The following is a 72,089-nucleotide window of genomic DNA, read 5'->3' as shown; positions in this document are numbered from 1 at the left end:
TACTAGTCTCTTGCGTTTGATTGTCATTAACCTCTTGACTTTGTGTATAATCATAAGTTCTTTATTATGAACTTAATTCTTGTCCTTTCTTGTAAGGAAAGGCATGTTCAAAAAACACAGCATTCATTGACTCTATAATAGTGTTCACATTTATATCAGGTATTTTTGATTTATAAGTCAGAAACCGATATGCATTACTATTCTAAGCATAACCAATAAACACACAATCCACTGTTTTTGGTCCTATCTTAGTCTTTTTAGGAACATGAACTTTTACCTTTGTCAAACACCCTCACACTTTTAAGTATTTGTAAGAAGGTGGTCGACCTTTCCACAATTCATAAGGAGTGTTGTTAGATTTCTTATGGGGATTCTGTTAAGAACATAATTAGCAGACACTATATCTTCTCCCCCACAAGTTCTGCGGTAAGCCTGAACTTAGTAACATGGCATTCATCATTTCTTTAAGGGTTCTATTCTTCCTTTTAGCAATTCCATTTTGCTATGGAGAATAGGGTGCTGTAGTTTGGTGAATAATGTCATGTTGTGCACAAAATTTATTTTAATGGTGCATCATATTCACCACCCCTATCACTTTTAACCATTTTAATAGTTTTACCAAGTTGATTTTCAACTTCAGTTTTGTAGATTTTAAATATTTCTAAGGTTTCATCTTTACTTCTAAGTAAATATACATAACAATATCTTGTGCAATCATCAATAAATGTTATGAAATACTTTTTACCTCCTCTAGTTTGAACAAATTTAAGATCACATACATCAGTATGAATTAATTCTAGAGGTTCGGTTTTTCTTTCAACCGATTTAAATGGAGCCTTAGTTAGTTTCGCTTCTACACAAATCTCACATTTGTGATTAGAATTAATTTTAAACTTTGGTATATAATCCAAACCAATTAACCTACGCAAAGCATCAAAATTTACATGTCATAATCTACCATGCCATAAATTCGACTCAAGAATATAAGCAAAAGATGTGTTATTCTCATTAATAGCAAATTTTGGTACAACCGTCATTACATTCAACTTGAAGAGACCATCACTCATGTATCCCTTACCAATATACATACCACTCTTTATTAATACAAATTTATCATACTCAAATACAAGCCTAAAACTATTTTTGATTTAACAAAGAGCCAAAAACTAAATTCTTTCGGATGTCTGGTACATGCAGTACGTTGTTGAGGGTAAGATCTTTCCTTGATGTCATCTTCAAGATCACCTTTCCTTGTCCAGCCACAGTAGAAGTAGAAGAATTTTTTATGAAAAGTTGTTCACCATTTGCAGCCTCATTGTAGGTAGTGAACATCTTCTTGTCCGCACAAATATAATGAGTTACCCCAGTGTCAACCGACCATTCTTTGGGATTTCCAACCAAATTAGCCTTAGACACCACAGCAGAGAGGTTGATGTCATTTACCCTATCAGAGATGTAATCTAATTCTGTCACATTGGCTTGATTGGTGGTCTTCTTGTTTGTACTTTTGCGATCCTTCTTAGGGCAGCGGTAGTCAGAAGCTTGATGTACAATCTTGTCACAGTTATATCATTTTCCTTTGAACTTCTTCTTTCCATTGTTGTCGCCATAGTTAGGACCATCTCTAGTAAACTTCTTCTTTTTGTTATATGATTTGTGCACTTGTTCAACCATATTAGCCTTGGACTCAATAGGATTTTTACTATTCCTCGTTTCAGCCTTTCAGTTATCTTCCTCAATTCTTAGTCTTACAATCAATTCATCCATGGTCATCTCCTTATGTTTATGTTTTAAATAATTTTTGAAATCTTTCCAAGCCAGTGGTAACTTTTTCACTAAAGCAACGACTTGGAAAGACTCGCTAAGAGACATACCTTCAGAATGAATATCATGCAAAATTAATTAAAAATTTTGAATTTGAGAAATTACTGTTTGGGAGTCTACCATAACGATGCCTAGAAATTTAGCGACAACAAATTTCTTTGTGCCGGCATCCTCTGTCTTGTATTTTTTTCTCCAAAGAATTCCACAATTCTTTTGCTGATTTTATAGAGTTATAAACATTATACAGCATGTTGTCAAGACCATTGAGGAGGTAGTTTCTGCACAGGAAATCAGAATGTTTCCAAGCATCTACAGCGACAACAACTTGCCGATCACTTTCATCCTCTCTAAGTACTAGAGCCTCTTCACGGAGAAATCGGGCCAAATTTTGAGTTGTAAGATAGAACAACATTTTCTGCTGCCATCTCTTAAACTCAGTGCCATTAAATTTTTTCGATTTTTCTCCATGATTTATCGGAACTTGAACATGGTTCTGGATAGGGACCGAAGTCGTTGTAACGATAGGATTTGGAGTACTACTTTCAGCAGCCGTAATATCTGATTACAAAAATCAGAAAAAAAAAATCAAAACACAAATTAATTTTCTAGTTACTAAAAATCAGAAAATAAATTATGACACAAAATAATTTTATTTTCCTTGTTACTAAAACTTAGAAAAATAAAATACCACAATAATTTTCTGTAACACAAATTAATATTTTGCAATTGTTAATGACACTAGTATATTACTATTAGTTGTCAAAGAAAATAAACAGTATATTACTACTATTTGTCAAACAGTATATTACTACTATTTGTATTTTCTAAACAGAAATATCACTTTGTGAAAGTATAGAAAATTAAATACAATGAAGACACCAAAAAATTAATCTGTTTTAAGATTGTTGGACAATCTTCACTGTATTTGAAAAATAAATTATGTTTGTCTACTTAACAACAAATAGAATACAGAAGAAATAAAGGAAATAAGAGAGTTTGTTTGATTACAAAAATCAAACCAGAAAATAAAATAAAATAAATGAAAAAGATTTTTATTTTGTTACAAAAACAAAATGAAAATCTGAAATAGAAATATAATAAAAAAAGAAAATAAATTAATTACTTACCAAATTAATTTCTTGAACAAATTTTCTAATCAAGTCCAGTGTTTAACACTGTGTCCTTAAGACAGATTCGTCCTCTCCACGGTGCTTTTAGATTGTGGACGTCTATCTCCCAGGATAAAATGATCAACAACAAACAATAGCAGCACTACTAAATTGTTTGCACAACGAACACACTTTGTTTTTACACTCTTTTTCACAAAAATTTAATGCAGCCAAATGCAGAGATTTATTGCAGAGGAGAAGAACGAAAATTGTGAATGAAAATCAATAGAGGGTCTGTCTATTTATAGGGGAAAATGTGGTTGTTTGGTTTGAATTAAACAGGTGCAAACCTGTTCAATTTGAATGAACAAATATGGCACCGTTTGGGTTTGAATTTGAACAGATACTGAAACTGTTCCGGTTTAAATTCAAACAGATAAAAACCGGGCAGAATTTTGGTGAAGGAAAAAACCAAGAAGAATTTTTGGAATTAATTTATGAAATTCAAATACCAAAAAATTATAATTTAATTTTAGAAAAATAAAATTCAATAGTTTTTGACCCAAAAAATAATTAGTATTGGGCCGGATAAGCCCAACCCAAGCCCAGGCCGCCCGGACGGACGGCGGCCCGCGCATGTTTATTTTTGGGTCCGATGGGTCTAGCCCACTTTGCCCATAATCTCCCTATCTACAAAACTTGGGTGCCCCTTGGGCCTACCTCAAGTTCCAAACTCAAGCCTTATAAACCCACTCAAAGTATGTGTCACGCCCCAAACTCGCCCCTAGGAGTTTAGCAACGAGACCGGCCAGTAATTCTAGGTTACCACAGGCCTTTCTGTACAAAACATACATAAGCGGGGCTTGCGGAAGCGAAAGCAAAACACTAATAGTCCAAAGAGCTGTGCATTTATATGAACATACATTACATGCCAAAAATGTGGTTAATTTACCCACTAACTGTACATCACATATAAACAAGATTCATGTACAAAACGTAGGCTCACGCCACATGCACAACCAAAACCAAGCTTCCTAACGGCCTTCTAGGCCTAGCCCCAACTCGGAGGCACCAAAACACCGGGTAGGCTTCAAAACGGCGGCTCGGCTCGGACCCCGCCTAGGCTTGACTCCCAGAGTGCTCACCTATAAATACATATATACAACCAATGAGCTAAAGCTCAGCAAGTAACATTTAACGTAAAGGGGTAGTGAACGGATTCCACATCCATATACCATAAAATAAATCATCCATAAACATAATCATCTCATATCAGAACATACATAATGGCATACTCCATAGAACATAACATTTGTCGTCCAACGACTAGAGTAACCGGTCCCGGACACCGATTAAACACATACCGAGATCTCGTAAACTGGTCCACTTAGGACTATCTATGGATGCCATACTAGATTCGCAAACTGGACATTCGTTCACAGAAAACATTTATCATTTCAAAACCGTAGCATAACGTAGCACTTTTAAACATAGATCATACTAACATATCTTTACAGAAATGTTACTCACAGTGGGTTTCCAAAACCGATTGCACGGTCTTCGCCTCTTGACCTGCAATTATCAACATTAGAACACATTTCTCCCATACACATTATCATTAAATCACTTAATACATGCCACATTATCCCTTCTTTACTCTATTTCGTGATTATGAGATGCTAAATGATGTCAATAACATGGTAAAATCAAGTAATTCAACTTCTCAAAATTTCCTGAAAAAGAGGTCCCCGCTCGAGCGCCACTTTGTCCGCTCGAGCGGACTGCACAATTTTCCGAAACTGCTGGGAGGCCTATTTTCACGCTCGAGCGGGAATACCTCCGCTCGAGCGGACCGCGCGAAAATCTGAAATTCTGGACTCTTCTCAAGCTTTAACCTTTCCTTTTTGCAAAAACACTTCAACATTGATGAAAACCCAAGTCCCAAAACACTTGGAACCCACTTGATTTCAACATTTTAGCTTCTAAACAAACCCAAATGCATCATGCACAAGATCAAACCATGATTTAAAGTGAAGAATCATAACTATTCATGTAAAAGCTTCATTTCTTCATATCCATGGAGGTTCTTCCTCAAAAATGCCAAATATAAACATAAATCATCAACTTATGCCATACATGCTCAAATTAAACATACTTCTTCTTCAATCCACTTATTTACCATGAGGTCATGCATGAACCAACCTTATTTCAAGAAATTAGAGAGGAATCCTTACCTTAATCACTTAATTGTAGAAGATTTAGCTTGATTCTCTTTTTCCTTCTCTTCTTCCCCTTTCTCACGAATTCTCTCTCTCTCTCTCTCCTTTCCAGATTTTTCTTCTCTTTTGTTTTGAGTCAAAACATGGTCAACATCTTTATCTATATATATATATATATACCATAAAAATAGAATTGTGCCATTATCTTGAGCCAAACAAGACTTAACGAATCAGACGAAATTCAGTTCTCAATTTATTTTCCCAAATGGTTCTACAAATTCCCGGTATCACATAGGCGTGTTCAATTTCGTTTTCCGAACCCATTACAGTCATCAATTTCAGTCCCAAAGTTCTCATCTCAACAGATATTCTTCTAAGTTCAACAGATAATCTTCAATTAAATCATGCTAACACATAATTAATTACTGGTAATCATGGTATACGGTTCTGGGTCGTTACAGTATGGCCACCAAATCAATGTGGAACAAGCCATTATTCAAACCTTAAGGAATTTCTACCAAAAACTCTATTTTCATGGAGTTCACTTTGGTTTCAATTTCTCATTCACCCGATAATGGTTTGAGCAACCAAATATACCGCGTGAATCGCAACGCGACATAGAACGCGTTACCACATAGACCCGCCAACTTTGGCACATGGTTCCTACCTAAAAATTAGACCAAAATTAAGGAAAAATCTGATTTTTCCAAAACTTTCAAAACCATTTCTAACATCAACATTAGTGAGTCTCTTTAATTTTATTAAAACTGAAGTATGTGTAATCATGTCAAAATATAAAATTTAGTGTATTTTCTCCAAATCTTGAGGTTACTATAATTTACCCTTTAAAAAAAAAAAAAAAAAAAAAGGTGAAAGTTTGACAAACGAACAAATCAACTAAATTAGACTAAAAATAAAGTAGATTAGTAATATTATAAATTGAAATGATATATATTATATATTAGCTATATTTGAATATAAAGATTTAATTAGGAATTTTGTATTTCAAAATAGGAGAAAATTAATAATAAATAAAAATATTCACATTAATATTAAAAAATGTAAAAGGATTTATTTAAAATTATCATTCTATGCCTGAAATGCACTAGTATATATGGTGTAAAATAGCAAAGTCTTATAGTCACGCTATAGTTCTTAAAACATTAATTAAGTTAACAGATTATTTAGTAAAAATCTTAATTTTCATCCTTATAAACCAACTTTTTTTTTTTTTTTTTTTGATCGGAAAAAAAGAAATTTTATTGATGGAATAAACAAGTACAAGGTACAAGACAAATACATCAATAAAGAAAAGGGAAATGCAAAAGCATCACAATGAGCTAAATGATCCCAACTAGGTTGGCACCACAAACCTTATCCTATCATTTGCTAGCACCCCCCAGTTGGTGAGAGACCAACAAAAAAGAAAAGACCAAAGAAACATCAGAGCAGCCACCCAACCAACCAACCAAACCTAGCACCTAAGCATAGTCTGATTTACGGCCCTGTATGCTCATCAACCATAATTTAAATTCCTAGTGCTCATTATGCTAGCATAAGCTTCACAGCAGCACAACCATAGAATAAAACCAGTTCAGAAGAAAATCAGATCAAAATGCACACCCAAAAATGCAGTAAGCCACCATATACATGCACTAAAACTGCTACTGCCACAAAATTCATGAGCTTTTGAGTCCTACTTCAGAGGCCAAGGTATTTATTCATGAAGAACTCTCCTACTACCAGCTGAGTAACTTTAAAAGCAACCACTAATGCAAACTAGAACTTATTCATGCAAACTTGAAAACTTGAAAAGCAACTCTCCTACTGCCAGCAAACTTGAAAACATGAACAACTCTCCTACTACCACCTGACAGAGTTGGCCCTTAGCTTAGTAGCCCAGAGTCCAGTAGCAGAGCAACAGATTCAACCATACAACAGATCAGCAACATAGCAAACCTTTGCCACCAATAGACCAGCAGCTATGAAGCAAAATTCATGAACATAGCAGAACATAGCAAATAGCAACATAGCATAATAGCAGAACACCATAATAGCATAATAGCAGAACAACTCTCCATCAGCAACATAGCAAAACAGACCAGCAACATAGCAGAACACCATATCAGAACACCATATCTACCAGCAGACCAGCAACATCAAGTCAGAATAGCTACTGTTTTGTGGAATTGCTGCAACCTAACTAATCAAATACAGTGATGATCCTACAAATACAGTGAAGATCCTACAAATACACAAATACAGTGATGATCCTTCCCACTATAAGATCCTTCTCATATTACAACCTCAATATTTTAATCCTTCTCATTCTGCAAACTCAGTAGAATTTAGTGAGCTTCTGTTTGAACTCCAGTCAATAACCCAGCACATTAAAGTGCACCATACCAGAACAAAACCTTCACCCTCCATTCTTGATACAATATTTCACCTGAGGCAGATTAAAGACCAAATCATTAATGGAGAAATCAACCTGGATTTTCGATGCTTTGAACCACATAGCAACTCTAACTTTCACTAAATCACACAAAGCTTCCAGATTTGGTTGAGAGGCACCGAAGACACACTCATTTCTGTGCTTCCATGTGGACCAGAGAGTGGCCAAAGGAATGGCCATCCAGATTTTCTTCTCCAGCCTCTGCATCACACTTCCGGACCACCATTCCAGCAACCCATGCACAGATCCTGGAATCACCCACTGCAATCCCCACCAACAAATAATATCTGACAAAAGCCGCCACACAAAAGGGCAGTGGAGCAAAATATGTTCCACAGATTCAACCTCGATATGACAAAAAACACAGCCAAGGTTTACATTACCTGTAAGAATTCCAATTCTATGAAGAAAATAAGATGTTTTAACCTTACCGAGCCAAGCTAACCACCCGAAAAATTGCACTTTTGGAGGCACAAAGTTGTTCCAAAGTGAGGCAGCCACTGGAATTGCAGATCCCAGAGAAGATTCGTCCATTTATAAATTGATGAAACAGAAAAGAGTTTAGAAGGGTCTGCACACCAAAGGAGCTCATCAGGGTTGGTACTACACAGTATTGGTGCAGAGCTAAGCAAACAGGGTAATCTATATGCTTCTTCCTCCTCCCAAGCCATCAAAGTTCTTCTAAATCCCAGGTTCCATCCACCATCCTCTGCCCTTCTTTCGAAAAACACACTAACGACACCATCTTTATCATTAGATAGTAAGAAAAGCCTTGGAAATTCATCCATTAAGCAAACATTACCCACCCACTTGTCCCTCCAAAAAAGAACTCTTCTCCCATCCCCCAGAACTATCTTAGAATTATACATATAGAACTGATGCAGCTCTGGATTGGACTGAACAGCATGAATTATATCAGTCCAGAGTTTTGAACCTCTACCAAACAGTTTTGGGAACCATCTTCCATCCACTGGCACATATTTTGCACAAATCACTTCCTTCCAAAGCGATTGATTCTCCACACCAAATCTCCACCACCATTTTAATAGTAAACATTGATTCAACGTTATAATCCCCCTCACACCTAACCCTCCTAATTTCTTATTTTTAGTAATTACCTCCCACCGGACCATATGAACTTTTCTTCGAAGATCAGAGCCACCCCAAAGAAAAGTTGATTGCAATCTCTCAATCTCCTTAGCCACTCCAGCCAGAATTTTGAACAAAGATATATAATAGATTGGTAAAGAGGACAATACAGATCCTTATAAACCAACTTAATTACATATCTTAATAAAAAGATAGGAAAATTAAAGATACATTCTTCTACAGGTTTGTATGACAGTTTTACGATATCAACAATTCTCTTGTTAGTTGTTAGTTAAAGTCCTTCAAATTTCAAATTATAAAAAATAAGAAAAAAGTATTAAACATAAATGGACCAAACTATTCTTACAAACATAAAATACCCTAACTCGTCGTCACTATCCTCTCTCTCTCTCTCTCTCTAATAAATCTTATCGCCTATGTTCATTTCACTTCAAACTGCTGCCGCTACTAATCTCTCTGTCTCTGCCATCCCTCAAGATGTGCTTTATATACTTGAAACAAGAATTATTGTCATCTATTTGTCAAGTACCAATTATCTCTCCATGTGCCGCATTTCACTAGTTTAGATATAGATGTTGCTCAATTTTAATGTCATTTCTCACTCTCCTTTTCATTTTATTTTCTATTTGTTGGTCCATATGTTGTTGGTCGACAAAGATTTGATTGTTGATGTCTATTTTGTATATTTTGTCTCAATCAACTCTCCCAACCCTCCTTGATACTTAGTGAAATTTCTAAGTAAAATCAGTGAAGCTGCTATAGTTAGTGAGATTTCATTAGCTTAAACTACTTGTGCAATTTCACTTAATTAATTAAAAGTGAAATTGTCAAAAAAAAATTCAGGGTCCTAACACAATAAAAATTCAATTGGCTTTGAATTTTATAATTTTTGGCAATTAATTAAAAAAATTTATTTTGAAACATTAAAATTTTATTAATTTAGCATAGTGAAAATTTTATTCGTCAGAGAGTCGCATGAAATAGTAGCTGGAGAATTTCACAGTGCTAGGTTAATAAAATTTCACTTTATGGGAGAGTCATTGGAAAATGATCATCGACAACTAACAGTGGTTACTAAAAAGTTATCTCCGATGGTCGGAGATAGCAGTGGTAATCGAAGGTGGTGGAATAGAAAAACTAAACTAATGTTAGTTGTCTAGAACAAAACTCAATGTCGTTAAATTTACGAGCATATTCTAATTGTCTTTAAACAAGTACAATTTTTTAGGGAGTTAAATAAATAAATAAAAGCCCTAGAAAAGTACTAGTAATTAACTCATCCAAATGGGATAAATTCTTTTTGTTTTTTAAATAATATTTCAAAAAATTTAATTAAATTATTTATTATATCTATATGTGTATGTATGTATAAATAAACTTCTTTTACGAAAAATGTTGTGACATAATAATTGAAAATAATCTTAGATGTAACCTAAATAAATATCAGAAATAATTTAATAATTATATAAATATGTATGTATATATGAAGGTTCATGCTATTATACACACTTTTTTGGGGTGTATATTATATGCAATTTATGATATTTATAGTGTCGATTACAACAATTGTCATAACTAATCATTTTTCTAGTCATAACTTAAATAAATAAATAAATAAAAGTCACATAAGGTATAACCAAAAACATTTTGAATCATAACCAAGATAATAGTCATAACTAATATTACAATGAGTCATAACTAATACCATTTCAAACTATAATCAAGTTATCACCAACACCTCAATAGATCATAATCAAATAACTCAATTCTCATAATTAAGGTACATGATACACACTCCAACAAGGCAATCCTCCAGAACAACCACCAACCAATCAAAGGATCAGGGTTAAGTTTTTATTTATTTATTTATTTATTTATTTTGAAGGAAGAGGCCCATCAAAATAACTTATATGTTTTCAAAGTTGTGGAACTTGAAGAGGTGCTATTTTTTGGATGAGAAAAGTTAAGTGTACAAAAATAATTTATAGATTTACTAAAAAACATGTGTTTTGTCTGTGATTAATTTTGTGAACCATTTATGTGTTTATGACAAAACTCTTTTTAACTACTCTATGTTCACGCATAAAAATACTTAATGTGAGGGTAATTTGTGAACAAATTAGGCTGAGCTAAGGAAAGGCCTTCTTTGTAAGTTGGGCCGCACAAATGAGCCGGGGTAAAGGGTTGACATAGCCCGGTCTTAGAGCTAACGAGTTGGACACAGGTGAATTTGGACCGAGCTAAGCATCGCGCATAGAAGCGCCGAGCTAAGATCGTCATTGGGCATGGTTTGATCAGTCTTAAGTAAATAGCTCGATTGGAGTATGCCAAACCGAGGTACAAGCGGTGAAATGAAGACCCGAGCTAGGCAGAGCTCGATCTAACCTGCCACTTGAGCATGGCAATATTAGCTCGGTCTTTCGGTCATACCACCGAGCTAGAACCATCTCACTTGGTTTATGCAGTGAGGGGAGTGTGAAAGGATAAGCATTGTCTTTTAGGAGTGTGATTCCTAGGAGGACTTTACATAGAAGAATAAGAGTCCTACTAGAATTGTGCTAGGCGGAACCTATAAAAGCTCACAACATCATCTATGTAGAGGTAATACAACTTTGATTCTCGAATACACAGAGCTTTTGTCTATTTGTCTATTTTACTGACTTAGGCATCAGAGAGGTATCCGACACACACCGGCCAGCTAGCTCATGTTTGTGTTTTCAGGGAGTAAAGCGACGACGACATTTGGAGGAGTGCAAACTTGATCAACAGGATCATACGAGAAGATTATTTCGTTCTCGTACAATTGGCGCCGTCTGCGGGAAAAACACAAAGAACAAAGCCTTTTGATCGAGTTTTCCTCTTTAATTGAAACCAATGGCGCACAATGAAGACTTGCCGCAATCTGCTCTTGATGGGCAAACCCCGGAGGGGGGTGGGAGGCTCGAAGGTTTGCCTGTTATCCCTCCTATGGAGGATTTAGAACCCCATCGACAGAACCCCCGGAAGAATGCAAGAGGGAGGCGGGCTAACAACCCATGTCGCTCTCAAAGTCCTAAAAGACAGAGACGGATGATGGACCCTCAAGTTCTGGAGGATCGCGTGAAGGAGCAGGACGAGATAATAAGGGGGATGGCGGCAGACATGGAGTCAATGAAGTGCCAAATAAAAGGAAAAGAGGTGACGACAAGAGAGGGGCACAAACGCAACATGCCCCATTGCCACTCGGAGGATTGTGATAGGCGTACCACACCATCGCAAGCAGAAAGCAGGAGCCTTAGAACGGGCGACACTCAATCGATGACTTCCAGAACTCGTTACTCTAAGTCTGAGAGAACGAGAGCTGAGAGGTCAGATATTGAGGGAACCACCTATCGGCCCTCGCACACGCACCAGACGTCATCTACGCACACAGAGTTGCCTAGATCATCTAACTTATGAACTGTGCTTGAAGAAAGGGCACGATTAAAGGAGGACACCAGAGCACGTGACCCACGCAGAGTTTCAACCCTTCAGCGGTTGGCCCCTTGGATGCATGGGAGCGTCAAGGTAGGAATGCCAATGCCGCGCCTTGCTTACGAACCAACAGACAAAGCATTAGCAAGGTTACAGAGCTCGCCGTTCGTTCCGGCAATAGAGAGCGCACCACTACCGTCGGGCTTCCACCAGCCCAAATTCACCACTTATGAGGGTAAGTCAGACCCCTATATGCACTTGAGTCACTTTTGCCAGGTTATGGCAGTATACCGGCGAAACGAGGCTTTAATGTGCATCCTGTTTCCATCCATCCTTGGCGACCTAGGTCTAACCTGGTTTGAAAGGCTACCGGAAGATAGCATCGCCTCCTGGGCACAATTGGCAGAGGCATTCGTGACTAGGTTCAGAACGAACACCAAGACGCCAGTGGAGATCGATCAACTACTCTCCATTGACATGGGCGACAATGAGACGTTGAGATCCTATAACAGTCGCTACTGGGAAACCTTCAGCCAGATTGGGGATTGCCCTACGAACCTTGCCATTGCACAATACAAACGGGGCCTACTAGTCGGCAACAAATTGAGGGATTCAATTACTATGACGCCACCCCTCACGATGGAGGCCTTAATGAAGAGAGTGCACCAACATATTCACGTGGAGGAGGATGGCGCCCGTGCTAAAGTAAAATCTGACACAACAGCAATACCAGATAAAAAGACTTCAGCAAAAGTCAACGCGGTAGAACAACCAAGCAGGAATGGGCGAGGCAGGCAGGCTCACAGAGAGGATCCAGAAAAAAGGAAGTTAAAAGTTCGCACAGCCATAACCACAGTGTTCAAAAAACCAATCTACCGAATTCTCAGTGAGATACGTAACGAACCTTTCGTTCGGTGGCCAGCTCAGTTGGGAAAAGCACAAAAAGACTATGACGAGAGGTCTCGGTGCACCTTCCATGATGAAAAGGGGCACCGCATAGAAAATTGCACGCCGTTAAGGCAACATTTGGAGGAGTTAGTGGCAGTTGGGCACCTAGACCAGTACATAGAAGGAGGGACGCAGCCAGCCCCCCAGAACCACAACAACCCAAATGGGATGTCGGTCGACGCTCCACCTCAAGGCATAATTAACATAATACATGTGGTGTTCGAACCTAAGCGGGTATGTGAGCTCAGAGGAATGATCAAAAAGCCTGAGCACTTGAGGGAGGTATTAAGTGCACAACCTGCCGTAAAAAAAGGGAGAACGGAGGCCACAAATGTCATATCTTTTTCAGACAAAGATTTAGCAAGGATATACGGCCCTCACAATGATGCATTGGTTATCACTCTACACGTCAAGAATTTTGACATCAAGCGGATTCTGATTGACCAAGGAAGCTCATGTGAGATAATATATTACGAAACCTTAAAACAACTCAAACTGGAGGACAAAGACATGGCACCTACAACTTCTCCCCTAATCGAATTCAACTCAATGCCAGAGTGGCCAGTGGGCAAGATAATCCTCCCAGTCAAGGCAGGAACCATGACGAAACAGGTGGAATTCTGGGTATTGAAAGTCCCTTCCACTTACAACATTATCTTGGGGAGGACATGGTTGCACGCCATTCGATCGGGAGTATCAACCTACCATCAAGTATTGCAGTTCCCCAACAAAACTGGAGTAATTAAAGGGATCTTTGGAGACCAAATTATGTCTAAACAGTGCTTCGTCATAGTAAATGGCAGCTGCGCTACAAAAGGATTTGTACAGATGGTGGAAGAGCCTGAGAGCAATGAACTGTTTGCGGATGTTGGCAAGGCAGCAGAACAAAAGGCAGTAGAAGACTTGGTATAGGTAAGGATAGATGAAAAAGACCCAGAAAAGTTCTTTTTGCTCGGCTCGTCTTTGTCCAGCACTGAGAGAATAGAGGTGGAATTCTTAACCTCTAACATCGAAGTGTTCGCCTGGACACCGTATGACATGCCTGGTATTGACCCAAACTTCATCTGTCACCAACTGAACGTCCACCCAACGGCCAGACCAATTATACAGCGCACTCACAGATCAGCACTCCACCATGCCGAGATAGTGGCGGAAGAAGTGGGGAACTTGCTAGAGACAGGAGCCATCAGAGAAGTGCACTACCCTAGATGGATCTCCAATACTGTGGTAATGCCAAAGAAGAACAGAAAATGGCATGTCTGTGTGGACTACAAAACAGTCAACAAGACATGCCCAAAGGACAGCTTTCCCCTACCACGGATAGACCAACTGGTAGACCTGACGGCAGGACACAATCGATTTAGCTTCCTTGATGCGTACAGAGGTTATCATCAGATCACTATGTATGAACCAGATCAAGAGGTCACATCCTTTACAACGCCTAGAGGATTGTACTGTTACAAGGTCATGCCCTTTGGTCTAAAAAACGCAGGGGCAACATTCTAGCGGATAGTCACCAAGATATTTGAACCATTGTTAGGCAGATCAGTGGAGGCTTACATCAACGACATGGTGGTCAAAAGCAAGAATGAGAATGACCATCTCAAGGACCTAGATGAAATGTTCCAGATTCTGAAGAAGAACAAGTTGCGTCTAAATGCATCCAAGTGTGTATTCGGCATACGATCGGGCAAATTCCTAGGCTTCCTAGTGACCAACTGAGGTATAGAGGCAGACCCCTCTCAGATCAAAGTAATCCAGGATCTAGAAAGGCCTAACCCAGTAAAATAAGTGCAGCATCTCACTGGCCTAGCAGCCGCGCTCAACCGGTTCATAAGTCGGTTGTCAGACAGATATCGACCATTCTTCCAAGGACTAAAGGCCAAGTTTGAGTGGGATGAAGAATGCCACCGCGCCCTAGAAAGCCTAAAAGAGTACATGTCTTCTCCACCATTGCTAGTAACCCCAATACCTGGAAAAGATCTCTTGTTGTACCTAGCAGTTTCACAGCACGCAGTCGGCGTAGTGTTGGTCAGAGCGGAAGGAATCCAACACCTGCCCATCTTTTATGTTAGCAAGACCTTGCTAGGCGCAGAAACCAGGTACCTACCGTTGGACAACTGGCCTTAGCCTTGATGATGGCTCAAGGAAGCTATCACATTACTTCCACGCCCACACCATAACCTACCATTGGAAAAATAGGCGCAGAAACCAGGTACCTACCATTGGAAAAACTGGCCTTAGCCTTGATGATGGCCTCAAGGAAGCTATCGCATTACTTCCACGCCCACACCATAATCGTCCTAACTGCTTTTCCCTTAAAAGTCTTGTTTGAGAAGACGAACTTTTCTGGGCGAATCTTGAAATGGGCGATGGAATTGGGACAGTTTGATATCAAGTTTTAGCCCAAAACCGCAATAAAAGCCCAAGCTTTGGCAGACTTTGTGGCAGAGTTCATACCAGGAAGTCATCACATTTGCCCAGTTGACTTGACTGGTACGATAGGAATGGAGACGGAAAGCGCCGCAGGAAATGCGCAAACCGTAGTTCAGGATACCTAGCCACATTACAAACCATACAGGCTTGAGGATCAGAAGGAAAGAATAAACCATGCCATTCCTAGTGAGGATTCATCTGCAGGTAAAAACTTAGGGCAGTCAGACAGTGAAAAGCAAACCCTAACAACAGGCAAGGACTTGGAAGAAAACATAAGCAACACGCACAACCCCAAGACATCATCCAACCCCTCTACTTGCTAGAAGCTATTTGTTAGAGAGATGTGGAAACTCTTCATGGATGGAGCATCCAATAGGCACGGTGCAGGACTTGGCGTAGTCCTCATCTCTCCAGACGGCTTAGTAGTGGAACAAGCAGTCAACCTTGGCATCCCAGCATCAAACAATGAGGCGGAGTATGAAGCACTTTTAGCAGGCCTAAAATCTACACTCTTCATACAGATCACCGAGCTAATGGTTTACAGTGACTCCTAGCTGGTAGTAAACCAGATTTCAGGCGACTACGAAGTAAAAGATGAGTGGATGGCAAAGTGTCAAGAGTTAGTCAGAAGGGAAATCATGAAATTCAAAGTGGTGCGAATAGAACAGATCAGCCGGGAAGAAAACAGCAGAGCAGACGAACTTGCAGGCTTTGCTTCGATGGTAGATACATCCATCCCATATCCATTACTGATCGACTTCCTACCAAGACCAAGCATTGAAGAACCCGAAGTAACTGAGGTATGTTGCGCCGAACTAGGCCCTTCATGGATGGACCCCATTATAGTATTCTTAAAAGACGACGTCTTACCTGAAGAGAAGAAAGAAGCCAACAGGATCAAAGCAAAGTCACAGCTTTGTTGGCTCTCCCCATCAATGGCCTTGTACAAAAAATCCTTCACGGGACCTTACTTGAAACGTGTTCATCCCAGCAAAGTCGAGGCATTCTTGTTCGAGATACACGAAGGCATATGCGGAAGCCACCAAGGGGGAAGATCATTGGCCTACAGAGCAATTTCGCAAGGATATTGGTGGCCTTACATGCAAGCAAATTCAGAGAAGTATGTCAAGAAGTGCGAGAAATGCCAGAAGTTCGCACACCAAATACATCAAACAACCAGAGAGCTTCTACTATTAACAAGCCTATGGCCCTTCGCAATGTAGGGCTTGGACATAGTAGGACCTCTTCCAACAGCACTCGACAACAGAAAGTTCTTTCTTGCAGTAACAGACTACTTTACAAAATAGGTGGAAGCAAAAGCACTCGCCTCAATAAAAGAGAAAGATGTGAAGAAGTTCGGCTGGCAGAATATCATCACCTGATTCGTCATACCCAAGGCTCTAATATCCAACAACGGCACTCAGTTCGATGGCAAAATTTTTAGAGGCTTTTGTGAGGAGTATAAGATAGAATTCTACAATTCTACACCAGCATACCCCCAAGCAAATGGCCAACCAGAAGCATCAAACAAAGTCGTCTTGGATGGATTGAAGAAAATATTGGAGAAAGTAAAAGGCAAGTGGGCTGAGGAGCTCCCCCACATTTTATAGGCTTACTGTACCACACCTCGACAGTCAACTTGAGAAACACCTTTTTCCTTGGCCTATGGCATGGAAGCAGTAATCCCACTGGAAGTTGGCCTCCCCACTATTATAAGTGAAAATTTCAACCCAAACTTAAATGGAGAAGCCATAGTATTGGAGCTCGACCTTGCAGAAAAAAGAAGAGAAAGAGCACTGATTCACATCGCCTCATACCAGCAAGAGTTATCTAGAAAATATAACAAGACAGTACATCCGAGGCAATTCAAGATTGGAGATTGGGTGCTGCGCAAAGTAATGGGAAACACCTTGGTACCCGGAGATGGCAAGTTAGGGCCTAATTGGGAAGGACCTTTCAAAGTGGTTAGATTAGCAGGAAAATGGGCATACAACTTGGAAGATAAAGACAGCAAGGCCATTCCCAGGCCATGGAATACGACCAATTTCAAACTATTTTATTTTTAGCTTTTCTTTAAACATACTTGTAGTTTTTCTTTTTTCAATAAAACAAGTAGTTTCCTTTTCAACATAAATTGCTTTCTTCTGTAAAAATAGTTTAGTGAGCTAGGGGCAATGAAATCAGAGTTGGCCGGAATAACCAACTTTGAGCTCTTTTCAGCCAAGATTAGGATCTAGGCTGAAGAGGTTGACTGAAAAAATCAACACTTACTTTTCCTAAGCCGAGACAAGGATCTGGGATGCAGGAAGTTTGGCCGGAATAACCAAACATTTTACTCTAAGTTGGCAGGAATAACCAACTTTGAGCTCTCTTCAGCCGAGATCAGGATCTAGGTTGAAGAGGTTGGCTGGAAAAACCAACACTTACTTCTCCTAAGCCGAGATAAGGATCTGGGCTGCAGGAAGTTTAGAAGGATTAAACCAAACACTTCACTCTAGGTTGGCAGGAATAACCAACTTTGAGCGCTCTTCAGCCGAGATTAGGATCTAGGCTGAAGAGGTTGGCTGGAAAAACCAACACTTAGTACTCTTCAGCCGAGATAAGGATCTAGGCTAAAGAGTAGTTAGCTGGATTAACCAAATTTTAGTACTCTTCAGCCGAGATAAGGATCTAGGCTAAAGAGTGGTTGGCTGGAATAACCAACTTTTAGTACTCTTCAGCCAAGATAAAGATCTAGGCTGAAGAGTGGTTGGCTGGAATAACCAACTTTTAGTACTCTTCAGCCGAGATAAAGGTCTAGGCTGAAGAGTGGTTGGCTGGAATAACCAACTTTTAGTACTCTTTAGCCGAGATAAAGATCTAGGCTGAAGAGTGGTTGGCTGGAATAACCAATTTTTAGTACTCTTCAGCCGAGATAAAGATCTAGGTTGAAGAGTGGTTGGCTAGAATAACCAACTTTAAGTACTCTTCAGCCGAGGTAAGGATCTAGGCTGAAGAAGTTGGCAGGTATGGTAAAACAGAATACAAGGTTAAGACCGAGATAGGTATCTCGGCCAGAAAATGTTATACTTCATGCATTTATGGTAAGAAAAGAAGCGCAAGCATAGAGTTAACTGAACAAACAATCAAGGAAAACAAAAGAAGATTTCATTCAAAGTTCAAGTCAGTTATAAGAAGTGGGACTTTAGCCCGGTTACACATTCTTTCAAAAAGCAAAAACTAGAAAATAGAGGATCAAGTAAAAAGGTCGTCAGATCCGTATCCAGATCAACTTGAACTTCAGCAGGTAGCTCGGTCACATTGTCAACCAAGTCTTCCACCGATGGCTCCACCCGAGCTGACTGAACAGCGGGATCACTGGCAATGATTGGGGCATTGTTGGGCTTTGGTGCTTCTTTTTCTTCCTCAACTTCAGGAAATTTTTGTTGAATGGCGTTTGCATACTCCGCCATGTAGCTCGGTATAAAATGTGGAGGAAGGTTTTGGAAGACCTCGGTTTCCTGGCCATAACCGAGCTGTGCCATAGCTGCTTTCCACCCACATTTGAAAAATATATCCTTAGCAGCTTCACACTGCTAGATATAGGTGGTTTCACCTTCCTTGTAACCTTAGTCTTCTACGTCTTCCATGCTCTTCTCTAACGGGTGATCTCAGAATTCTTCTTCTTTTTAAGCTTAACTAGCTCGCGCAGATATTTATCTTTTAACTCGGCCACAGCCTTTTGCTTATCTACTTCAGCCGAGTTGACTAGACTAGTGAGTCGGGCTAGTTCGGTTTGTAGCTCGGCCATTTTTTGCTTGGCCTCCTCTAGCTCGGCTGATTTAGCCTTGGCCTCAGCCACGGCTTACCATGTGGTCTTTCGAAGCTCCAACACGCGCTTGTAAGCGATGTGGTTCTTCTGTAAGGCCTGCAAATGGAGAAGAACAATTTTGAATGAAACCGAGCAAAGATATGTACAAATTAGGACAAGAAAATGGAGAACTTACCAACACCATTGATTTTGTTGCCGAGCGAATGGCCTTCAGCTTGGTGAGATGATCGCGATGCTCCATATCGGCTGGAAGACAGATGCTCTTGGCAAGACGCTCTTGGCAAGATTGAAGGCCAGTGAATGGTCTTTTTCTGCAACCACTGAGTCGGAATCAGTGATAGCACGGTTCTTGTATGTGACTTTAGGCACCCATTCTGAAGGGCTAGCCCGGTTTGAACGTACTGGTTCTGGGCTCAGTTGGGTTGATTGAGGAAGTACGGTCTCATCCTCGTCAACAAGGCGTGGCTCGGTTGTGGAAGTTCGAACACGCTTGCTTGGCCGAGATGAGGATGGCTGAGTGGTTGGAAGGGCTACCACGTCCTCTTGTGTTTGGTCGGCTTGTGGTACCTCGGCCTGATTTGTTTTGGTGATGAGGGCCCTTACTGCTCTCGTTTTTGCCATTTCTTGTTCTGCAGTTAGTGGGATCAAATTGATTTGAGGTAGTGTTGGATCTGGCTCTGGTGAGGGTTCCAATAGGAAGTCTGTCACTTTGGTCTTCCTCCTACTACTGTATCGGTATGTCGGTTCGAAATTGAGTAGCTGGGTCCAACCTCGTTTGTGGTACCGCAGCGCGGCGTGAAGGGCTTCTAAGTTGGGGTAATTGTACAGCGACTTTAGATGGTTCAAATCTGCATAAAGAAAATAGACAACGGTTAGTGCGGTTCAAAACTTACAAACGGAGTAAAGAATGCACAAAACTAAGCCGAGGTAATTATACCGGCTACTCCTTTATTCCAGTTGATGCGATCTCCTAGTATTTGGATGTCCTGGTCCTCAAAGTTACCAAAAACTCAGAAAAAATCGTCGTCATTTACATCTTTGTCTGGGGTGTTCTTTATTATCTTTTCTCGGCGGCGTCTTATTCTTAAATAATAAACCCTGCCATCTTCGTTCTGGCTTAGAGAGTACTGGTGAAATAGCTCGGCTAAACCGAGGTTGAGACCAAGTCGGCGATTTAGCTCAGCGATGCCATTTATTATTCAGTAAGAATTGGTGGAAAGCTAGGTAGGGCAAAGTCTTGTTTGCCTAAGGAATTCACAAAGGAATGGTTGGACGGGGAATCGAAGTCCGGCTTCTACAATGGATATGACGTTGAAAGGGACAAAGTCCGGTTTTTCCCAGGGAATGGTGTCTAGTTCGGCTAAACTAATGTGGACATTGTCGGGGATGTTGTAGTCCTTGCGGCATTCGGCAATAGCCCCTGGAGAGTTTACTAAAAATCTATACTTCCCCAAGTGGACTTAAATTATGTATAATTTAGCTCGGTGTTGAGATAACCTTCAGTATCTTGGTTGAGCGTGCAAAGGGGTGCCTGGCCAAACTAAGTCAGTCTGCAAAGTGAAAAGGAGAAGTATTAAGCACAGATCGTTGGACCATGCTACAAGAAACAAAGGCAAAATAAATGGAGTCCTAGCTTGGCTACGTGGGATACAAACCGTCCTTAGCTCAGTTGGAGCAAAAGACGTTATCTCGGTTCAGTGGAGCAAGAGGTTTGTAGCTCGGTTGAAGCTTAGGATGCGGCATTCTTGGATTGGTTTTTATTAAGTGAGAGAGCTGGTTTGGGCCCAAGTGGTAGCCCAGTCTGTGGTTGAGGTTTTCTAGTTCGGTAAGTGCGCACACCTAATACAGTTCCCTAGCTCGGCTAAAGTAAAACAGAAGGTTCTTTGTGAATTGAAACTTAATCTAGTTCGGCTAGGTGCACACCTTAAATACAAACAGGTTGCTAGTTCGGTTGGCATAATATTTTGGATCAACAGCATCATTTCTCAGACTAGTTGTGAATTCAATGGGTTTATCACATGGATTTTGAAACAAAGTGGTTATTTCCCATAGAAACTACAAGAAAGTGTTTTTTCGAAACATATATATTATCCTACGTATTACAGTACAATGCAAAATGAATGGAAAAAAATAGAGGATTGAGCTACTTACGAATTGAAGACAGAATGATGCAGATCTGAAACCACGAAGATAGTGATGAGAGCGCAAGCTTCGCAAGTACTGAGGTTACAAAAATGGAGATTCAGAAGGAAAGAGAGAGAGAAGATGAATAGTAGAAATGGAAGGTTCAAAACGTGTGGTCTTTGTGTAAAGAGAGTGAAAAAGGCGGGACTGTTCAAAATTCACGAGATATGAAGTCGGCGATGAGAGCTACGCTGGGCCAATGAGAGCTAGCCACGTGTCCATGGAATAGAAAGCGATTTAGTTACAGCGACTGAAAAGATGTTTTGACCGGATAGACTATTAGCCCGGTGTAAATTTAGCTCGGTTGAAGGCCACTTTTTAGCTCGGTTGAAGGCCAATTTTTAGCTCGACTGATAGAAAGGTAATCCCAAATCATGCTGCGCAAATGGAATTAAGGGGCAATTGAGAAGGTAATTTGTGAACAAATTGGGCCGAGCTAAGGAAGGGCCTTCTTTCTAAGTTGGACCGCACAAATGGGCCGGGGTAAAGAGTTGACATAGCCTAGTCTTAGAGCTAACGAGTTGGACACAGGTGAAGTTGGACCGAGCTAAGCATCGCACATAGTAGCGCCGAGCTAAGGTCATCATCGGACATGGTTCGATCAGTCTTAAGTAAATAGCTCGGTTGGAGTATGCCAAACCGAGGTACAAACAGTGAAATGAAGACCCGAGCTGGGTAGAGCTCGGTCTAACCTGCCACTTGAGCATGGCAATATTAGCTCGGTCGTTCGGTCATACCACCGAGCTAGAACCATCTCACTTGGTTTATGCAGTGAGGGAGGTGTGAAAGGATAAGCATTATCTTTCAGGAGTGTGATTCCTACGAGAACTCTACATGGAGGAATAAGAGTCCTACTAGGATTGTGCTAGGCGAAACCTATAAAAGCTCACAACATCATCTATGTAGAGGTAACACAACTTTGACTCTCGAATACACAGAGCTTTTGTCTATTTGTCTATTTTGCTGACGTAGGCATCGGAGAGGTATTCGGCACACACCCGCTGGCTAGCTCACGTTTGTGTTTTCAGAGAGTAAAGCGACGACGACGTTTGGAGGAGTGCAAACTTGATCAACGGGATCATACGAGAAGATTATTTCGTGCTCGTACAGTTGGCGCCATCTGTGGGAAAAACACAAAGAACAAAACCTTTTGATCGAGTTTTCCTCTTTAATTGAAACCAATAGTGCACAATAAAGACTTTCCGCAATCTGCTCTTGATGAGCAAACCACGGAGGGGAGTGGGAGGCGTGAAGGTTTGCCTGTTATCCCTCCCATGGCGAATTTAGAACCCCAGCGACAGAACTCCCAGAGGGATGCAAGAGGGAGGCGGGCTAACTGCCCCTATCGCTCTCAAAGTCCTAAAAGATAGAGGCGGATGATGAATCCTCAAGTTCTGGAGGATTACGTGAAGGAGCAGGACGAGATAATAAGGAGGATGGCGGCAGACATGGAGTTAATGAAGCGCCAGATAAAAAGAAAAGGGGTGGCGACAAGAGAGGGGCGCAAAGGCAACACGCCCCCTCCTCACTCGGAGGATCGTGACAGGCATACCACACCATTGCAAGCAGAAAGCAGGAGCCTTAGAACAGGTGATACTCAATCGATGACTTCCAGAACTCGTTACTCCAGGTCTGAGAGAACGAGAGCTGAGAGGTCATATACTGAGGGGAGCACCTATCGGCCCTCGCACACACACCAGACATCATCTAGGCACACGGAGTTGCCTAGATCATCTGACTTACGAACTGTGCTTGAAGAAAGGGCACAATTGAAGGAGGATACCAGGGTACGCGCCCCACGCAGAGTTTCAGCCCTTCAGCGGTTAGCCCCTCGGACGCATGGGAGCGTCAAGGTAGGAATGCCAATGTCGCGCCTTGCTTATGAACCAACAGACAAAGCATTAGCAAGGTTACAGAGCTCGCCGTTCGTTCCGACAATAGAGAACGCACCACTACCGTCGGACTTCCACCAACTCAAATTCACCACTTATGAGGGAAAGGCAGACCCCTACATGCACTTGAGTCACTTTCGCCAGGTTATGGCAGTATATCGGCGAAACGAGGCTTAAATGTGTATCATGTTTCCATCCAGCCTTGGCGACCTAGGTCTAATCTGGTTCGAAAGGCTACCAGAAGGTAGCATCGCCTCCTGGGCACAATTGGCAGAGGCTTTCGTGACTAGGTTCAGAACGAACACCAAGACGCTAGTGGAGGTCGATCAATTACTCTCCATTGACATGGGTGACAAGGGGACGTTGAGATCCTACAACAGTTGCTACTGGGAAACCTTCAACTAGATTGGGGATTGCCCTACGAACCTCGCCATTGCACAATACAAACGGGGCTTGCTAGTCGGCAACAAATTGAGGGATTCAATTACTATGACGCCACTCCTCACGATGGAGGCTTCAATGGAGAGGGTGCACCAACATATTCGCGTGGAGAAGGATGGCGCCCGTGCTAAAGCGAAATCTAGCACAACAGCAATACCAAATAAAAAAACTTCAACAAAAGTCAACACGGTAGAACAACCAAGCAGGAATGGGCGAGGCAAGCGGGCTCACAGAGAGGATCCAGAAAAAAGAAAGTTAAGAGTTCGAGCTGCCATAACCACAGTGTTCAAAAAACCAATCTACCGAATTCTTAGTGAGATACGCAACGAACCTTTCGTTCGGTGGCCAGCTAAGTTGGGAGAAGCACAAAAAGACTATGACGAGAGGTCCCGGTGCACCTTCCATGATGAAAAGGGGCACCGCACAGAAAACAACTAAAATTGGAGCCACTGGGAAGACTATATTTGCATTAAGGGTAAATTATCTATGCACTTTTTGAGATTTATTTAAAATATGATTTACTCGTAATTTTAAAAATTATATTCTATCTCTTGAAAATTTTAATTTCATAAAAAATGACCAATTTTATTAATAAATTATTAAGTTAATTAACAGTTTTTAATGATACCAAAATTTTATTTTAATTAATAATTTAGATAATTTTATCATTATATAAAAGAACAGTCAAAAATTTTATTTTTTCAGTTAATTATGTTCAATAAAAAAGTTTGACAAGGAGATATTTGTAATTTCAACCTATAGAAAATAATTTGTATTTTAAACAAATTTTAAAAAATGTATTCATAATTTACCCTTACATTAACACATAAATTAGTTACCGAATTAAGGCTAGGTTTGGCATTCCCTAAAAAATTCAAAAAGTCATATTTAAGTCACATCACCTCTATACCACATCACTTCAAACCCAATCCACATTTCATAAAAAGTCAAAAAATGCACTTATTTAAAAATCTCAAACAACCCTCACTACGTCAAAATTGGGCTTTAGTGGCGGTTTTTTACCGCCGTTAAAGGCTGTAAAACCGCCGTTAAAGCTTTTAACGGCAGTATTAACAGCGGTTTCGTTACCGCCGTTTATGCGTGTGTCGGAAAAAGTGAAACCGTCATAAAAAGGCAAATTACCGTCGTTAAAAGTCGACCAAAAACGGCAGTAATATAGGACCAAAAACGGCGATTTTTTACCGCCGTAAATAGGTTCAAATTTTTCAAAAAATAATTCTTTCTTCTTGCACTCCCCAAGTTTTGAACCCAAGACCTCTTATCCACCAACACCAACCACTCTGCCATAGCCACTCTTCATGAAATATATTCCCTAAATAAATATTTAAACATTACTTTTACTTTATTGTAGATGGTTTTGCCGGAGCTCGCCGGAGTTTCGCCGGAGCTCCGCCGGCAAAGACCGCCGTCATTAACAGCGGTAATGATTGGGCATTAGCGGCGGTTTTGTTACCGCCGTTAAAAGTGGACATTAACGGCGGTTTCGTTACCGCCGTTAAAAGTGGGTTTCATTACCGTCGTTAAAGACACTTTTAGTTGCGGTTTTTTAACGGCGGTAACGAAAACCGCCGTTAAAACGGCGGTTTTCGTTACCGCCGTTAATAGTACATTTAACGGCGATTTTCGTTACCGCCGTTAAAAAAACTGCCGTTAATACCCTGTTTTAACGTAGTGCCTTAAATATGAAATGCATATAAACGGATAGAGAATATCTTCTTTTTTTTTATTCTTTTATTGTTGGAATGGCATACATACGCTAGATCAAATAAATACTTTTATTAAGTAGTTTATGGCAAGGTAAATTCATTAATTTATCACAAAACTATTGACTTTAAAGGGTTGAGTTTTCATCATGTTAAAATCTCATGAAAAAAATTTGAGGGATTCGTAGGCCTATTTCGGATCTCGTTTCGATTATTTGAACTATTCATTTTGTAAAATTCTTAATGTATATCATCAATAAAAAAATATTTAGATCAATTTGATAATCGTAATATTTTTCATTTTATTGCATTTGTTTCTTAAAAAAATGAATGTTTTATTTCAAAAATATATTTATCTTTCATTTTTTTCGGAACAAATACTATAAAATAAAAAAATTATAATTATACATTGAGGGCATTACAAATTGGATTACTACAACGAGACTCGTGATGAATCTTATAAATCTCTCAAGTTCTTTCACATTGAGATCTCAATACGATAGAAATTCAACCCATAGTTAAACTATTTAACCATTAAAGTGGCACACACACTGCTGGAAATTCTGGTTTTAGAGGCGTTTAAAAAACGCCGCAATAGGTCCTAAAAACGCCGTTAAATATTTTTGTGGCGTTTAGCACCAAACGTCGAAGATGCGGCCGTCGCTATAACTCTGTGGCGCTTTACAAACGTCGCTATATGCCAATAGGCGGCGTTTTCTAAAAACGCCGGTAAAAGTTCTGCCAACTGTAACATGACGTCATCATACTATTTAGCGACGTTTTTAAAACGCCATCGTATATCTGATGCTATTTAACGACGTTTTTAGAAACGCCGTGATAGCCCCTTTTTTTAATTGTGCTAATTTTAGGTTATTGAACCCAAAAAAAACCTATAATAAAACTGAAAAATAACACTAATATGAAATAATAACTCCCATTCACATAGTAAAATCTTATCAAATGAATTACATTAAGGAGTCACCAAAAAAAAAAAAAAAAACATTCACACACAAATCGTTTGAATTACATTAAGGAGTCACCAAAATTGGATGTCCCTCTATTTGAGCCAAAATAGGAATATGAGTTCACCAAAATACAAATCTGGACATTTGAACCAACTTGATATTCTTATTCTCATTCACAATAACCACATTCACACAAATCATTTTCCTACCATATCAACCTAGTTCACCACAATTGGATGCCCCTCTCTATGCATTGCGTCACTGCAATTATATTCGGAATCTGAGTTTTGTTAACTTGTAATCCAACCTCTCCATCATTAATCCAGCCTCTCCATCATTGTCTCCAATGCACTTTTTCCATTTATCGCTGTTGTTCCCTGAACTTAAAAACATGAATACAATTTTTTTTTGGGGGGGGGAGAGAGAGAGAGAGAGAGAGAGAGAGAGAAGTTGATATCAGTAATCATAAATAATAGAAAATGCATCTAACCGTTGATAGCAATTCCAAAATCTAACAATCTGCCAAGACTTGTACTAAATTTGGCACCAATATTAGCAATGTCAACATGCAACAACTTTAATGGCATCTCCATTAGAGCATTGTGCACTTCATAATTGATGCATATATATTATCATCATGTGTACTTTTAATAGCTTTAGTTTCGTTTTTACTTCAGTTGTCAAGCATGTCATCTTTGCTAATATATAAAAGTAGAACACTAATTTTGTGTATATTTTTCATTTCCCTAAACTATCCAAAGAAAATTAAATTATGCATTATTAAAATCCTTTTGCTTCTATATTCATTTGAGGGTAAATGTTCAAGTAAACACATTATTCTAAAGAACTCCCCACAACTGCCTAGAACTCCCAGTTAGTTTTAAAAATTCTCTTTCCTAATTAAGAGGCTACTTAGTACACCTCTTTCTCTCTCTCTATGCACTATTGTTCAAAAATTGGCTAACTTAGTGGTTCTTTGTGGCACTTGCACTCATGTAATGAGTGCCACCCCACTAGTTTCTGTAATATTTCTATGCATTTGATAGGGGTCAAATCCTTTTGATGTTATAGGAGTGGCAGCATATCAAGAGGTTTTAGAGGAGAGTTCATGCATTGGCAAATTATGCTGATGTAGTAAGAGACAAGCAGTTGCAAAAGTAAGAGAGGGAGTGGGGGTGGTTTGAGACAAGCTGTCAATTTGTCACGATAAGATTCCTTCGTAATTGAACAAAACAATGAACACATCGCACAATGGCACAAGGAGATCAATCACCAAAAATAATATAAAATCATATTTAATGATTAATAAAATTCTCTGTAATTGATCAAACAAATAAACAAATAAACTGTGATAGTCATGTCCATTTGATTTCAATTGAAGTATACTATACAAATACTACTAAAAAGTCAAAAACTTATACGTACCAGCTGAAACTGAGCCATGTGATTTATTACCGCTACATGATGTGGTAGGAAGACTAACTGATCTCTGAACTGCCCATTTTATCATGAAATCTGTGTGTTATTTCTCATGGTATAAGTTTCCTTGAACTTACAATACATACATCTATACTATTTATATTATTATATAATATAATGTGAACACATATTTTAAGGTCCGTCACGCTACCTCTTTGTCCAGAAAAACCATGCCATATGTCTCTGCTTTTCATCATAAAAGGGATAAACATGTAAATATCAAGTCGCCACCGAAGTTCAGAGAAAAATCATGACAGTTTCAACTGCCTACCCTCAACCATATCTCTATTTAAACAGAAATAGAAATTCATATTATGAATTTTACAAAAAAAAAAAAAGAGGACCAAAATGAATTGCTACGCATTGCATGGGCCCAAATGCTAATATATATATATATATATATGTATACACAAGTACATATTTCTTTTAACAAGATATACTAATTAGACATTTACATATTTAACATGATATGTACACACAAGTGCAGAATTCAATTAAAGAGAAAGATGATGATGATGAAAGTGAGAAAATGGGTTGACCATGGGGTTTAACATATGGCTAGTTACTGTTCGAGAAAGCTCATGCCCATAGGTGAGAATTATTTTTCTCCAATCACAGAGACAGAGAGCAAGGAAGGTACCCTGAATGAAACAGAAAAGGAATAGATGTATAAATGAAACTGAACTTACCATTAAATTTCACATTTGGCTGGACAAACTCTGGCCAGGTCATAGCAAATTGGATCAGTTAATAATATACATATTAACTGGAACCTGGATCTGGCTTAGACCCAAAATAATTAGGTTCTTTTCTCAGTATCTCAGCTTCTCTAGCTATCTGGATATCTGAAGGCCAAAAATTTTAATGTATAACTTTCCAAATAAAGCGAGGGAGTAATGCTAAGACTATTATAACCAAGATGGAGAGCCAATATGCAGGTGACTTTGCCAGATGGTATATTGTCCTGATGAAGACAAAAAAACATATTAGCTCCACATTGTGAAATGGACAAAATATGCAGTGGTCCTATTTGAATCAAAACACTAACCCGTAATTGGGGAAGATGGGTATAGAATCCAATACCACCACACAGGCATAAGTAATGATTATTGATCCCCAAACTAAAGAATGAGTAAGTAGCAACCACCGCTTAATGTCCATTGCCAAGTGCATATTAACAACTGCAATCGTCCACAAACTTCCCATGCCCCATATGTCAATAGTGCTCTCCCTATAGGTGAATAAAAGTACATAGAAGAGAACAAGGCTCTGCCATAGTGTGTCAATCATTGTGAAGATGGTGCACAACATAGTCACTCATCATAGACTAACTGAATCCAGTGTTGAGAAAAGAAATCTTGCAGAAAAAGTCCATAAGCAAATGAAAAGGAGCTAAAAATATTCTTGTTGCTTACTCTAAAGGAGAAGCGATGGAAGGAACATCAGTATCAAGCTCAGAATGCAATTGCATCATTAGGTCCATAAAAGCTGTCTGAAAGCTCCATGCAGAGCAACAGAAGTCCATAAACCACATAAAAAATAAGCTTCCATGAAATTAAGAGGCTGTAACTTTTTTTTATCAAACTTCGCGTAAACAACACGCACCTCCTCCAATGAAGCATTACCAGCTCTTTCACCAATGCCATTGATTGTTACTTCCACTTGTCTTGAGCCTGCACATGCCCCCTAAATTTAGATGAACTAACACATGAGTGCACCTTGGTTTATGTGGCCCTTAAATGTATACAAGAAGACCAATATAATTACATACCGCTAATGTGTTGGCAGTAGACAGCCCAAGATCATTGTGGCAGTGCGTCGAAATAATCACATTTTCAATTCCAGGAGTGTTGGCTTTTATGTCGGCAATCAATTGTCCAAATTCATCAGGCACAGTATACCCAACAGTATCAGGGACATTGACAGTTGTAGCCCCTGCATTAATAACTTCACCCAATATCTGATAAAGAAACTTCCTATCAGATCTGTCAAGAACCAAAAGGGAATGATATGTTAACAAGAAGATATTGCCAACAAAGACCAGTATCCTAGCAAGTTGTTTCTAAATTCAATAGGAATGAAATTCAAATAATAATCAATGACAGATACCAAGTTTAACATAGTAAGATCATTAAAAGCTTTTCCAGCTGCCCTAATTCAAAACTACTTCATGAAAAACCAGCAATAAAAAAAATAAAAACATTAGATGTAATATCTGTCTTTCCTTAGATGGACAATAATATGGAAGTTTGACAAAATTCAACTAACTTTGCAACTTAAGACTTCAATATTCTTTTCCTCCCCTCTTTTCTTATCTTGGTTATGAAAAAGTTCTACACCCGAGATTATGAAACCACCTTAAAGCTCAAATAGTACCCTTCGGCAATGCAACAAGAACTATTCATTGGTACAGCTCAAAGTGATTGAAGTAAGACATGATGTAAATAGACTTTAGCCAGCAAAGCTTGGTTCACCTCATTAAACCCTAAAATTTTTAAGAGATTTTATTTCCAACTTAGTTATTTCTCGTTTTTCTTTAATTTCCTTATTAGCTATGTTAGCCATATATATATGGAGGTTGTGGAACATAAACCCTAGAGTAGGTTGTGCCGCCTTTCGTCTTCTGGTTCTACACCACCCTTTCTTCTTCGGAAGTGAGACTATTTCTTAGTTTAGCAGATGGTCCTTCTTGCCCTCACCTTTCCCTTCCTAAAAAAAAATCCCATCAATTGTTCAAATTTTTTTTGCAATCCTAATTGGAATCTTGAATATAGACAGAAAGTAAATTGGGATCCCATTCAAAACTCCTTGTACCAGTGGTGCATCATGTGTGGTGCATCATGTGTAGAAGAAACAGAGAATCTTTAAACCAGTTATTCTTGCATTGCCATCTAGTTCTTAATCTTTGGCATTGACTCTTTCTTTTGGTTGATTCACTTTTAATCAAGAAAACACTGTCATCAAGAGGAAAACCATCCATTTTTTGCATGAATCTCTGGAGAATCCCCGTTGTTTAAGAGTTTCTTCTTTAGTAAAAGTTCCTCCAGCCTGGAACACAGTTGAACTTGTTCAAAGGCTTCTTTCAAAGCCTACAGGAAAAACAAAAAACCCATTTGGTTTTATGAGTTTTACCATTTTCCCTAAGTTTATGAGTTTTACCATAAACTTAGTAAACCTAAAACTCATTCAAAATGAACCTAATGATCAACAATAAAACTCTAGTCACTTTTCTATTAAATAAAAGAACAACACATAGATTGATTTTATTTCATTAGAATAACAATTTCAAGTGTCGCTTGTAGTATTGAAAGATTAAAATCCAAAAACATTACAATCATTCCAAAAGGTACTGTCAATTTTATTTTTTTTTATAAATAGTTAAATGATCAAATTGTGTCCCCTATTCCCTATATCCATACACTTGTTTTCTATATAATTTTAGACAAAAATTAACTTCAAAAAAAAAAAAAAAAAAAGCCTAATGAAAATACTCCATTTAAAAGATAAAGTGATAAAATAATAAAAAAAAAAGGGGGCAAAAGGTAATGAAAATAATATATAAATCTATTTTGTAGATTCATTTTCTAAATCTAATAATGTGTCAGTAAAATAATTAGTTGATAATTAAAAAATAAATAAATAAAAAATTCACTTAAATATTTTCATAAAGTGTTATATCATTGGGCCATGTGATTTAGCCAACACATTCTCTGTTACACTATGCTTGGTTATCATTTTCAACAACACTTTTCAAGAAATTTTATTTTCTTATTTTTCGTTCTTTTTTGTTTTTATTGAATTTTTTTTAATATTTTGGGCAATTTTTTTTTAATTTTTAGACATACCTAATATAAATATACCTAAAAAGTAAAAAAAAATTGAAAAAAACCTTTTCAAAATTCACTAAATACCAAAAATACAAAAAAAAATATATGAGAATTCAGCACATTTTTTATATTTTTATGTATTTATTAATTTTTAAAAATATTTTTTCATAAATTTGTTACTTTTTAGATACATCTAAGTAAGGTGCATCTAAAAAAATAAAAAAAAAAATGTTTAAAATTTTAAAAATATTCACTAAAAATAAAAAAATATAAAAATTAAAAAACTCAATTTTTAAAAAATTTAATTCAAAAAATTCAAACCAAACACTAATGCTCTGCTTAGAAATTCACATTTTATACTCACTGGTGCTTCATTCAGAGCTTTCAAATTAAAAATAGGTATCATTACTCATTAAATTGTGAGAGATTTTTAACGAGAAGAGACTAAAGTCAGTAAACCAACCTATGCCACGCCCCCCCCCCCCCCCCCCCCCCCCCCCCAACACCACAAACACACACACACACACACACAAACACCGACCCTCCTGTGAATTACCCCTGTTTTCTTCTACGATTACGACTCGGCCCGCGCTCTATCGGGTTTGAACGTGCCAGGCAAACTTAGCTACCACACGCTTTCTTTGGGGTCCAGTCCACACGTATGCTCCCCTACATATACTTGCCTCCACACCACCCCATTCCTCCAAACTCTGTACTCCTTCACTCTTGCAGCTGTCTCAAACCCTCCTCTCCTCTCTAGTTTTTCTCTCTCTAGAAAAACCAGCTTTCTGTCTCTATTTATATACAATTTGCAATGGCGAGCATGAGCTCATTCATGGCTTTGGCAGTCTTCTTCGTCGTCGCTCTCTTCTCTGCTACTGTTTCGGCACAAGACTCCGGGATGGCTCCAGCATCAGCCCCTGGCATGGACGCCGGATCTGCATTCTCGTTGCCCATCTCTGCAGCCGTCGTGTGCTCGTCGCTGGCTTTGTCTTTTGTCGCGCTCTGAAGCATTAAATTTCCCGATTCTTTGATTTTGTTCATAAATACACATAAATACATACATTATACATATACACACATATATATTTATATATTTACATGGACATAGGATGTGCGAGTATTTGTTATGGACCGAGTGTGAGGGATTCTTTATTTATTTTACATTATATATGTTTACAGAGAGAAATAAGTGAGTGATTTCAGTATATACTTGTTCCTGGACTTCTCGTTCGTTGATTTATATATTAGATTAGAATTTCCCAACATATTATCGCTCCATTTGTAGTGTAAGGCTTTGCTTGATTATTTGCGCTTTTTTCTTGCATTTACAATTGCCACTTTAACAAATAAATAGACAAAATAAAACAACAAAAAAACATGTATTTAAGGGAAAAAATAATTATGTTTAAAAAAACATGCATTTACATTCACACAAGGCTTCAGTTTACAGCATTTTTTTTTTCTTCTAATTATGTTTAAATTATAAATTTGAATAGAGATTTAAAAATAAAAATATAAATTAAAAAAAAAAGTTTATATTTAAGGGAAATTTTTTTTCCAAAAAGTAAACTATTCCGGCCTTGGAGACTTTATTAGAAACAAAAACTTATTTTGACAAACAAAATAAAAGATTTGATACTTTTCTCGCCATCTAGGATGACAAAGGAAAATCAAACACGTTTTTTTGAGATAATCGGACTTTTTGTTAGGAGGAGGATCCCTCCTGTCCATGTTGGGGTTATTCAGATATGTGGGTTCCATTACAATTATATTTTAATAATTTAAATCGTTTATTTTGTTAGATGCGTCATCTATTTTATTCATAAAAAAAAATTAGAACGATTCGATAATTATAATATATTTAATTTAATTTGTTTTTTAGTAAAAAAAAAAATGGACTACAATTATATTTTTAAAAAATAAATCAAATATTTTTTATGACGAAATAATAAATTGAACAAGTGACAGTTATCAAATCAATTTAATTTCTTTTCTTTTTTTTGAATGAAATAGATAAAGTACCTGACAAAATGAACAATTTAAATCATTAAAATGGAGCTTGTAATGAGCCCTACGGACCCAAATAGACCCATCAACCTAATTTTGTGTGGATGAAATATACGAAGTGTTTGACAAAATAAACTGTTCGAATCATCGAAATGAGACACTAATGAGCCCTATAAACCTAAACAACCCCCATGCAATCTAGATTTTGGATTAGAGAGAATCCTTCTCCTTTTGTTAAGAGATTAATTCTACGAGTGACATACAACACAATAACTCTTCATCTACACCACACTTATTTATGAAAAAATTTCATGGTTCGTGAATCTGGACAATTTTCATGGTTTATAAAGGGTAAACTACACTAACATCCTCTGGAGAAATTATTCATGTTCCTAAAATATTACGTGTTTGTATTCCTTAACCAATTATCATTCAACACATCAATAAGGAGTAACCGCTTTACTACGTAGAATTGCAAGGGATTAGCCTCAATGAGAGGAGACTCAATATAAGCACAATGGTATTGCATTGAGAGACAATGGCAATACTAGTGGGTGCATCATAGACTTTCATTTCGGAAATTCACGCATCGTCGAGCCTTCTTATGATGTCGAGCCTTCTTATGATGTTTTGTTAAATGAATTGCAAAAGCATTTCTCTAGTTTTAAGAACTTGAAAAGGTACCATTGAAATTCATCTAGCTTGGAACTCTGCTATGAGCGACACAAGCCAGAAGGGTTTAATAACCTTCCTACTGTCACTTTTCATTTCAAAGGAACTCAGGCTAATCGGGTGATCAAACCTATGGGCTCGTTCGAAGTGGGTGATAAAATGGCTTCGAATAAAAAAAAAATGAATATTTCTGTTTAGCAATCTTATGGGATGATAAAATGACCTCTATAGAGAGACACCAATAGACAAATCAAAGAATTATATATGATACCAAAAGGCAATTTTGTTTTCTACCCAGAGTATTGCTTGAAAAATGCTTAATACAAGGTAGTTTGTGCTTTTCTTTACCATTTACTGTGACATATTTTCATTCAAAGGATCAGGGTTAAGCTTTTATTTATTTATTTATTTTTCATTTTGAAGCAAGAGGCCCATCAAAATAATTTATATATTTTCAAAGTTGTGGAACTTGAAGAGGTACTATTTTTTGGATGAGAAAAGTTAAGTGCACATAAATAATTTACAAAATTAATGACAAACATGTGTCATGTCTATAATTAACAATTTTTAATGATGTTAGAAATTTATTTTAGGAAATAATTCAAACAATTTTATCATCATCTAGTAGAGTAGTTAGAAATTTCATTTTGTCAGTTAATTATGTTCGATAAAAAAGTTTGACAATTTTTCAAACTATGAAGAACAATTTGTATTTTAAGCAAATTTCAAGAAATACATTTATAATTTATCCTTGCATTAAATAAAAATGCTTGGGACCTCCAAAGTTGGGGACTTCCATGACCCCCAAAATCATATGGATCAAACTTTTTTTTTTTTTTTTCCGTTCATTCTCAGACCAATCACAGGTGAGTGGGGACTGTGGTTTTTGGGGGTCTATAGCATTGTTGTGCATTAAAACATAAATTATTTACTGAATCAAATACAAAATGCATATAAATGGATAGATGATCTCATATTTTTGTTCTTTTATTGTTGGAACGGCACACATACACTAGAGCTAATAAATAATTTTTGGATAAATTATGTCAATGGTCCCAGTAATTTATACCATGTGTCAATTTGATCCCTATTATTTTATTTTGCTCTATTTTGCCCCTTAATTTAACGGTTCGTGTTATATTAGTCCAATAAATAATGGCCATTAGATTTGGTGGACGGAAACTCAAACAATGTATCAATTTGGTCCCTATAGTTTATACGATGTGCCTATTTGGCCTCTGTCAAAATTAAGCAAATTAAAACGATATGGACTAAATTGACATATCGCGTAAACTATTATGACCAAATTGACATATCGTTTGAGCACGTGACGACTTTTCAGGGTGCTTCTATTTACACATCACATTTCATCTCAAGACACACCACTACTCAAGGCACACATTTAATAATTTGATAAATAAAAAATTTGCTCAATACACACCACAATCTTCCATCTTTACCCTTACTCACACACCCTACCCACAATCTTACATCTTTACCCTTATTCACTCACATACTCCACCCATAATCTTTAATCTTCCATTTCCTTAAATTTTTTTATTATATCTTTATCTTTCTAGTCAACTAAATTTTTAACCTTCACACGAATTTCTCAGTCCACACAATCCACCCCCACCAGCGCAAACCTTAACCCTAACGCTAATCGCTGTTGCCCGCTCGCTACCCGTTGTCGTTGCAGCCATTACCAGCTTCGGCCGCAGCTCCCTCTCCATACCTAGCTCCGATGACCCATCCCATTCCGTCCTCATCTTCCCTATCCCAACTTTAATCCTAAACCCTAACATCTGCTCACTGTCGCTACTGTTAAGCCAGCATTGCCTCTCCGAATCCCCTTCAGTTGGCACCTCTTCTCTACAAATCCCCGTTCCACTGCTATTTCCTCCCCCATTGCAGCTCTTCTCTCCCCCTATTTCCACCCATAGCCCTTTCTTCTTCTTCCCTTCAAACCCTAGATCCAAAAACCCAAATCTCTCGCGTAACTGTAGATCGAATGATGGAGTGGAGGAGCTGAGTCACACTGAGGAGGGGATCTAGATGATGGGTAACAACAAATGGTAGCCAAAAGGGCTGGAGAGGGGTGATGGGGGGGAAGGGAGATACGAGTTGGAATGTCAACCGTGAAGGAAATGGCAACGCGAGTTACTGCCATTGCAGGGGCACAAATGGATTGGGGATGGAAACAGAAAATGGAATGGTGTCAGTCGGAGGGTAGTAGCGGCAAAAAGAGGTAGGATGGCTGACGGCAACGGCTAATGGCGGTTGTAACTGCGAGGTAGGGTTAGGGTTATGGTTATGGTTATGGTTATTGTTATGGTTAGAGAAGATGAGGATATTTTGGGAATATTTGAAAATTGATAGTGTATTGAGTAAAAAATTAAAAAAAATCAAAATTGGGTGTGGTGTGCAATGAGTAATTGGTGTGTATTACATAAGGTATGCATCATAACCCTTTATTCTTTGTGATCATTTTACATTAGGTTAATATTATAATAAAAAATAAACTAATTAATGGTGTGCCTTGATATGAAAGGTAGTGTGTAAATAGAGGCACTTGACTTTTCGTCCACCAAACGGTCGTCATTTATTGGACTAATATAACACAATCCGTTAAATTAAAAGGCAAAATCGAGAAAATTAAAATAACATGGACCAAATTAACACATCATGCAAATTACAGTGACCATTTACATAATTTACACATAATTTTTTAAGTAGTTTATGGCAAGGTAAATTCATTAATTTATCACAAAACTATTAATTCTAAATATTAGAATTCATTTTATAAATTTATAACCTTCCAAGGCCGAATCATTATAGAGGCTTTTTAAAAATAATAATAATAATATTATAAGGACAAATCTAGTGGTTTGAATTTTTTTCTATTTTTTTTAACACCATAAAGAAACAAAGTACGACCTGTATTTAAATTAAAGAACTATCACAATCGATTCTGTACGAACGCGAAATAATCTTCTCGTATAATCCTGTTGATCAAGTTTGCACTCCTCCAAACAACGTTACTTTGCCACCTGAAAACACAAATGTGAGCTAACCGGCAAGTGTGTGCTGGAAACCCCTCTGATGCCTAAGTCAGCAACTAGACAATAGACAATAAACTCTGTGTATTCTAAAATAAGAATTGGGATACCTGTATATAGGTCTGGTTATGAGCTTTTATAGATTCTGTCTGGCACAATCCTAGTAGAATTCCAACTCTTCCTTGAAAGAGTCCTCCTAGGAATCATTCACCCTACTCACTACCAACCAAGTGAGATGGTTTGCACAATCCTAGTAGGACTCTACTCTCCTTAGCAGAGCCCTCCTAGGAATCTCGAGCTCCATGTAGAATGTCTATTATAATAACACTCTGCTTTCCACTAACCAAGTAAGATGGTTACCTCCTTTGTTTAGGCTGCTGTGACCTAACCGAGCTATATTACCTCGGTCATACACTCAAGTAATGACGTAGATAGCATTCGGCCGAGCTATACCAAGCCCGACTTCCTTTCTCACTAATACCTCGGCTAACCATCAAGCCCACTTATTCAGGTAGCTCGGTCCAAAGTACCTCTGCCAAGTTTTCATACAACATGGGACCGAGCTACTCGAAGCCCATGCCTCGGCCTTTAGTCCAGCCCATAATAGAGACCAAAGGATCGTAGCTCAGCCAATATTTATTTATAAATTACCCTCTCAATTGCCCCTTAATTCCATCTGCAAAGCATGATTTGGGATTATTCTTCTCCAGCCGAGCTAAAACATTCAAGCCAACCGAGCTCACCTTCTACCGAGCTACCGATTTGGCCGGTCCAGAAACGTCTTGTCAGCTGCTCTGCACATCGTTCCGGTTCGCAAGCACGTCTGAATCATTATCTATTCCCCTGGACAGGTGGCTCGCTTCCACTGGTCAAGTACAACTGTCACAACCGTCGTTGTACCGCGAAAGTTTTGAACAGTCCCGCCCATTTTTGTGTTTTAAACGAAAACCCTTCTTTTTTAACCAAACACTCCACTGCTCATTTTCTCTCACTCTTCGTGCTTCTGAGACTTGCCTCTACTTCTGTAATGCTCATTTTTTCAAATGGAATGGAATAAAATCTGCTATTTTCCAATCTTTTTGTCCGGTTCATATCCTGCTTGTATTTGTCTTTCAACTTTAATTGGCATGTCTTGAACTTTTTTGGTCGAGACAGTCATCTCGGTCCAGGAGCTTTGTAATCTGCTAACCTTGCTATGTGTTGGCCCTACAAACTTTCTTCAGCCCAGAACCTTATCTCGGCGGAAGAGAACTAAATGTTGGTCATACCTGCCAACTTTCTTCAGCCTAGATCTTTATCTCGGCTAAAAAAGAGTTAAATGTTGGTTATTCCTGCCAACCTTTCTTCAGCCTAGATCCTTATCTCGGCTAAAGAGAGCTAAAAGTTTGGATAATCCTGCCAATCATCTTCAGCCTAGATCCCTATCTCGGCTGAAGAGAGCTAAAAGTTTGGCTAATCCAGCCAATCTTCTTCAGCCAGATCCTTATCTCGGCTAAAGAGAGTTAAAAGTTTTGGCTAATCCAGCCAATCTTCTTCAGCCAGATCCTTATCTCGGCTGAAGAGAGCTAAAATTTTTGGCTAATCCAGCTAATCTTCTTCAGCCAGATCCTTATCTCGGCTAAATAGAGCTAAAAGTTTGGCTAATCCAGCCAATCTTCTTCAGTCTAGATCCTTATCTCGACTGAAGAGAACTAAAAGTTTTGGCTAATCCAGCCAATCTTCTTCAGCCAGATCCTTATCTCGGCTGAAGAGAGCTAAAGGTTTGGTTAATCCAGCCAATCTTCTTCAGCCCATATCCTTATCTGGGCTGAAGAAAGCTAAAAGTTTTGGCTAATCCAACCAATCTTCTTCAGCCAAATTCTTATCTGGGCTGAAGAGAGCTAAAAGTTTAGCTAATCTAGCCAATCTTCTTCAACCCAGATCCTTATCTCGGCTAAAGAGAGTTAATGCACTCTCTCGACTTTTGCTGTAGTCTTTTTATCTGGCATCGCTGTTGTGCCAGATTTTGCTTTAGCACGGGCGCTATCTTTCTCTACTTGGATATGTTGATGCACTCTCTCCATTAGGGCCTCTATCGTGAGGGGTGGCATCATTGTCATTGAGTCCCTTAATTTGTTACCGACTAGTAAATCCCGTTTGTATTGCGTGATGGCGAGATTCGTAGGGCAATCCCCAATCTGGTTAAAAGTCTCCCAATATCGACTATTGTAAGATCTCAATGTCTCCTTTTCGCCCATGTCAATGGAGAGTATCTGGTCAATCTCCACTGGTGTCTTGGTATTCGTTCTGAATCTAGTCACAAACGTCTCTGCCAGCTGTGCCCATGAGGCTATGCTGCTCTCTGGTAGCCTTTAGAACTAGGTTAAACCTAGGTCACCAAGGCTGGATGGAAATAGAATGCACATTAGAGCTTCGTTTCGCTGGTATACTGCCATAACTTGGCGAAAGTGGCTTAAGTACATGTAGGGGTCTGACTTCCCCTCATAAGTGATGAATTTGGGCTGGTGGAAGCCTGAGGGTAAAGGTGCGTTCTTAATTGCCAGAATGAACGGCGAGCTCTGTAGCCTTGCTAATACTTTGTCTGCTGGTTCGTAAGCAAGGCGTGGCATTGGCACTCCTACCTCGACACTCCCATGCGTCCTAAGGGCCAACCATTGTAGGGCTGAAACTCTGTGTGGGTCGCAAGCCCTGGTGTCCTCTTTCTATCGGGCCCTTTCCTTGAGTACTGTCCGTAAGTCCATTGATCTGGGCAACTCCATGTACCTGGATGTCGTCTGGTACGTGTGCGAGGGGCGATAGTTGATTCCTTCTGTATATGACCTTTCAGTCCTCGTTCTCTCAGACCTGGAGTAGCGAGTCCTGGAAGTCCTTGACTGAGTATCGCCTGTTCTGAGGCTCTTACGTTCTGCTGGTGAAGATGTGGTATGTCTGTCATGGTCTTCCGAGTGGCGAAGGGGCGTATTTCCTTTGCGCCTCTCTCCAATCGCCACCTACTTTCCTTTTATCTGGTGCTTCATAGTCTCCATGTCTGCCGCCATCCTCCAGAACTTGAGGATCAAGCCTCCGCCTTTGCCTTTCCGGACTTTGAGAGCGACGGGGGCTAATGCCTCGTCTCTTCCTTGTGTCCCTCTGGGAATTCCGCCGCTAGGGTTCTAAATCTGTCATGGGTGGGATGGAAGGTAAACCTTCGCGCCTCCCACCCCCCTCCGGGGTTTGCCCATCAACAGCAGATTGCGGCAAGTCTTCATTGTGCGTCATTGCTTTCAACTAGAGAGGAGAACTTGATCAAGAGATTTTGTTCTTTGTTTACTTCCCACAGACGGCGCAAATTGTACGAGCGCAAAATAATCTTCTCGTATAATCCTGTTGATCAAGTTTGCCCTCCTCCAAATAACGTTGCTTTGCCACCTAAAAACACAAATGTGAGCTAACCGGTGGGTGTGTGCCGGAAACCCCTCCGATGCCTAAGTCAGCAACTAGACAATAGACAATAAGCTCTGTGTATTCTAGAGTAAGAATTGAGATACTTGTACATAGGTCTGGCCATGAGCTTTATAGATTCTGCTTGGCACAATCCTAGTAGGATTTCAACTCTTTCTTAAAAGAGTCCTCCTAGGAATCATTTACCCTACTCACTATCAACCAAGTGAGTTGGTTTGCACAATCCTAGTAAAACTTTACTCTCCTTAGCAGAGCCCTCTTAGGAGTCTCGAGCTCAATGAAGAATGTCTATTATAATAACACTCTGCTTTCCACCAACCAAGTAAGATGGTTACCTCATTTGTTTAGGCTGCTGCGACATAACCGAGCTATATTACCTCAGTCATATACTCAAGTAATGACGTAGATAGCATTCGACCGAGCTATGCCAAACCCGGCCTCCTTTCTCACTAATACCTCGGCTAACCACCAAGCCCACTTATTCAGGTAGCTCGGTCCAAAGTACCTCTGCCAAGCTTTCATATAACATGGGACCGAGCTACTCGAAGCCCATACCTCGGCCGTTAGTCCGACCCATAACAGAGACTAAAGGATCATAGCTCGGCCAATATTTATTTATAAATTACTCTCTCAATTATTTATATTGTAAAATTTTCCGCACTTTGTGTATTATTTTACCTCCTTAAATGATAATAAACTATAAGGAAGTATCAGTTTACTTTCTTTAACCATAGTAGTATAAAATTAATGGGTTTACTTTCTCTCATGTGGAGATATTATAAGAGAACTTAAGGAGCTGTAAGGTTTACTAAAGATTCGTTTTGATTATCTGAATCGATTATTTTATAAAAATTTTAATATATATCATCAATAAAAATATTTAAGTCAATCTGATAATTGGAACTTTTTTATTTTATTACATTTGTTTTTAAAAAAAATGAGTGATTTATTTCAAAAATATATTTGTCTCCTACGTTGAGATCTCAACATAATAGAAGTCCAACCCATAATTAAAATTTTTTAACTATTAAAATGTCACACGTACACAATAATGTCATTAATGGAAATAATTAGATGATCAAATTGTGTTCTATTCCCTTCATCCACTTGTTTTCTATATAATTTTAGACAAAAATTAACTTTAACAGCAAATTAAAAAATAAATGAATAAATAAAAACCTTAGAACATAAAAGCCTAAAGAAAATACTCCATTTAAAGATGAAAGGATAAAATAATAAAATAAAGGGGTACTTACGTGTAGGTATTAATAAGTGGACTTATTATTTAATAGATTCTATGAAATAAATTTGTCATAAAAAAAAGTCACTAATTGTAAGTTTTAGTATATTTATAAAAATCATAACAAAAAAAGTCATTAATTGTCAATTTTTAGTAATGTATGTAAAAAATTGTTCCAAAAAAATTATTTTTAACAATAATTTTACCAAAATTTATTTTCAATAATACTTGATGAGAATTAAATCTAACTATTAGGACCTATTGATAATTTATCCTAAAACACCAAAAAGGACAAAACGTAATGAAAAAGGATATATAAATTCATTGTAGATCCACTTCCTAAATTTAATAATATATCAATAAAATAATTACTTGATAATTAAAAAACAAATAAAAGAGAGAATTCACTTAAATATTTTCATAATGTTAGAAACACATATTTTGAATTCATAAATGCATCCACAATAATATGACAAAGATAATAAATCTCATATAATTGAGTGTATAACTAATCAAAACTGATACTTATCAAATAATATTATTATGAATCAAATTATGATCATATTTGAAAATTTTAAAAAAAAAATTCTGGTAAGATACTAAAGTTGGTTAACCAACCTATGCCACATGGCTTGGAGAGAAGTGCCCGCCCCGCCATCAATATCCCACCATAGTTCTAAATACTGGCCGATATGCTACGTATCGAAAAAATAGTATATCGCGTCGGATACAAGTCCGTATACCACTGAGATTGAAAATCGTAGGAGTATTGGCCGAGTCCCGGTACGTATCGGTCTATAAACGTTACACAAGTCGTTACACAAGCCGCGACGGGCCGATACTTACTGGTTCGGACCGGTACAGAAAAGAAAAAGCTGAAAAATCTGTGAAATGATTGTTAAAATTTCACCACCGCGACACCTGATTCCTGATACGTACCGATCAATACTACCGAAACCAATACTCCGCGATTGATACCGTTATGTTACCCGATACCACGATTTAGAAAATATACTCCGACGATCAAGTTTCAATGTGCCAGGCCAACTTAGCTGCCACACGCTTACTTTTGGGTCCAGTCCACACGCATGCTCCCCTATATATACTTGCCACCACACCACCCCATTCCTCCAAACTCAATACTCCTTCAATCTTCCAGCTGTCTCAAACCCTCCTCTCCTCTCTAGTTTTTCTCTCTCTAGAAGAACCAGCTCTCTCTCTCTCTCTATATATATATATATACAATTTGCAATGGCGAACATGAGCTCATTCAAGGCTTTGGCAGTCTTCTTCGTCGTCGCTCTCTTCTCTGCTACTGCTTCGGCACAAGACTCCGGGATGGCTCCAGCATCAGCCCCTGGCATGGATGCCGGATCTGCATTCTCGTTGCCCATCTCTGCAGCCGTCGTGTGCTCGTCGCTGGCTTTGTCTTTGGTCGCGCTCATCAAGCATTAAATTTCCCGACTCTTTGATTTTGTTCATGGATACACATAAATACATACATTATACTTATACATACATATATATTTATATATGTACATAGACATGGTATATGCGAGTATTTGTTATGGACCGAGTGTGAGGGATTCTTTATGTATTTTGCATTATATATGTTTACAGAGAGAAATAAGAGAGTGATGAGTATATATTTTGTTCCTGGACTTGTCGTTGATTTATATATGGAAAATGTTAGAGGTCCCAAATTTTCTACCAAATAAATGATCAAATGTCTCACACGAGTGTGGGACCCACAAAATTGCAGACCCCACACCCATGTGAGACATTTGGTCATTTATTTGGTAAAAAATTTGATAAAAAATTTAATGTCCCTAACAATACCCTTTATATATTAGATTAGAATTTGCCTATATATATTATCGGTCCATTTGTAGAGTAGGGCTTAGCTCGATTATTTGCGGTTTTTTCTTGCATTTACAATTGCCACTTTAAAGACAAAATAAAACAACGAAAAAACAAAGTAGCAAAAATTCAGAGTTGTTATTTAGTATTTTGGGAGCATTACTCGACACTATTTATTAATTAATACTAGTTAAAAAAATTTTAAAAACGCAATAAGTACTAAATCTGTTTTTATTAATGAATATTAAGCTGAAATACCACGTGATATTGTCTAAAGAGCAAAAAATAATTTATCCACTACACAAGGCTTCAATTTACAGCATGTTTAATTGCTTAATTAATAGATTTTTTTTTCTAATTATGTTTAAATTATAAATTTGAGAAGAGATTTAAAAATGAAAATATAAATTAAAAAAAGGTTTATATTTAAGGAAAAAAATACCTTCGTAAAAATAATGAAATTGGTCAATTTTTCCGAAAAGTAAACTGTTCCGGGCTTGGAGACTTTATTAGAAACAAAAACTTATTTTGACAACCAAAATAAAAGATTTGATACTTGTCTCGCCATCTAATACAACAAAGGAAAATCAAACACATTTTTTTGAGATAGTCGGACTTTCTTAGATTTTGTTTGGGAAGTGGATTGATTTTTTTTTTACTATTTTAGTCTAAGACTAAAGTTCGTTTGGCAATGACTTTTAAAGATAGCTTTTTGCATTTTTTGAATTTTTTAGCCAACTTTTTTGATTGTTTGGTTTTTTTATTTGGTTTTTTTGACTTTTTGACTTTAGAATGACAAACTTTTTGTTGATTTTTTGACTTTTTGACTTTTTTTTTTTGTCCATATGTGATTATTTAGCCCAATGAGAAAACCAAACCGGGCCTAAAAAGTTTCGTTTAGGAATAACTTTTTGAAATTTTTTGACTTTTTATGAGAGAAAGAATGTAATGATTACAGGTTATATGTGATGTTTTGTCTTATTGTGCTAAAAAGCCTATTTTACCCTTTTGTGGCTAAAATAGCACCAAACCCAACTCAACCCAACCCTTCTTCCCAAACGAAGCCTTAGGAGAAGGATCCTTCCCGTCAATGTAGGGGATGTTCAGGTTTGTGGGGTCTATTACGATCCCATTTTAATAATTTGAACCGTTTATTTTGTTGGAAACATTTTGTATTTATTTGGAAAAAAAACATGGTTGATTTGATAATTGTAACTTATTTAATTTAATGTGTTTTTTACTAAAAAAAAAGGACTACAATTTTGTTTTTAAAAAATAAATCATACATTTTTTTATAACGAAAATAATAAATTGAACAAGCTGCAATAATCAAATCGACCTAATTTGTTTTTGTGAATGAAATACACAAAGTATCTGACAAAATAAACGATTCAAGTTATCAAAATGAGGCCTATAATGAGCCCTATCGACCAAAATAGCCTCATCAATCTAATTTTTTGTGTGGATGAAATACATGAAGTATCTGGCAAAATGAACGATAAGAATTATCGAAATGAGACCCTAATAAGCCCTACAGACCCAAACAACCCCTTACAATTTAGATTTTGGATTAGAGGGAATCTCCCTCATTTTGTTAAGAGATTAATTCTAGGTGTGACACACAACACAACAACTCTTCATTTACACCATACACTTATTTATGGAAAATTTTCATGGTTCATGAGTCTGGACATTCATGGTTTATAAAGGGCAAACTACACTAACATCCCTGAAATCTGGAGAAAATATATTAAGCCTACAAGTTTGGCGTAATTATCTTCAGCTTCCTTAAAGTTTTAATTATTATAACACTTAGTCTTTTTTTCATCACATATTCGTTGGTCGTATGAATGGAAAAATGATATTGTCATCTTTTTTATATTGAAATATACATTTTACAATATGTATCACTGTGTATCGTTGTGTTTTCATGCCATCTACATTAGTGAGTCTCTTTAATTTTATTAAAAATAAAGTATGTGTAATTATGTCAAAAATATAAAATTTAGTGTATTTTCTCCAAATCTTGAGGCTAGTATAATTTACCCTTAAAAAAAAAAGGTGAAAGTTTGACAAAAAGAACAAATCAACTATATTGCACGAAAAATAAAGTGGATTAGTAATATTATAAATTGAAATGATATATATTATATATTAGCTATATTTGAATATAAAGATTTAATTAGGAATTTTGTATTTCGAAATATGAGAAAATTAATAATAAATAAAAATATTCACATTAATATTAAAAAATGTAGAAGGATTTTTTAAAAATTATCATTCTAAGCCTCAAATTCTTTTTTTTTTTTTTTTTTTTTTGATCGGCAAACAAGAGACTTTATTGATGAAATAAACAAATACAAAGCACAGAGCAAATTACATCAATAAAGAAAAGGGGAGAGCTAAAGCATCACAATGAGCCAAGTCATCCCAACTAGGTTGGTACCACAAAGCTCATCCTATCATTTGCTAGCACCCTAGAGTTGGTGAGAGATTAACGAGAAGACAGACCAACTAACACAACAACAAAAAAACACATACCAACAAACCAATACAGACCAACTCAGACATTCAAGCAGACATTCAGCCATTCAGCCACCCAACACAAGCATTCAACCATTCATCTAAAGCAGACCTCATCTAGCACCTAAGCACAACACAACCAACACAACAACAAAAGCACAGATCAGCAGACCAAGCACAGGCAGAGACCATCCAGCAGACAGCAGCAAGCTCCACACTAGAGACCATCACAGCAGACAGCAGCAACTCCCCAAGCCTACAGCCAGAGCAAAGAAAGAAAAGCAGACAGCTACACACTATCTCAACCACCATTTCTAAGGCAAAATAAGACCGAGTCTTAAGTATGCTGTGCAAAATCAATGGTTAATATCATAACTCCAGCCACACATTAATCCAACTTGAGGCTAAGACCAATCTTGTCACAGAAGCAGAATTTAGCAGACGAACAGATCTCATCCTCAGAAGCAGAGTTAGCATAGAATTATCAGAAGTAGAGTTAGCACAGAATTATCAGAAGCAAAGTTAGCACAGAATTATCAGAATTAGCATAGATAGATAGGAAAGCAAAGAACCACTAATCTGAGGCAAGACAAAGACCCAGACCTCCTCATAAACCTCAGTAACCTGATGCTAATGCACTCTCTACCACCAAACCTGAGACAAATTTGACCCGTAACTTAACATATCAGACCAACAAGACAGGGCACCCCCTACAGCCAGCAAAACTTGCAACCAGCAGAATTTGATCCACAGCTTCCTATTTATCCACCACCCGACGGTAATAGCACAAAGTAGTAGCATACCAGACATCAGACTCAAAAATAGAAGAACATACCTGACATCAGACTCAACCACCTCCATTTCTATTGCAATGCCTCACTTGCTGCAGGTTAAATACCAAATCATTTATAGAGAACTCCACCTGAATTGGCGATGCTTTGAGCCACATAACTAATCTGACCTTCACTAGTTCACACAAATCTGCCAAATTTGGTTGAGAACCAGAAAATACACAAGCATTTCTATGCTGCCAAGTGGACCAGAGAGTAACCAGAGGGAGAACCATCCAGATTTTCTTCTCCAACCAGACCACTATTGCAACAGACCAGTCATAGGGCCTGGTACGACCCATTGCAAGCCCCACCATCTTACTATATTAGACTGTGTGGGTGATTTTCTGACCACACTGCCCGCTTAGTAACCAGCTGGAGAGCATTGGCAGAATAGATGGCACCTGACTGACCTGTAACAGAAATATAAGAATCCCGCGGTGGTTTCGACCACCCGGGGGCACTCCGACGATCAAGTCAGTATATCTCTCAAAGATAAATCAAGTACTAAACTCACAAGCTTGAGTATCAAAAGCATACCTTAGACCCATGGGGGTGCCTCTCTTTTATAGTCAATACAATCCCAGTCCCAATAGGAGCCTGGCCCTAATGGACTTAGGATTACTGCTAATCTGGAACTCCCAGTAGGATCAGGATAAACTCTCTAAGAGTTTTATCTTTACCCAAACTGAAGTCTTCTCTCAATCTAGGACTCTTGTCCATATCCAAGTTGAGTTCCCTCTTCATTCTAGGACTCTTGTCTCTTATCCGCTTATCTCGGATTCCGATATCTTCGGAGGCAACCTCGGCCTAGCCGAGATGACCTCGGCACAACGACCAAGACACGTGGCACCTCGGCTGACACGTCGGCGTCACCTTGCCACGTGTTGGTACTCAGAAAATATATCCCCACAACTGCCCCCTAGGTTCTATTACCTCGGCATTCTGAGGTGATGGAACCTACACTGTTCGTTCATCTGTGCCCCTCTGTCTGAGATCAAACTTGCCGACCTCAAAGTTTCCTGGACGTCGCTGTCCACTGGTGTCAAGAATCAAGTTTCATGCTTTCCAAGCTGCTTGAAATCGCACCTCCTAGCCGAGGTTCTGGTTTCATTAATTCGTAAACTCCAAGAGCTTTGCAACTGCTCCACTCACACTCTCTGGTGAGTTCCCGATTTTCAGTCATCTATTTGACTCCGGCGATTTTCATATCGGCGTTCATTTCACTTTGTAGGTTCATAAACTCTTTACTTACTATTAAGCTCAATCTTTCTTAACTCTTCTGATTTACTTTGAATCTGTTTATTTGCCATCTGTTGCCTTCTATTTTCATCTGTCTTCAAGTTTTGAATTGTTTGAATTCCTGGCACTTTTCTTGTCATATCCACTTTCTATTGCTAGCATTGTGTCTGGGTCATTACTTTCTTATTCTTCACATACTTACTTAGTGCCTGTGCACTTGGCTTTATTCTTGAACTTTGTCGTCTTCTTGACTATTTTTCTCTTTTCTCATTTAATCCTCTGGCTTATTCTCTTTCTAGCTCTTTTGCTTAAATCCGTCATTTGTTCCAAGCTTTCAAGCTTCTGCAACTATCTTCGTTTCTCTTCTCCAGTGAAGCTTTACGTCATTCTGTCATTGTCGTCAGACTTCGGCGATTCTCATTCCGTCTTCCCTCTTTCTGGTAAGCTACTGTTCCTCCTGGTTTTATTTCTTGTTGCTTTCCAAGAAACTCTGCTTCATTGTTAATCACCATTGCTTGTTTTACCCGTTATTTCCAAATCATCTTCTTGAATACACACTGTTCACACATCTGTTGATTTCTACCACTGTTCTTGGCTTGACACACTTGTGCAATCTTTTTGTCTTGATTTCTTGATAGCTTCATCACCATTCTTGATTACGAATTATATTCTTGTTTCTGTTTTTTGTGTCTTTTTCCAGATTCTTGCTTTCAATCTTTGCCTTCAAACTCCAAGGTGCCAATCGCCGAGAAGAGCTTTGATCAATTTCTTCAGGAGGTTGATGCTGAGTTCGTGGCTGAGAAAGCTGCTGAGAAGTTCTTTCCAACTGTCTTCTAGGGGTGAGACACAACCTGCCGCTGATGCCAAGTAGTTTGCTTCTTTCTTGAAATTGATTCCGAGGTTGTGGTAGGGAAGCTCCTCCAACTGACTGCCGAGGCTGAACCATTGTCGTCCGTCGAAGCAGATTAGTCCGACGTTCTTGCTTTCAGTCCCTAGTTCTTTAAGGTCTTCATTTTTGTACTTGCCAACCTTCTCAGCTCTTAACAAGCTAGTTGGTCATCTCGGATGATCATATCTCGGAAACATCTTTCAGTGTTTATCTCGCCTATACCAAACTTGTAAATTGCTACAAATTTCAACAAGTGGTAGACTTCATAATCTTCGGTTAACTCATCTTTGTAATTTGCTCAAAAATTTCAACAAGTGTAAACATTCCTTGCTCCTTAATTATCATTCATTCCTCCTGTACCTTCTTCCTGCCCCCTAATGTGAACATAAGTTGTACTTAGGATCACATTAGGGAAGTTGGCTTCGCGCCGTAGTCACAGACCTGATGTGTTCTGCTTTCGCCGATGTATCAAAACTTCTGGTATTTAATGCACCCCCTTTAGACCCTCTTTCTCTTGGCCTTTGCAAACTATCATCGCTGTTTCTTGAGACATTTATTCCTTTCACAATTCTGGTCACTTCTTCTGGCGTGTACCTAGTGGTTCTGTTCTAATCAAAACGACGTTTGACTCCGGCAAATCTTTTGCCGACATTTAACTTTGTGCACTTTTTAACTTGTAAATTCTCTCAGAATTTCAACAAGTGTAAAACATCATTTCGGTTTAACTTCGGTTAAGTATCATCTCAATTTAACTTCAGTTAAATATCACCTCAGTTTAACTTCGGTTAAACATCATCTCGGCTTAACTTCGGTTAAGCATGATCTCAGTTTTTGAAGTTTTTCCTTTTTTTGTCGCTTGTACTCTTGTACCTTTTTGTTCTTTAGATAATGTAAGCTCTGCATATGGCCGATGTGCCTCCTTGTTCTTCAATGTCTAATTCAACTTTCCTTCTCTGAATGAAGCGCTCTTCGTCACCCTCCTAGACGAGGATTTTCTTCAGTGTCTCTTTACTCTTTTTGGCTGGCTCCTTGCCGACATCATCTAGGACCTCCATGTCCTCGTCTTCAATCTCTGCCTTTCCTGGTTCCCAAATGTTGCAGGTAGTTTTCATTACTGCCATGGAGCAATTCTTTACCTGCAGTTGGTCTCCTCTGACTTCTTCAATCCTATGTTCTGTGGGGAACCGCAATAGTTGATGCAACGTTGAGGGAACTGCCCCCATTGCATGCAACCATCGCCTTCCCAAGATGATGTTATAAGGTGAAGGTGTGTCAATCACGACGAATTCTGTTTTGATCTTCTTCTAACTGCTCTTGCAAGATTCTATACTTAGAATATTGTGCATGCCTTTCATACTTTGCCTCCTTTGTGCAATCTTCTCGGGGTTACATACCTCGGGTATAATAGCTACAAAACTTTTACTTCGGCAAGATACTGACCTGCAAACTTTTCATAAATTCTAACAAGTGTGAAACATATACTACACAATGTTAACTTTGCAAACTTTTTCTCAAGTTTCAACAAGTGTTTAAACGGTGATCTCGGTCTAGCCTACTTGTAAATTGCTACAAATTTCAACAAGGATTAACATAACAAGTGTTAAACAATAATCTATTTGTAAATTGCTATGAATTTCAACAAGTGTTTAAACAATATACTTAGCTTTTACCTCAACCTGTAAATTGCTGCAAATTTCAACAGATGATCACATGTCGGCTTAACATTATCTTGTAAATTGCTACGAATTTCAACAAGTGTTAAGAATCTTCTCTGGTTTAACCAACCTGTAGATTGCTACAAGTGTGCAGACTATAACCTCGGCTTCACTTCGACTTGTAAATTGCTACAAATTTCAACAAGTGAAGAGAAACAGTAATCTCGGCTTAACTCCAACTTGTAAATTGTTACAAATTTCAACAAGTGAAGATAAGGAATCAGCTTAACTCCAACTTGTAAATTGCTACAAATTTCAACAAGTGAAGATAAGGAATCAGCTTAATTCCAACTTGTAAATTGCTACAAATTTCAACAAGTGAATTAAGGAATCAGCTTGACTCCAACTTGTAAATTGCTACAAATTTCAACAAGTGAAGACAAGGAATCAGCTTGACTCCAACTTGTAAATTGCTACAAATTTCAACAAGTGGAGACAAGGAATCAGCTTGACTCCAACTTGTAAATTGCTACAAATTTCAACAAGTGGAGACAAGGAATCATCTCGGCTTAATTTCAATTAAGCATCATCTCGGCTTAACTTCGGTTAAGCATCATCTCGGCTTAACTTCGGTTAAGCATTATCTCGGTTTAACTTCGGTTAAACATCATCTTCGGCTTAACTTCGGTTAAGCATTATCTCGGCTTAACTTCGGTTAAGCATCGTCTCGGCTTAACTTCGGTTAAGCATTATCTCGGTTTAACTTCGGTTAAACATCATCTCGGCTTAACTTCGGCTAAGCATCATATTGGTTTAACCAACTTGTAAATTGCTACAAATTTCAACAAGTGGTAACCGCATTCTTCTTCTCTTTGCCCCCAATGTGAACTTAAAATCCACTTGGGTTCTCATCATGTAGCTTCGACCTTGTCGCCGAGGTTGAATTCAATCCGAGGTTGTCGGCCTTGGTTTCTCTATTGATCTTACTTGGCTCCAACCTGAGTTTGATTTTCGGCCTCGCATCGGCGAGCCGTTTCTCTTTTCTTGTTCCGATGCCTTTGTTCCTGGCATGTCTTCCTCGGCCCTAGCATACTTCTCAATTCTGGCCAACTTTAGTCTGATCTTGTGTGTTTCCTTTTTATCTTCTGGGATTTGAGATCTGCTCATTGTGCTCTTCTCTTCTCGGACTCAGGTCCTGAGATCTTATCTTCTGGAATCTTGGATCTACTCACTCAGGTTGAGCTCTTCTTTTCTCGGACCTACTCATCTAGGCTGAGATCATGTCTTCTGGGATCTGGGATCCGGGATTTGCTCACTCAGGTTGAGCTCTTCTATACTTGAATGTTATCTTCTTGGGAGCGCTCATGCCCCCTGTCTTTGCATCCCTTCTAGAAGGGTCTTCGTTCCTCTACAGGTATCTATCCTTTCATACTTGGAGGTCGTCTTCGTTGCTTCGATCTGTTGTCTTTGGTGCGTCACCTTCCTGGCCGGCTTCTTTCACTCCGTGACTCTGGTCACGAGTGTCTGTGTTGCTATTGTCCCCTTCAACGTCGAGATCAATACGTCTTCCACTCCCAGCAGGAGCGTAGTCTCTAATCTAGTCATTCTGTTTGTCATTGGCCATCTATTCTTCTTTCTTTCCCACAGACGGCGCCAAGTGGACCAGAGAGTAACCAGAGGGAGAACCATCCAGATTTTCTTCTCCAACCAGACCACTATTGCAACAGACCAGTCATAGGGCCTGGTACGACCCATTGCAAGCCCCACCATCTTACTATATTAGACCATAACAACCAAACAAAAGGACAGAAAAGAAATAGATGATCCACTGTTTCAACCTCATCATGGCAGAAAACACAAGCAAGATTAGCACTCTCAATTAAGATTTCAATTCTATGGAGAAAGCTGGAAGTTTTAACCTTACCAAGCCAAGCCAACCACCCAAAAAATTGCACTCTAGAAGGCGCAAAATTGTTCCAAATTAAATCAGCCACTGGCACTACAGGCCCTATAAGTGATTCACACCATTTATATGTTGATGCAATAGTAAACAGTTCAGATGGGTCATCACTCCATTTTAGCTCATCAGATCTGTTAGGACATATTGGTGGTGCATTGTTAAGCAAATTGAATAATCTTCTAGCTTCCTCCTCCTCCCATACCAGCAAAGATCTTCTAAAGCTAAGATTCCATTCATCATCATCTGCCCTTTTCGCGAAGAACTCACTAACCACATCATTTTTGTCATTAGATAAAGAAAAAAGCCTTGGGAATTCATGCATTAAACGAACATTACCAACCCACTTGTCCCTCCAGAATTGAATTCTACTCCCATCCCCCAAAACAATCTGTGAGTTATTAACACAAAAATTATGTAGCTCTGGAACGGACATTACAGTATTGATTATACGAGACCGGATCTTAGATCCTCTGCCTATTAATTCTAGTAACCATCTTTCATCCCTTGCCACATACTTTGTACATATCACTACCTTCCAAAGAGTGTGATTCTCAGCTCCAAACCTTCACCACCATTTTAGCAAAAGACATTGATTCATCGTTATAATCCTTCGCAAGCCTAAACCACCTAATTTCTTACTCCTAGCAAGCACCTCCCACCGGACCATATGGACTTTTCGTCTGAGGTCTGATCTGCCCCAAAAGAAAGCTGATTGCATTCGCTCAATCTCCTTAGCCATTCCAGCAGGTATCCGAAACAATGATAGATAGTAGATAGACAGATTAGTCAACACAGATTTGATTAAAGTTAGTCTCCCAGCGAAAGAAAGTAACATTCTCTTCCATGAAGCCAGCTTCTATTTGAACTTGTCAAGAACAGGTTGCCAAGTACTTCTCCTACTTGGATTAGCCTCCAATGGAAGTCCCAAACAACTTAAAGGCAACTTTTGGTGCATGCAATTTAAAGTAGAGGCAAACTCATGCAACAGACCATCATCCACCCCAATACCACAAATGATACTCTTGTGATAATTAATTTTTAGACTTGATGAGATCTCAAAACATCTTAGAATTCTTTTGATATTACTCACCTCCATCCTATCCACTTCACAAAATAAAATCGTATCATCCGCAAATTGTAAATGTGTTATTCTTAATCCATTAGCACCCACCTCTACTCCTTTAACTAGGCCCAACTCCTTAGCCCTACTCAGCAGAATGTTGAGCCCCTCTTGCACAATGTTAAATAGAAATGGTGACAATGAGTCACCTTGACGAAGACCCCTTTGAGGACAAAACTCAGATGTTGGTGACCCATTTACCAAGACAGAGATCTTAGCAGTTGGTACACATGCTTTCATCCAGCTTACCCATCTAGTTCTAAAGCCAAACTTTAATAACATGTTAAATAAAACTCCCAATTAATAGAATCATAGGCCTTTTCAAAATCCAATTTAAGCACCAAGCCTTTTCTATTAGATCTCCTCCACCCATCAACTATCTCATTCAATATCAAAATACCATTTAATATATTCCTTCCCCCCCCAAAAAGGCTGACTGAACCTCACTAATAATCATAGGCATCACCTTCTTCATTTTATTAGCTAGCACCTTTGCTAAAATCTTATACAAAGAGCCAATCAAACTAATGGGCCTATATTCAGTTAAGCAAGAAGGGCTGTGATTTTTTGGGATTAAAGCTATAAAAGAGCTATTAATCCCACCAACAAGACGAGCATTCTGACGGAATTCCCTCATAAACTGTAGCACATCCACTCTCACAATTTTCTAACATTTCTTAAAGAATGACATGTTGAAACCATCAGGACCAGAGGCCTTATTACCATTACAGCACCTAATAACAGTCCTAATTTCCTCCTCTGTAAACTCTGCCTCCAACTGATCCACCGCTGGAGCTCCACCAATACTCTTGAAAGGGCCAGACAATTTGGGTCCAACTTTCCAAGATTCAGAGAATTGCCTCATGAAATGGGCCTTAACTGCTGCCTTTAGTTCCAAAGGCTCCTCAATCATAGAGCCATTCACAACAATTGAACTTAAAGAGTTTCTACTATTTCTACTGCAAGCCATAATGTGAAAGTATCTAGTGTTTTTATCCCTTTTAGATACCCAGTTCAATCGAGATTTTTGCAGCCAAATCCACTCCAACATTTTGCTTAACTTCCAAGCTTCTCCTCGCACTTCCTTTCTTCTATTCAATTATGCCCCAAGCGATGGTCTCTCCTTAGCTAGCAAGTCAAGGGCATGGGCTTCTTCTTCAACCCTCTTAAGCTTCGATTCAACCTTACCAAACACCACTCCATTCCATTGTTTTAGTGCTTGTTTCAGAGCTTTGAACTTCATAAGACACTTATACCCTGCCCACCCTTCCACTTCAAATTCTAACCAACTTTGCTGGACAAAAATTGGAAAGTGGGGTGTAATAGCCAGGCATTGAGAAACCCAAAAGGTTTAGGACCCCAGTCCCTATCATCCTCCATAAAAATGGTAGGGCAATGATCAAACAACATTATAAGAAGACCCCATCATTTGAAGGTAAAGTTTTGCACCCACTCATAAGTAAGTAAGAATCTATCAATTCTACTCTATCTCTCCCTTTCTTGCGAATTGCACCAAGTAAACTTTCTCCCTAGCATAAGCATGTCTATCAACTCAAGTTGTTCAATCATATTATTAAAATCCTTCATCCCTCGATCCCTTCTCGAACACCTAATTCTTTCAGAAATATTCCTAATTTCATTAAAGTCACCCCCCATACACCATGGCCCCATGAAACTGGATTTTAACCTGACCAAAGAATCCCAAAGTTCTTTTCTTTTAACCACATCATTAGGGCCACAAATATTAATTATAACACAATCAAAATTGAAAAAAAAAAATTGTACCTGAAAGTAGGATAAAGTTTTGATTACTGCAACAAGCCTTTAATTGGAATGCCTCTGGATTCCAAATGCATAACAGCCCACCAGATCTACCAATCGCATCTACTGCCATAAAATCAAACTTGTCCCCAGGCCACATAGTCCTAACCACTTCAGAACCAACTGCTGCCTTCTTGGTTTCTTGGAGTAGAGCAATATCTATTTTTCTTTCTACAAGACTTTTCTTTATTTTTCTCCTTTTTTCAGGTCTTCCAATTCCCCTTACATTCCATGGCTGTATCTTCATTAGCACGATAATTAACTCTTGAGCAGCTGAGATTAGTAAACTAGTCAACATCCCTTTCCTTTTGCTGAACTCTTTGCTTATCTTAGGATTCAAGATCTTCTAATTTGCTAAGCACCTCCTCTTCTTTTCCTTCACAGCCCAGACCAAGAGCCTTACCGATTTGAAGTGAAGCTTCCGCCTCCGACATCACTAGCCGTCGTTGACTGGTTTCATTTGCTATTGATAATGAAATTGTAGCTACAGTCGACCTGAAGACTGCTCCATTTCTCAAGTTCAATGAAGATTCCCCCAATTTCTTGATAACACCGATCTTCCCTTTCTTCTGTTTCTTTTGCACTTGTTTTCTTTTAACTGTTTTACCTTTCTCCATCAATAACTCATTCCTTGTTGGACGAAGGTTTGGTGATTGAATATGGCCTGTAAATTCAATATGAGGTTGAGAAGTGCTACACCCAATCTGAGATAGCCCAACATCTCTTTGTGTAGGCCCACTATGCTCACCAATTGGTTGGGCCCTGGCCCTGTTAAGGTCCACTTCTATTTGAATTCCATTCCTATTGCCTTCTGAGCCACTCAAACTTCTGATAAAACCAGGAGTGTAGACTATACCATCTACCACACGCTTGACAGCATCATCACCATACTCGGAACTTGTCCCCAACCCTGCAGAGTCATTCACGCATGTGCCACTTTCCTCTGACTTACCCTTCATCATTTCTGTCTTGGCCACAACAGATACATCCCTCGATTGATCATCCCCATCCAACTCCTCTGCAATAGGCTGTGATAAATTTTTACCCACTCCGGCCATGTCACTCCTTAGGTCTGATTTCTTGCCCATATAGACCTCCACCTCATCATATTCTTTCTCAACCCTGTTGTTTTTATCAATAATTTGATCCTTTGCAATCGACACTGCGAATTTTTTCTCACCGGTCTTCCATTCAGTGGATTAAGATACACACTGATCAGTCGCGAGTTTAGATACTATGATCTGTTCCTCACAAACCCTCACTAGGTAAAGTATACCCTTGCACTCCAGATTGATGGTTTGGTTGATGGATTCCATAGTTTTCGTGGCTATCTGCACTTTTCCACAGTGTAGCGACTGTAAACGTAGAGTATCATCATCCATGCCAATCACAACTCCCCAGTTCTTACCAATGCTACTAAAAGTGTTATAGCTCCATAAGTTTAATGGAACTCCATAGCAACTGAGCCATAGTCTTCTTTCTTGCTCCATAATCAGCCCTTGTCTCCATTCGAGGATTGATTCGCACCACTCATTTAACCAATCTTTCATTAACGGAAGTTTTTCCTTCATGGCTTCAACTGATTGAAATGAAAAAACCATATACCATCCACCTTCCAGTCTCACTGTTACATTCCTGAAGCCTCTCCTAACCAGTTCCTTCCTAAAGTTGTCAGCTGAGGAGGATAAATGTAACCTTGCTATTACACTTTCGTACAACCAACCATTACCTTCTCGTATGCCTTAATGGTTATGATTTCAGCTGGTGCAACACCACTGCCTCTCACCACCTCCGCAAATGACCTTGTCCTTTGGTATCCAACATTAGACATGTGGTTGTTCTCCTTATGCATCCGAAGCTATGATATTTGTACCGACCTGTGCTTTGGCTCATACTCCTTCTCAAACTCTGTCATTTTGACTTTCAGTGCTCTATCATCACACCAAAGCCCATTTGCTTTTTGTACGGCCATATCCGCTGCTACAGAGCAGTTGTATCGTACAAAGCCAAAGCGAGATCATGTCAACTTTCTTCTTTTAGTAAAAATGAACGCATCCATGACTACTCCATAGTTGGAAAAGATTGTATATAGCCCTTTTGTCCCCGTGGTTTCTGGTAGATTATCCACAAATATAGAGTGAACTATTGCTTCTTCCCTTTTGCTCCACACTCCCCTGCCTCCATGTCTACGTACCACTGGCTGTCATCCTCCTTCATGGCCATATTGTTTACTTGCTCTTCTGTTCTCCATCTCTCCTAAATCACAAGCTAAGTTATATGTGCTTTCAATAAAAAAAACAAGTTATAAACAAAACAAGTTGATGGAGAGATGATTAGCAAATATAAATTTGTGGGTTATAAGCTGGGGCGATCGTTTCGAACAATGTCAAAACACCTTATTCTAAGCCTCAAATTCACTAGTATATATGGTGTAAAATAGCAAAGTCTTATAGTCACACTATAGTTCTTAAAACATTAATTAAGTTAACAAGATTATTTAGTAAAATTCTTAATTTTCGTCCTTAGAAACCAACTTAATTACATATCTTAATAAAAAGATAGGAAAATTAAAGACATATTTTTCTACTGTTTTGTATGAGAGTTTTATGATATCAACAATTCTCTTGTTAGTTAAAGTCTTTAAAATTTTAAATTATGGAAAATAAGAAAAAAAGAATTAAACATAAACAGACCAAACTATTCCTACAAACATAAAATACCCTAACTCTTCGTCGCTATCCTCTCTCTCTCTCTCTCTCTCTCTTTCTTATAGATCTTATCACCTATGTTCATTTCACTTCAAACTGTCGCCGCTGCTAATCTCCTTGTCTCTGCCATCCCTCGAGATGTGCTTTATATACTTGAAACAAGAATTATTGTAATCTATTTGTCAAGTACCAATTCTATCTCTCCATGTGTCGCATCTCACTAGTTCAGATATAGATGTTGCTCAATTTTAATGTCGTTTCTCACTCTCCTTTTCATTTTATTTTTCTATTTGTTTGTCCATATGTTGTTGGTCGACAAGGATTTGATTGTTGATGTCTATTTTGTATATTTTGTCTTAGTCAACTCTCCCAACCCTCATTGATACTCAGTGAAATTTCCAAGTAAAATCAGTGAAGTTGCTATAGTTAGTGAGATTTCATTGACTTAAACTACTTGTGCAATTTCACTTAATTAATTTAAAAGTGAAATTGTCAAAAAAAAATTTAGTGTCCTAACACAATGAAAATTCAATTGACTTTGAATTTTATAATTTTTAGCAATTAATAAAAAATATTGTTTTGAAACATTAAAATTTTATTAATTTAGCATAGTGAAAATTTAATTCGCTAGAGAGTCATATAAAATAGTAGCTGGAGAATTTCACTGTGCTAGGTTAATAAAATTTCACTTTATGGGAGAGTCATTGGAAAATGATCACCGATAACTAGCAGTGATTACTATCTCCGGTGGCCAAAGATGCAGCGGTAGTTGAAGGTCACTACAACAAAATGCACCTTTGGTGACCAAATTTGGCGACTAAAATATTTTTTGTTGCCAAAGGTTAGACCTTTAGCGGCTAATATTCCTATTGGTCGGCAATGTTGTGAATTTTAGCAACTAAATTTTTTTTAGTAGCCATATAATAGTTATTGGCGACAAAACAAAATTTAGTCACTAAAAATATGCACAATAGGTGACTAAACAGTTTATAGTCGGTATTTGCCGAAATTTTAAGCTACTAATTCTGCTTTTAGACAGCTTGCATTGCCTTTTTCCAACCAAAAAACTTCCGTCGCTAAAAAATAGGGTTATTTATTCGGTAACTCTTTGCCGACTAAATGATTTAGTCGTTGATTAGGTGGTTTTTGCCAAGAAAATAAATATTTAGTCACTAAAGTTAGGAAATTTGTTTTGGAGGGAAACCTAAATATTGGCGTCGTCCCCTTTGTTTCACACACACACAGAGACCACTTACAAACACACAGACCACTCACAGACCACTCACCACCAAACTTGACGCCGGCTCCACCGTCACACGTTGCTGGCCATCGTCGCTCTTCACTGTAGCAGGTCGTCACCGCCATCGCTGGAAATCACCACCGCCACTGATGCAAATCACAAGTTTTTGTCTCTCTCTCTCTCTCTCTCTTTTTGTCGCTCTCGGTCTTCTGTCTCTTTGTCAATCTGGGTCTTCTCCCTCTCAAGCCATCTCTCTATTTCTCTCTCTCCTTCCTTTCTCGTATTTCCCCATCTCTCACACTTCATCTAGGGTATATTTTTGTGTTGATTTTGTAAATGGATTTGGTTGAAGTGTTTGATTTGTACGAAATTAATTTAATCTTGATGTCCAAAATGGGTTTGATTTTAGTTTTGTGGGTTTGATTTTAGTGTTATGAAATTATGGGTTTATTGTGTTTGAATTGAAACTATGGATTTTAGTTTTATGAGTTTATTGGGTTTTTTGTGGGTTTGATGTCGTGACTACACACACACTCTCTCTCTCTCATTCTCTTACAGTTCCAGTCACTTCTTCCATGTCCACTGCCTTGCCAGTCAAATGAAGACTCTGTTTCTCAACCTCTTTCTGATCTGGTAGATTCATTTGAAGAATGATATATGTACACTACATATTCTCACACAAATATTTAAAATAAATAAATAAAATAAATTAGAAATAGCTCACAGAAGTCAAATAAACAAATAAAGTCTTGTACAAGAAGGTTAAAAGACTGAAACTCATGCTCTTCTCTAATTTTTGGGTGGAGAAGAGATAACTATGTTGATTTCCCCATGTTGGTACGTCACAACCTGTCTCAATTCTTGTTCCTTTGTGTTTGTGTTTGTGTTTGTATGACAAAAAAATGCTGAATATTTGAGGCATGGATTTATTTTACAAATCATGTGTTTAATATGAATTTAAAATTAGTAACACATAAATCAAACTCAAATTCCTTGTGACTCCGTAAAGAATTATTTTTTAATTAATTTTTGAAAATATATAATATTATTTGTTTTGAGGGGGGATGGTTTAAATTTTGAAAGAAGTGTTCCCACAGTTGAGCTGTGACCATCCCTCACCAAAGTAAGATTTATGAAAACAAAAATCAAATGGGTAACATCTTAAAAATTTATGAAAACAAAAATCCTATGCAATTAGAATTTTGTTTAGAAAAAGTTATTAGAAAAGAAAATATGTAGACTAAATTTATTACGAGTATATCCAAGCTATATTAAATTTACATATATATCTTATATTTCATTTTCTACACCCTATTTTAATTAGTTTTTTTTTTATTGCATATCTTTTCAGCTATGTACAAAGCTTATCTTGTTGCAAAAGAAAGGATAAAAATCAATGATATGGTTGATGTAAATTACAAATATGTAACGTCTTGTTTGTCATAACTTAAAAAAGTCAAAAAGTCAAAAAGCCAAAAAATCACTATCCTATTTAAATCACATCATCTTATTTAAGTCACATCACCTCTCTACTATATCACTTCAAACCCAACCCATATCCAACCCATATTTCATAAAAAGTCAAAAAGTGTACTTATTTAGATCATTTCAAACCAAATCATATACACAAGTACATACACAAAAATATGAACACATATGAACCCATCACATACAAAAAAAGAATGTAAAATGAAATTTTTTAAAAAAAATATATAGATATAGTTCTATATTGGCAAGTAACTTTGACTTTTGCAATCGTAAATTACAATCCATGGTGTAGATGGACACAAAATATACATACTTAGAACACACATGTGACAATAGGACCTGTGACAATAGACAAAATGTAATTAAAACATGCAGGTTGGGAATTAGAGCCGAAAACGCATTAAACTTAACCGAAAAAATGCGTTAAGGGGCAAAAATGCGAAACAGCCCCCGAACCACTGTACAGATGTCACGGACACCTTCCCCGTGACAAATAGGACCTGTGACAATAGACAGAATGTAATTAGCATGTGCAGGTTTGGAGTTAGAGCCGAAAACGCATTAAACTTAACTTAAAAAGGGCATTAAGGGAGCAAAACTGAGAAACTGTCCCTGAACCACCGTACGAAGGTCACGGCCGCCTTCCCCATGACAAATAGGACATGAGACAACAGACGAAATGTAATTAGCACGTGTAGGTAGGGAGTTAAAGCCGAAAACGCATTAAACTTAACCAAAAAGTAGCGTTAAGGGGGCGAAAATGCGAAACAGCCCCCGAACCACCATACGGATGTCACAGACACCTTCCCCGTGACAAATAGGACCTGTGACAATATACGGAATGTAATTAGCATGTGTAGGTTGGGAGTTACAGCCGAAAACGCATTAAACTTAATCGAAAAAGGGCGTTAAGGGGGCGAAAATGCAAAACAGCCCCCGAACTACCGTACGGATGTCACGGACACCTTTCTCATCAAAAATAGGACTTGTGACAACAGACGAAATGTAATTAGCACGTGTAGGTTGGGAGTTACAGCCGAAAATGCATTAAACTTAATCGAAAAAAGGCGTTAAGGGAGCGGAAAAGCAAAACAGACCCGGAACCACCATAGGGATGTCATGGCCAGATTCCCCGTGACATATAGGACCTGTGACAACAATCGGAATGTCATTAGCACATGTAGGTTGGAGTTAGAGCTGTAAACGCCTAGAACTTAACTGAAAAAGGAAGAGTTAACATCCAATAAATGTTCAACATTTTCATTGCAAATGATGCCATTGTTTCATCATATACAGTGGTCATTTGCGTGGTAAACGTATTAAGAAAGCATAATATGGTTATGGAGATAACCCTGTAGATTACTCATTCATTCTACTTTGATTAGGAAAATGAGAATGAAGAAGAGTTAAAATAACTTTACAACCAAAGCATTGTACTCATAAAAATTATTTTATGAAGGGGTATCCTCCTAAAAATTGTATTTCTTGTAAGTTGAAATCAAGTTTGGAATAAATCTTTCATGATACATATATATGATTGTATTTCAAAAGAAGGTTTTTATAGATTGTTCTACCTTAAATGCATGTTAATTATTATAACATTTTTCCTATATCTGAATCAATTGATATTTTATAATGGGCGCAATTGTTTTTTTTTTTTTTTTTTTTTTGTAAATGTCCTTTGGCGTGAACTTGTGGATAGTCAACATTTTTGTTTAAGGAGGACAGTTGCCACTTTTGTATAATCCTGCTAACTATGGGTTCCTCTGCTTTTGTGTAGTTTAGCATTACTTATACATATAACTTTTGTAATCCAATTGATAGTTGCTGGTGTGGCATATAGATCACCTTTTGTCGTGGTGTAGACGTCCCCGAACGCCCCGGGAGGAACGAGCCCCCGTTCTGGTCGATATTGGGGTCACTACAGCTCAGGACTCTAAAATTGTCACGGTTCTAAGTCTGAACCAAAGAGTCCAAATCCGGTAAATCGTTTTGAGAAAACTGATTTTTTGAAAGAAGTGCCAAACATGGATGTAACAAGCCCGCGGGGGACCTCGCTACAGCTCGGACTCGATTCGTGTCACGGTTCTTAATCTGAACCAAAGAGTCCAAATCTGGCAAATCGTTTTGAGAAAATAGATTTTTGAAAGAAGTGCTAAACATGGACTGCTTTGCCAGATACAGAGTCGCCACCTAAATATTTTGTTTTGGGAAATTTAGGAAACCCTGACTCGTTGCCTAAGGCCACGTGTCCGTCATCACCAAAGTTGCCTCGGCTCGGGAACTTGGGTACGATTGGGGAAGGTCACTTCGTGAGCACCCCCGCTCGCCCGATCAAAGATCGGCCTCTACTAACCATGACATCTATTTTTGAAAACTTTGTGTGTCCTTATTCCGGTTATTAGCCTAGGTTACTATGTGATGCACACAGCATATAAGTATAGACTGGGTCGCCCGAATTGGAACAAAACATTTCATGCTTGTTTATTTGAAAGATGGTTTGCTACTCGCAAGTAGGCTTAAAATGCAGATTTTGCCACCCGCAGGTGGGCTTAGAAAAGATGGTTTTGCCACTATCTAGTGGGCTTAAAACAAACAGTTGATGATTTATTCCAATCCAAGTAACCCAACCTTCACCCACAGGCATTCAGGCAGTTGTATCACATAAGCAATTAGCCTCATGGTAAGCATGCTATTCATGGCAGTCACTCGCACGCATGCAAGGATGCTAAAGCATAAAACTCACCGAGTACTCCAAGCCAAAACAGAAACTCATTAGAAATCATGCATGAATCCTAAGTATACAGAAATGCCTAATGCAACACATGCAAAAATGCAACTATAGCAGGCTCGGCTATTCTAAACATGGCATATGGAATGCTACAGCTAACACGTATTCAACTTTGAAATTGAAATACAATGCAGTTAGTATGATGCGCCGAGCTCGGTGCATGCAAAACAGATGAATGAATGCAAACATGCTATCATACTGTATGCTAATCGAAACATGCCCTAATCTAACCATCATAAGCGGATAAATAAAAGGGAGAAAGACGTGGGGTTGGAAGACATACAACACACTCACGCACACTTATTACAATTATGCCCTCGCGCAGAGGGTCCGAATAAATAATACAGTCCCGAATAAAAGAATATTACAATCCAAATAATACAGTCCAAATAATGTACAAATTCCTAATTAATTAACAAATTAACTAAGAAAATAAATAAACTAGCATGCAAGCCAGGGACTGCCTTGATTCCATTTCGGATGATGAATGATGCATGCCCGGGTTGCCTTTGCCCGGAAATCCATGACGATGCCCCAATTAGCCTCCGTTTACACCTTTTCTTGAAATGCGTGCCAAGCCTCGGAAGACCGCTGATTCTTGATTTGCTGCAACAGAGAGCAGGAAAGGGGCATAGCAATGTATTTTCACAGATATATGCATGCCTCGATCCTCGTGCCACCAATCACGCATATCGATGCATGATGGCCGAGGAGTCGAAATGTGCAACTCAATATAGAATGAATGCACGTGTAAACACAACAAGAACCTAACTCCATCATGGATAATCCGGAGTGTCGGTGACTTGGAATTGAGACACGTTCCGTCACTCGGAGTACGAAACGTACCTCGTTTCCCGTGCCCGGGCTAACTCCTATCCCGAACACGATGTAATATGCATGACATGCATGAAATGCAACTAAGATACAATTCTAACATACACAATGTTATGGAATGGCATACACGCTGCATGAGGTAATACACAACCGAGCATACACAATGCCATGGATGAAATGGCATACGCAATGCAATAATGGGCTTACACCAACATGAGAGAGCCTCAGCCACACTCACATAGGAGGCCAATGGATGAAAATGAAGCGCCTCGAAATGCGTGCACACGGGCACGCAAAACGAGGCAATGGCATACGCAATGCAATATGGCTAAAATGGCATATAGAATGCAACATGGACTTATACTAACATGAGAGAGCCTCAGCCACACTCACATAAGAGGCCGATGGATGAAAATGAAGTGCCTCAAAATGCGTGCACACGGGCACGCAAACCGAGGCAATGGCATACGCAATGTAATATGGCTAAAATGGCATATAGAATGCAACATGGACTTATACTAACATGAGAGAGCCTCAGCCACACTCACATAAGAGGCCGATGGATGAAAATGAAGTGCCTCGAAATGCGTGCACACGGGCACGCAAACCGAGGCAATGGCATACGCAATGCAATATGGCTAAAATGGCATATAGAATGCAACATGGACTTATACTAACATGAGAGAGCCTCAGCCACACTCACATAAGAGGCCGATGGATGAAAATGAAGTGCCTCGAAATGCGTGCACACGGGTACGCAAACCGAGGCAATGGCATACGCAATGCAATATGGCTAAGATGATGTGCAAACATGCTAATGGAATTTCAGCACTGAAATGTGGGGGAAAACAGCCCCGAAATGAGGTGAAAGTACATCCGATGCATGGAATAGTCCCGAAACATGAATTTTGGCACCCGAAATGGCCTATAACTATACCGAACATGCACAATATGGACATGCAATGAATAGACAGTAGCAAGGCAGCCCCAAAATTAGCATTTCACCAGTTCAAAGCATGGCCAAACAGCAAACAGAAATAGGGCAAAACTAGCATGCGAGAAATGGCCCTAAATGTGAAATTAAGAAGCAACTCACAGCTGCTGTCCTCAAACAGATTAGGGCCCTTCAACAAAGTTGAAGAGGGGCCCAAAATATGACATTTTTCAGAACTGTAAAAACCCCAAAAACAAACATAGGTATGGCTAAGCTCTTATGCAAGAATTGGGCCGAAAAATGGACAAAGGAGCAAGTGGTAGATGCAAAGCCCAAACAGAAAAAGACTCTTCTATAACACTGAAGAGGGGCCAAAAATATGACCATTTACAGTTTATGTCAGCCCCAAAAACAGTATATAAATACACTCAAAATGTCATGCAAGATGAGGCTCAAAAGAGGCTATAACACAAAGTATACAAAATATTCAACAAACAGCCAAAGACCCTTAATGAAACATGACAAGGGGGTTAAAATATTGCTGTTTTTAGTTCGGGCCAAAGTCCAAAAACAGCAACATCAGGGGCTGCTAAAGCATACAAAAATGGGACCAAAAGGAGGACATAAAGGAAAGTACAACATGGAAGTCCCAAACAGTGTTGAGCCCTTCTTCAATGTTGAATAGAGGCTCAAAATAAGCCCATTTACAGTTCACATCAGGCTCCAAAACAGATCACACATAGGCTAGAAAAAGCATGCAAAATATTGACATACAAAGAGGTATTGAAACAAGTGTGAGGTGGGGTTCTCAAATAGGGTTGAACCCTTCAACAAACATGTAGAATAGCTCAAAATAGGCCTAGTTTCAGTTAGGATCGGAGCCTAAAACAGTAAGCAAGATGGCTAGAGGAATGGTGCAAAAATGAGCTAGAAAAGAGGGAAAGTGGACTTACCCTTGAAGACCAATGCTTTTGTTGCTTCTTGGACCAACTTTAATGACTCTAAGCTGCTGGAATTCCTCCCCTTGATGCTGGAATGGAGTGGTGGTGGTAGAGCTTGATGATGATGAAGAAATGGAGCCAAAACTTGAAGGAAATGGAGAGATATGTATCTATATCTTCAAAGCAATTCTTGTAACCCTTTCTCTTGAGTTGGGAGGACAACTATCTAGGCAAGAGGGGGAGAGAAGAGTCTAGGAAAAAGTGGAGGGAAATGAGGCTTCTTTTCTCTCCAAAAGGGTCCCCCAGATATAGATATTTTTGGGGGAAAACCAAGGCACAGCTGGAATGTACTCAACCTGAAGAAGCAGGCCGGCCTCGCATTTTGGCTGCAGGTGGCCGGCCGGCCACTTCCCCTAGCCGGCCGGCTAGGTCAAAGGGAAAAAGTGGCCGGCCACCCCCTAGGATGAAGCCCCAGAAGTTAGCTTTCCAATGGCGCAAACCTTGCATTAAAATTCCTCCTGTAGAAAAAGTTATGCCCTTTTCCGTGAAGCCGCGCAGATTCGGTCCAACCAGACTTCAACCAACCACATCTCCCTCCCCCCGGACTTGGACTTGGGATATTCTTGAGTGAAAAATGAATCCCCGGAAGTAATCTTTCCAATGGTGGTGGCCTCATATCTTAATTCCTCTTGTGCAAAGAGTTACGCCCATTTCGGTGAAGCCGCGCAAATTTTTCTCCTTCCCGGATTCATGCTGAACCACTTTTGACCAAAAAGAAGTTGGCTTTTCAGCAAAATTGCTGGCCTCCCACCCTCCTACAAGCTTTCTAACAGTAAAAATAAGGTCTCCACCAAAAATGAGCCCAAACCGATGCAAAATGAAGGTTCGGGGGCCGAAACGCGCAGCCCGAGGCCCCGAAAACTGGTTGTTAGGCACCGGGAGTGGTGTTCGACCACGAAGTGGGTCTCTCAGACCTCAGTGTCCCTCAAAAGGGAGAAAATAAGACACATGCCAAAAACCAGAGCAAACGGAGATGGTTAGGCGGTCTCGAACCGAGGCACACGGCCAACGGTCCCGAAAAATCGGAAATCGGGCTCCGAAATGGACAAAATGGCCTACAGCCACAAAATGTAGCCCACGGCCACTGAGAGATGGTCTATGGGACCTCTCCCTCCCCTCAGGAAAAGAAACAGAGAAAACCGAGTCTGGTTCGCAAACCGAGGCAAGGCACAGAAGAGGGTTCGGAAGTCCGGAGGCGGGGCTCACGGCCGCGACTCTGAAACTTCTGAACAAGCACATTATACAACATCACCAAGCGCTCAATCGGTGACGTCTGAGTCTTAAGGTCGGTCAAAAATGGGGTGTCTACAATGGACTGTTTTGCCAGATACAGAGTCACCACCTAAATATTTTATTTTGGGAAAATTTAGGAAACCCTGACTCGTTTGCCTAAGGCCACATGTCCGTCATCACCAAAGTTGCCTCGGCTCGGGAACTTGGGTACGATTGGGGAAGGTCACTTCGTGAGCACCCCCGCTCACCCGATCAAAGATCGGCCTCTACTAACCATGATATCTAGTTTTGAAAACTTTATGTGTTCTTATCCCAGTTATTAGCCTATATTTACTATGTGATGCGCACAGCATACAAGTATAGACTGGATCGCCTGAATTGGAACAAAACATTTCATGTTTGTTTTTGAAAGATGGTTTGCTACTCACAAGTAGGCTTAAAGATGCAGATTTTGCCACCCTCATGTGGGCTTAAGAAAAGATGGTTTTGCCACTATCTAGTGGGCTTAAAACTCATAGTTGATGATTTGTTCCAATCCAAATAACCCAACCTTCACCCACAGGCATTCAGGCAGTTATATCACATAAGGAAATAGCCTCATGGTAAGCATGCTATTCATAGCAGTCACTCACACGCATGCAAGGATGCTAAAGCATAAAACTCACCGAGTACTCCAAGCCAAAACAGAAGCTCATTAGAAATCCATGCATGATCCTAATTATACAGAGATGCCTAATGCAACACATGCAAAAATGCAACTATAGCAGGCTCGGCTATTCTAAACATGGCATATGAAATGCTACAGCTAACATGTATTCAATTTGGAATTGAAAATACAATGCAGTTAGTATGATGCGCCGAGCCCGGTGCATTCAACACAGATGAATGAATGCAAACATGCTATCATACTGTATGCTAATTAAAACATGCCCTAATCTAACCATCATAAGCGGGTAAATAAAAGGGAGAAAGACGTGGGGTTGGAAGACATACAACACACACACGCACACTTATTACAGTTGTGCCCTCACGTAGAGGGTCCGAATAAATAGTACAGTCCAAATAATACAGTCCAAATATATACAAATTCCTAATTAATTTACAAATTAACTAAGAAAAATAATAAACTGGCATGCAAGCCAGGGACTGCCTTGACTCTTCTTCAGATAATGGATGATGCATGTCTGGGCTGCCTTGCGCGGAAATCCACTGGGATGCCCCAATTAGCCTCTGTTTTACAATTATTCTGGGAAAGCGCGCCAAGCTCCGGAAGGTTGCTAATTCTTGATTTGCTGCAACAGAGAGTAGGAAAGGGGCATAGCAATGTATTTTCACAAATGTATGCATGCCTCGATCCTCGTGCCACCAATTACGCATATCGATGCATGATGGCCGAGGAGTCGAACTGTGCAACTCAATATAGAATGAATGCACATGTAAACACAGCAAAACCTAGACTCCATCATGGATAAGCCGGAGTGTCGGTGACTGGGAATTGAGACATGTTCCGTCACTCGGAGTACGAAACGTATCTCGTTTCCCGTGCTCGGGCTAACTCCTATCCCAAGCACAATGCAATATGCATGACATGCATGAATGCAACTAAGATACAACCTAACATGCACAATGCTATGAAATGGCATACACGATGCACGAGGTAACATGGCATACACAATGCGCTAACATACAACCTAGCATACGCAATGCTATGAAATGAAATGGCATGCACAATGCATAATGGACTTACACCAACATGAGTGGACCTCAGCCACACTCACATAAGAGGCCATGAGATGAAAATGAGACACTCGAGATGCGTGCACACATGCACGCAAACCGAGGACCGACCCTAAGGCACCAAATGCTACTCTAACAAGTCATGGCGAGGCACGAAATATGACGTGCAAACATGCAAATTTCAGTGCTAAAATATGACCCGAAACAGCCCCGAATCATGACGATATAGCACCCGATACATGAAATGATCCCGAAATGCAAGATTAAGCACATGAAATGACTTGTAGCTGCATCAAGCATGCATTATTTGATCATGACATGTGAAGACAGATTTAAGGCAGCCCCAAAAAAAAGCATGTTTGCAGTTTTAAGCAAGTCCAAACAGCAAACACAAATAGGGCTAAACCGATACGCAAAAATGGCCCTAAATGTGAGATAAAGAAGCAAGTCACAGCTTCTTGCCCCAAACGGATGAGGGCCCTTCAACAATATTGAAGAGGGGCCCAAAATATGACCTTTTACAGTTTATGACCGAGCCAAAAACAGTACACAAGCATGCTCAAAATACTAAGCAAAACAAGGCCAAAAAAGAGCTATAACACAAAGTACAAAAAGGATACCTCAAACAGTAAAAGACCCTTAATGAAACATGAAGAGGGGGTCAAAACAAGGCTGTTTTAAGTTCTGACCAAAGTCCAAAAACAGAAGCACAAGAGGATAATAAATCATGCAAAAATGGAGCCAAAAAAGGGATATAAAGGCAAGTGGAAGATAGGAGCCTCAAACAGTGATGAGCCCTTCAACAACATTGAAGAAGGGCTCAAAATAAGCCCTTTTACAGTTTATGACATGCCTCAAAACAATTTATACATAGGCCAAAAATACTACACAAGAAAATGGCATACAAGAGAGGCAATGAAGCAAGTGCAACAAGGAGGCCTCAAACAGTGAGAGGCCCTTAAACAAACATGAAAAATAGCTCAAAATAAGCCTAGTTCCAGTTAGGGTCAGAGCCCAAAACAGCAAGCAAGTATGGCTAATGTATTAAACAAAATAAAGCACAAAAAAAGAAAATAGGGACTCACCCTTGAAGACTAGTCTTTGGCAGCCCCTTGGCTTGAGATGCAGCACTCCTAGGCTCTGAAGAACAACCTCCAGCTGCTGGAATGGAGGATGGAAGGGTGGGGGTATGGGTTGGTGAAGAAATGAGTGTAGGACTTAAGGGTTTGGAGCTTGGAAAGATAGAGAGAGAGAGAGAGATACAAGGCAAGAGGCTCAAAGGTGATTTTTCTAACCCTTAAAACCAGAGCTGGAGGCTGGTTTATATAGGCAAAAAGAGGGAAAAAATGGGGGGGAAACAATTCAAGTTTCCCCCCAAAATGGCAACCCCCTCCCGAATACAAAATCTGGGGAAAAGGAATACAGATTTGTAGTGTACCAACCCTGAGGATCATGGCCAACCAGTTTTCTTGGGCTTAGGTGGCCGGCCGGCTACCTCCCATGGCCGGCCGGCCGGCCAAGGGTCAAAAAGGTCAATGAAGATTAGTGGCCGGCCATGCCATATTAGTGGCCTCCCATGTGTGCACAACACAACTATGTGGTCAAAAACTGGAGAAAGTGAACCAGGAGAGAGAACAACCCACTTTTCAAAGGGGTTCAAAAGGTTCAACAACAATTACTGGCCGGCCACCAAATGTTGGTGGCCTCCCAGATGTGTACATCACAAATATGGGGTTTATGGTGCAAGAAAATGGCCCAAGGATGGTCAATATTGGCTTTAAAGTGAGAAAAAAACGGGCGACGGAGGGCGATGAAGGGATAAAGTGCGCTGACAGAATAATTACTGGCCTCCCATCCTTCTATGACCTTCCTAGGAATGAAACAGAGGTCCCTGCCAAAAACGAACCAAAACCGATGCAAAGTG

The 72,089-nt window shown here is 38.9% G+C and overlaps 1 protein-coding gene and 1 long non-coding RNA gene across 3 annotated transcripts; both read right to left on the bottom strand.

Annotated features, from left to right (window-relative positions):
* Positions 1–26,526: 26,526 nt before the first annotated feature.
* LOC145820424 (uncharacterized) lies at positions 26,527–30,814 on the bottom strand. 2 transcript variants are annotated; one of them, XR_014361951.1, is made up of 4 exons: positions 29,822–30,814; positions 29,656–29,736; positions 29,466–29,542; positions 26,527–26,953 (listed from the first exon to the last, which is right to left on the bottom strand). It is a non-coding gene; the product is annotated as an uncharacterized LOC145820424 (long non-coding RNA). The 2 variants fall into 2 exon arrangements; XR_014361952.1 differs by having other exon boundaries at positions 26,527–26,948.
* A 22,199-nt stretch (positions 30,815–53,013) lies between these two features.
* Positions 53,014–55,348, bottom strand: LOC145819198 (uncharacterized). Its single transcript, XM_082913156.1, has 4 exons — positions 55,121–55,348; positions 54,869–55,018; positions 54,349–54,648; positions 53,014–53,646 (listed from the first exon to the last, which is right to left on the bottom strand). The coding sequence occupies exons 1-4, from the start codon at positions 55,346–55,348 to the stop codon at positions 53,014–53,016; spliced, it is 1,311 nt and encodes a 436-aa protein (XP_082769282.1).
* Positions 55,349–72,089: the final 16,741 nt, after the last annotated feature.

This window comes from Camellia sinensis, chromosome 2 (genome assembly GCF_055761805.1).
Source record: "Camellia sinensis isolate YWXY chromosome 2, ASM5576180v1, whole genome shotgun sequence".
NCBI lineage: Eukaryota > Viridiplantae > Streptophyta > Magnoliopsida > Ericales > Theaceae > Camellia > Camellia sinensis.
Note: the sequence above shows the minus strand (reverse complement) of the source record. Positions and strands in the feature narration are given on the sequence as shown.

Coding starts and splice junctions, on each gene's coding strand:
- LOC145819198 (XM_082913156.1), bottom strand. CDS start 55,348: ATGGCTTGCAGTAGAAATAGTAGAAACTCTTTAAGTTCAATTGTTGTG. Junction 55,019..55,120: donor CAGAGGAGGAAATTAGGACT/GTTATTAGGTGC, acceptor GATGTGCTACAG/TTTATGAGGGAATTCCGTCA. Junction 54,649..54,868: donor TGTATAAGATTTTAGCAAAG/GTGCTAGCTAAT, acceptor ATGTTATTAAAG/TTTGGCTTTAGAACTAGATG.